We start from the raw sequence: 72,089 nt of genomic DNA on the forward strand, positions 1-72,089 counted from the left end.
AATCTCAAAATTCTATTGTGAATAACTTTGGCGCCGGTTGACGAATCTGCCTGGAAATTTCCTCAAGTTTGCCTCGCGGAGCTCCGGTCCTTCCCTGAAAGTTTCGGGGGGATTCGTCAAGCAGGGGCCGAGATAAAAGGGGGGTCCCAAAACATGTTTTCCCCATGTTAATTTCCATAGGGCGGTCGACATCACTTTTAGCCCGAACGTCTGAATGGATTTCCACCAAACTTGGCAAAATTGTAGGGACTGGTAGCCCGATGTGCCTTTGCTATGTCTCAAGATATGTGCTCCAGTGGTTTTTACAAAAATTAACTTTGAAAAAATATATATTGGGCTACATTGGGCTATATATATGTTAGAGCCCAAATGTAGCCTAATGTTGCCCAATGTAGCCAAATGTAGCCCAAAGATGGCCACCAGAGACAAAAAAAACAAATGTAGCCAAATATCAGCCAGATGTAGCCCAACTATAGCCCAATGACAGAATGTCTCAGAGTGTTCTAAAGAACAACTAGAGCGCTAACAGTCTTACTTATGACAAAAGTATGGCACACCTGAAGTCATCTTGATTGGAATAAAGTGTTAACACTTAAAACATTTAATTTGCAAAGGAACAAAATGAGTGGGTTCATTTTGCCATAGAAATTATGATTAGTGCTGAAGAAAGAAAAATTAGGGCACATTTTGAGTGACTTCTCAAATCCTCTTATATTTCATTAAAAAATTCTGATATGCAGTCTCCCAAGATGGCCACCAGAGACAAAAGAGCCCAAATGTAGCCCAAATATCAGCCAGATGTAGCCCAACTATAGCCCAATTACAGAATGTCCCAGAGTGTTCTAAAGAACAACTAGAACGCTAACAGTCTTACTTATGACAAAAGTATGGCACACCTGAAGTCATCTTGATTGGAATAAAGTGGTAACACTTAATACATTTAATTTGAAAAGGAACAAAATGAGGGGTTTCATTTTGCCATAGAAATTTTCACACCAGTTATAGTTAGGAATTAGCATTTAAAAAACCTATTAAATTCACTAAAAAACCATAGGTTTCACACCAGTTATAGTTAGGTGGAAATTTTACTCGCATAAAACTATTGAAATTCCCACGTCATAGTTAGTTGGACTCACTATAACTTGCGCGTGCAATGCACTGCTGATGACGTCACATATTACATTACTCATGACATGGTCAGTGACATCACTCATGACATCACGGCGGCGCAATCTGTGAATGTATGATTACGTTTGTGTGTGATGCCATATGATGCCATATGTGATTGAATATGTCATTCGCATTAGAAATATTCGCAATTTGTAAATAATAGATGCTGCTAAAAGCAAGCTTAAGACATCTGATGAAAACGCCTTTATTGTTCCTGCAAGAAATTAGCAAACTATGTGGAAGATTATGTTACATTTACCACGTTAAGATGGCCGAAAGAGTTTTTGGTGTGTACAGTCCTATGTTTATGTTCACCTTTGAAACTATGTTGCACTTTTTCTTTATTTAAATGTCGGCTGAATACAAACAACTTACCCGTGACCAAGGCGAGTGTGTCGCCGAAACGCATTGGGTTTGTCCGACTGTTTGGCATGATATGGAATAAAGTCTTCCGATACCATCGCATTGTGTGGCGGAGATTATTGTAAGAGTGCATTTGTACTTTGAAAGTACGAAGTGACGTTGATATATATATATATATAAGAATCCACGATCCTGAAGCGCCGAACACAGCAAACGGACACAGCCAGGTACATACCACAAACCAAGGATATCAGATGAAAATGATGTGCTTTATTCCATCAATGGGGATGGCAGCATGACGCGTTTCGTCCGGGAAACCCGGACTTGATCACATGACAAGACCCAGAGACATAAGTGGTTAAATACTGGTTCAAAAACGGAACTCCTCCCACACAATAATAGACATGAAAGAAATATCCTTCAGAATACAAAATGGACAATCCAAATATATGTACAGTGCAATTAAGTGCATAAATGCAACAATATTAAAACCACTATACAATTTTAACACTTTAAAAAATTGGAATCTATTGAATACATAAAGGGCAAGTGCCCAATAAATGACCACAATATCTAAAGTGCATGTTGTAATTGAATAAACAATGTCCGTGGGACATGTTATATAACCAGTAAATCGATGTAAAGAACCACTAATAGAATTTATAGTGCAAAAAAGAAAAGTGCAGGGTGCATAATCCCAAAAGTTGGGAACAAACATAATCTACCCAGGTAGAAACCTGGAGCAGAATAAAATTATGATGAAAAGTGCAAAGTGCTAGAAAAGTGCGAAAGTGCGGCAGTGCATATATCTCATTAGGGGGGATAAAAAGGCAATCACATCTTATTATATTGATATATAGCAGCAAAAATTCAGGGAAACCTTAATTTCATATTGATACAGCTCGATTAAAGTTGGAATATAGACACAGTGTTGTCAATAAATTAATTATCAGAGTAAACAATGTGAATCTTCACAGACCATCCTCAACATGCATAAATAGATTAAAACCATATAAATAGGTATAAAATCCATTATAAAAAAGTCATGCATATGATGGAATAAAATATTTACAAAAAGTTGTTAAGATCTTCTCCCATGTTAAGGCCATTAGGGATCTTACTGTTTAACCTCAAAATGTATTGACTTTCCAATTGTCTAAGTTTTTTCTCTCTGTCACCACCCCTTTTATTCGGGGGGACTGCGTCAATAACAAAGTATTGCAGGTCATTAAGATTGTTATTGTGCACCAGCTTGAAATGACGTCCCACTGGATAATTGGGGTCAGAGTTAACAATGGCACGAAGATGCTGTAAGATTCGATTAAAAACCTGCAACTTAGTGCTGCCAACATATTGTAACTCTGTGGTAAATAAATTTTACCGATGCATTTTTCCGTATAATTATCAATACAAGACAGCTCATTCAAATGAGAGGCAGAGTCCAGGGTATCTGAGTCATACGGGCTTTAATGGACAATGATCCTCGAGGATGGGATATCATGTTCCATCACCTCTAAGGTTCAGGAAGGGACATTCAACGTTTTATTAGCATTGCACATTATATATAGTAAAACGATACAGTTGAAACCAATACAGTAGGCGTAACAGGTGAAAAGAGAGAGATAAGAACACATGTGCGTAATAGGAGGCATGTAAATGGGCGTGCACAGTACATGTCAGAGAAACGTCATAAGATACGTCACATGTGGGTGGATGCAAAGAGAAAGTTGCAGGATCAGCAGAAACCCTTGACCTGCATGCGCGCGCAACTAGCATGACGTGTAACCGGGGAGAACTGGGGGCTTTGACTTTAGCACTAGTGGAGGAGACTGGTGTCTGGAATGTCAGGGTAACCTGTACCTATAGCATATCTAGTATCTTCTGTTTGGAGGATGTAGTGTCTGAAGTAAAAGGTCTCTCGGGCAGGGGCCATTCAATACTGAATGCTAGTGCGTGCATACGGGTCTCGGTACAACGTGCGGAGCCATGGGCCTACCATGGTAACGGTTTCAGTAATTCACTTGCAAGGAGGACAGGAAAGCCGGGCCCTTTGCTCTGCAGCCGGGAATATATTTACCTATTTCACTAGACTGGAATGTGTTTTCGAGGAGGCTGAGCAGATAACTGTAGGCAAAACATGAATTTGGCAGGCAGTCCAGGCCGAGCCGGGCACCGCTGCGCTGGCAGGAAGTAAGGCAGGGGTCAGGGATGCGTACAGCTTTCGGAGACAGGAGAGATGAGGCAAAGAGGCCTCGTTTAAGGGCCTAGCTCGACTGGGCCAGGAAACATGGAGAAAACGTGTGCGAATTTCAGAAGTGCACCATGTAAAGACGTTGGCACCGTATGCCTAGAAGCCTAATTAACGGAATTTCTTTGCATGACTGGATAGCTAACATGTTAAGGTTGGATGCAAATGTATTTGCGTCTTTCTAGCATGTACAGAACAGAAGTTACACGACATACATGGAACATGGGTGCATGGATAGGGTGCGAGTGGGGGACACATTAGCTACCTGAAAATTTCTATTACCTCATTCCCTCCTTGGACCCTACTACACCCTTTAGGATATATCTATATTCATGAGACCATCTATCTGTTCATAAAGCATCATTTGTTCTTCTTTCTTTATTCGGGAGCGGGAACGTGTACTTGGACGGGGAATACAAGCTGTGGCGCACAAGCCGCAAATCGCTGGCCCACATTGCAGACAGAGACAACAACTAAATACTATGACCAATATTATTCCTAGGAATGATAACAATTTCCATCCCCAGGCAGATATTATACTCCAGAACCCACCGGACCAAGTCCAGGTGTCTGGATTCTGGTGCATCTGATGAGCTATGGTATGGAGCCTTGCTATGGCTTTATACACGGATGGCGCGTTATTAGGAATAAACACACAACAACTGGATCCAATGACTCTACAAGCCCCGCCCCTATCTGCCAGGATGACGCCAAGGACAAGGCGATTTTGGAGAACAACAAGTCTCATAGCAGACTGTTCCTCTGTCAGGTTACCTAAAGCAAAAGTAGTCTCGTTCACTACTGCTTCTAAAGTTCAAGTCAATCTTCGAATTATCTTACTGTTTTGGACAGGACCTATGAACCAAAAATATCCTTTAATGTAATCTTTGTACTGATCCCATGATGATTCAGAATAATCGATAACAGGAGGAAGGTCTCTCTTATGTCTTACGTGTACAAGGTTTGGATTTCTGTGATAATCGAGCGGGGCTAGGAAAACAGGTGGCAATAGGAACGCAATATAGCACGTCCCATCCCAATCCAATGGCAGACGTACATAGGCTGTCTGACCACATATGAAATAAGAATGGCGAGAAGCTTTGAAAGTAGACTTTCCTTTATCACTGAATTCGACAACAGTATTACAATCACTGTGTCCTAGATGTACTGAACCATTCTTTCTGACGCATAATTCACCTTTCACTGGCAAAACTGTAATAAACGGCAAGTCCGAATTAGTCTCAGACTGCACATACAGAATCATGAGGTTAAGTGTAAAATTACCTAATCCATACACTTCATTTTCTAGATCGGTCCCTGTCCTCTGGGGAAGACCTTCCTTGTCTGGGAAACATATTTCATTCATGATTGAATATCCAATTGCCTTGGGAAACCGTGGACTTACTATCTAGGGAGGACATTAGAGTAAATCATGCACCACACGAACCATTATGTGTGAACGGATAAGGAAAGAGGGGCAGAGCTCCCTTGTACTTCTGGTAGGGAGGGAGTCGGCCACATACCCAGCAATTAGTGGCATTGCTGGTCTGGTGAGAATGGTGTAACATACGGATGAATGTATTGTTGCGCATGGCTAAACGATAGGATAATTCATGAGGGGGCAGATCACTAAAAGTGTGCTCCACAGTGTCATTAGAGGAAGCATGTACATGTGAATCAAGAGGGAAAAAAACGTGTAACAGTAAACTTATGCAGATTATCGTAAGACTCAGAAGAAACATGGAAAACAACGCGATTATGCATCCACTGTGCAAAACTTTACAGTGCTTTTTTCTTTTCTCGTTACGCCTATCTCTCTGACTACTTGGGTCTATCTTATTCATTGTCAGAAACCTGTCTAACCGCTTCACCCGAGGGGGACTTAAACAATTAAACGCTGTCTGACTTACTAGACCTTAACTTTAAGCGATACTCCTCTTGGGGAGTTTTCTCTAGCAGGGGGAGTTTAGAGTCAGAAAGTGGGCAGTCCTTAAACGGAGTTTCTGGACACAGTCCGTGAACTTTTTTCACATGGCTCGAATGCAGCCATCCCTTCCTTCCTTCCAGCTTGACCGCAGTCCTTGTTGACAATAAAACCAATTTAGGCTGTTTCCATCTGGGTTCCAGCGGACTCTTCCTGTCGAAGTTCCTCACACAGACGAGATCACCTGGAACGACGTCGTGCGACTTTACTTGGGTGTTGTCCGGAAAGGCAGCCGCGACCTGTGAACGACAAGATTGTAGCGCAGACATCAAGGAGGCCAGGTAATCTGTCAGCATAGAACTGTCAACATCAGTAATCTTACGGGGCATAGGCGTCCCCCACATATTCGGAGGCCTACCGAAGACCACCTCATACGGGGATAGCCCTGTCCTAGAATGAGCTACCATTCGCATGTAAAAGAGTGCAACTGGCAAGGCAACTATCCAATCTACACCTTTCTCGGCACATATTTTGGCTAGGCGTGTTTTTAGAGTCTGATTATGTCTCTCTACGAGACCTGCAGCTTCAGGATGTCGGACGCAGTGGAACTTCCACTGGTAACCTAACAGGAGTGATACCTGCTTCATAAGCTCGGACGAGAATGGCTGTCCATTATCAGAGTACACGACACGGGGCAAACCGTACCGTGGGAAAAACTCACGTACCAGCTGTTTGGCAGTGGTTACAGCAGTGTAATCGGGGACTGGATATGCTTCTGTCCATCGGGAAAGAGCACATACAACTACGAGGACATACTTGAATCCTCGACATCGGTCCATCTGGATATAATCCATCTGGAGGACTTCAAAAGGATGGTCAGGAGGATGAAATCCACCCTGTTCCATGGGGACATCTTTTCCTGGATTAAACTGACAACAGATCATGCAAGTACGCACTTTCTGTTTTGCTGCTGCTCGTAAATGTTTGTTGAACCAGAGATTCTGTAAACTGTCTAACATTGCTTTCTCTCCTAAGTGTGCTGGACTATGTGCTGTGTTAATTATGATTTGAACCATAGAGTCGGGGAGGAACCATGTGGCTCTTCCCTTCGTCATCCATCCCTGATCTGTTTGAATCCCTCCTTGTTCAGTCCATTTCTTGATTTCATCTGGTGTGGCATGTGTCTGTATGTCGAGTACATCTAGAGTGGGATCCTTAGTGTCAGGCAATGTGTCAGTGTAGGTAGATCAGTCTTTGTCATGTCAGTCGGAATGTCTGTCTGAGCTGTGAGTTTGGCTGTTCGATCTGCCAGGTCGTTACCCTGGGAAATAGTGTCGGTGACTTTGGTATGTGCTTTGCATTTCATAATGGCTATGGCTGTAGGCAAGTGTATTGCTTCTAACAGGGCTTGAATAAGGGGACCATGCTGGAACTTGGTACCGTGAGAAGTTAAAAAACCTCTCTCTTCCCAAAGGACTCCGAAGTCGTGAACGACTCCGAATGCATACTGTGAGTCTGTGTATATGTTTACTTTCTTGTTCTTGGCTAGTATACAGGCTTGAGTCAGAGCAATGAGTTCTGCAGCTTGAGCAGATAGTGTGTCAATACGGTGTGCTTCTATGACTTCAGTTTCAGTGGTCACTGCATAGGCGGCCACTAACTCTCCTGTACTTGTTCTCATACATGAACCATCCACGTAAAGTGTCAGGTCTAGATCGGTCAAGGCAATATCTGTCAAGTCTTGTCGGGGCTTCGTTACTGTATTAATGACGTCTACACAGTCATGTGGTGCTGGATCTGTTGTACTCGAAGGTAACAATGTGGCAGGATTAAGTATTTTGCAGCGTCTGATTTCTATGTGTGGCTGGAACAGTGTCAATTCATAACGTGTCAGTCGTGCTATGGTCAAGTGCTGAGTCTGGGTACGGTTCAGAAGAACTTCCACGGAATGTGGAACCTGTACTGTCAAGGGATGTCCTAACACTATTGCATCGCTTTGTCTGATAGCTAGAGCTGTTGCTGCAACTGATTTCAAGCACGCAGGCAGAGCCTGGGCTACTGGATCCAATGTACTAGAAAAATAAGCACAAGGCTTATGGTGTCCTGCTTGATCTTGTGTGAGAACAGATAATGCTGTGCCATCACGTTCTGTGACAAAAAGTGTAAAAGGTTTACAGTAACTGGCGCTTGACATAAAGCTTTCTTCAATTCATTAAAAGCTTGTGTATGTTCCTGAGTCCAAGGGAGGACAGTCGAAGTCGCTGCCTCCTGTGTTGTCAACTGTATGAGTGGCTTGGCTAGAAAAGCATACTGGGGAATCCATTGTCTGCAGTACAAAGTGAGGCCAATAAAGGCCCGTACTTCCTTTTGTGTCTTGGGTTGTGGCAGATGTGCAATTAACTGGATACGATCTGGTGTCAACTGTCTACCCCTCTTGGACAGCAAGTGTCCAAGGTATACCACTTGCTGGGCACAGAATTGGAGCTTTGAAGGGGACACCCTGTGCCCCTTTTCGGCCAGAAAATACAAGACTGTCAGTGACGCGCGCTCGCAGTCACGTTCGGTCCGTGCTGTGATCAGTAGATTATCAACATACTGTAGTAGAGCAGTGTCAGTAGGCATGTGAATACTGTCTAGTTGTCTTTTCAATGCTTGGCTGTAAATACTAGGGCTTTCCGTGAACCCTTGAGGTGCACGTGCAAATTTGAAACTTCGGCCATTTAAACAGAATCCGAAAAGGTATTGGCTATCGGGATGAATGGGGACGCTAAAGAAGGCGTTCTTAAGATCAATTACAGTAAAGAACGCGGCTTCGGAATCAATGGCAGTCAATAGTGACGAGATATCTGGGACCACTGGGTACTGTGGTACTATACATTTATTGAGTTCTCGAAGATCGATCACCAGTCGATAAACTGGAGGTGCATTTGGATCAGCTCGTTTAAGAATCGGAATGATAGGAGAATTACATACATTGGAGTCAGTTTCTACAACTACTCCTTGGGCAATGAGTTTGTCAATAATTTTCAGTAAGGCTGCTACAGCCTCGGGGGGCAATTTGTATTGTCGGATTCGGGGCAGTACAACACCTTGCTTGAGTGTGACACGATAAGGAGTAATGGCATACAACCTACATCAGTTGGACCTTGTGCCCATAAATGCTGTGGAACATTTTTCAATCTTACATCAAAATCTCTCAACACATAATGACCCTTAAAATCACGAAGGAATAATCTCACTCCTTCAGGGGAACAACATATAACAGCTCCTAGAGCTTTCAGCGTTTTAATACCAAGCAAGTTTTCAGGACACGCTTTCGTAAGTAACAAATCTGTAGTACGGGACAATGGACCAACTGCAAGGGGAACTGGCTTTGATACTTCATTAACAATAGGCTTTCCTGAAAATCCCAGGGAGACATTCTGTGAGCCTGAGAGGGGTGCCCCTGGAACCTCGTCATGACTGATGGTAGTTCTGCTCGCCCCTGTGTCAATCAAAAATTTTCTGTCTTTCCCTAATACCTGACTATGTACATAGGGACCATCTTGATCTACAGGAACCTCGATAAGGGGCAAGCCAACCTCCCTCTCTAGGCTGTTTCATGTGTACTGCTGATAATCGGGGTAATCTGACTGTGCATACTGGTACATTTGTTGTGTGACGTGTTGTGTTGCGGCAATGGGTTGGGGTTGGGGTACAGTGACTGTCTGTTGCTGTGCATTCTGTGGAGGTTGCGGATTCTGTGGAATATTCTGTTGAACGTGTTCTGGTCTAGGCGGACGTGGTCTTTCTTTCATTTTGCCTGTAGCAATATTATGTCTGAGAACGGCACATTCATTTATAAAGTCACCTGGCTGTTTGCAGTAATTGCAATTCCATTTAACAGGGGCTGCGGAATGACTAGTCTGTGTGTTCTGCGTGTTACCCCTCTTCTGACCATCTGCTGGAACAGACTGGGCAACTAGTACTTTCATTTTCGTGTCTTTCATACGTCTCTGCTCATGATCGTGTTCCTCTCTAATTCTGTTCTGGTGGTACTGTAACATTTGTAACATTTGGGAAGGCGTATTAGCTTGCCAGGTACTTTCGACTTTCAATACTCTGTTCTTCACCTGGGGTAAGGAATTCTCTACTAGTTTGGTTACAAAAAGATGTGGATATGACTCGCTACTTGTTTTCAGGCCACTATTAATAATGAAACATTTCTCGAATCTGGAATAGAAATCACTAGTGTCTTCGTCTTGTTTATGTTTGCAGGCTGAGATTGCATCCCAGTCTTCCTTTTTAGCTGTCAATAATCTAGGCAAAACCTGTACTAAGCCTGGTAAAGCTTTAGTTTTTTCCCCAAGACCCAAACCTGGGGTACGTCTATTTTCCTCGTCTTCTAATTCAGTCCAAATAATCTTTTTATCTCCCACCTCCCATTCTTTTTCTTTTAGTTTTTCATAAATCCCTGCTGGCAACAATACTTTTAGCATTTTAAGAATGTCGGAATACGTGTAATCTCCCATAAGTAACATGTCTTTTAATTCACGGTGGAATCCTGCAGGATCTTTATCGTGACAAGGTACAATTTTCTTCATTTCCAATGATTCCATTTTGGTCAAAGGAGTGTATACGAATACGCGTTCAAGCGTACCCCCTGTATTCAGAACGGGATGTACTTCTCGTAAGGGATTCTGTCTATCTAGGTGATATGGCTGTCTTACTGGGGGTGGAACGGAAACAAGATGTGGAGTCAGGAAAGTTCTGTATTTGTGACGTTGTTCTAGAATGATATCAATTAAATCGGTACCTAGGCCTCTCCATCTTCTCAGGAGTAAGTCTTGCAATAAATTATACAATGGACCTGGATCAGATTGCTGATTTTCATATAATGTAATGAGATGTTGGATCATGTATATACCAGCTAGTCGCTGTTCTTCTGGAGTAAGGCTCAAAAATGTTTGCACTACTAAATCATCTTTATATATACTGTCATTTCCAGCCCATAGGACTGCTGACCGGGCTAATTCCTGATCACGTAAGGTATTAAGTTCATGATAACCTATTCTTTCTTTCAGTATTTTATCAGTAACTTGGAATACATGTTTAAGAGAACATTGCTCTGGTATCGGGGAAAGGAAACGTTTCTTGTTTTCTAGACGAATGGGTCTGTCAAAAGGTCTATCAAAAGAATACTGTTTAGGGAGTTTCACTCTACCTACGTACGCTATTTTATCCTCAGTCTCTACTGGAGTCTCTGTTTCTTCCTCCTCCTCCGAGGAGTCATTCTTGTCTGACTCGGCTTCCTTTTCAGCCTTCTGTCTGTTATGTATTGCTACTATTTCTTTACGGATCTTTCTGGACATGGCATCTATACAATTCTGTTTATCGTGTTTACAATCTGCAATATTCTGACTCCATTTTGTCAGTACATCCATCTCTTCTTGAACCGCACCTGGCCGATCTTGTTCCCTTATCAAACAATTAATTAAGAATCGTAATAGTAAACCTTGTGTCTCAACTTTCTGATATGCCATGGCTTCACGAATACATTCTGGTCTCTCCCCCGTTCTAATAAAATGATATATTTTATCTAGATGTTCTGGCATTTCTGGTAATAACATCAAATAATCTGTAACACTTCGTAGACGTAACGAGGCTAACATCATGTCTCCTTTCTTGCCAGGTACTGAATCATATCTACAATCCGTAATATACTGTCTAAGTTTTTCATGTGTCATTGCTTTCGGAGTACGCTGTGTTGCTAATTCTCTGATTGTCATTCGTTGTAACTGTGGCGGGGTGCGAAGGTGACCTCCTACGGCACCTCCTGAGGCAGAAGCGAGGGCATGACCTGACGTCATGGCGGGTAGAAGAGATATATGTAACGGAGATGGACTCTGAGTTATATCCGTCGCAAAAGGATTGTGAGGACCAATAATAGGGGGACCAGTAGCAGCAGCAGCAGAAGGGGAAGTGACAATAGGTGCGGGAAGCGAATCTTGGTGTGGAGGGGTCGTTGCTTGATCAGCCGGAACATGCTGCTGTACATTATTAGCGGGTGGTACTGGTACATTGGTATATGCTGGAGCTACATCATCTAAATAGGAAGAAAGGAAAATGTCAGCTGCGGTCTGTTTGTGACGGAGTTTAGTCGGAACCAATGGTGGTGGCAAGTTACGGGGTACTTCCGGGGTCGCTTTGGGCAGGCCCTCGGCAAGAACTGGATACATGCCTGTAATGAGTGCATTTCTTTGGCGGTCTAATTGTTCTAATCTGACCTGTTCTCCTTCTTCTAGTAACTCTTTTTCTCTGGCTTTTTCGGATTCTTCTCTACTTTTCTCTGTTTTTCTGATTGCTTTTTCTGTTCTTCTATGCGACTCTTTACGCCACAATTCTATGGCATCTTTCTGAGATTGTCTGGCTTTCTTTTTCCACAACGCTTCTTCTACTCTCATGATGCATTCGGCATCCCATGTCCCTGAGACAGGCCATCTAAACTTCTCTTCCAGATTCTTGGTGTAATCCACCCATAAGTCTAAATACAACACAGCATCTAGGCCATGTTTGTGGTACATAAAATATCCTGGAGTGTCCCTAGGTGGGACGGGAACTGCTTCTTCAAGTATCCCTTTCCTAGTACCTATCTGACGTAATTTCGAAAACAGCGGCATGACTGGAGTGATTCGGACGTGAACACAATAAACACAGTAATGAACAGTAAACAATCATTCATCCCACGACATTAAAATACATTAAAACATGTCGGACTGAAATTACCTGGAACACAGAAAACACATATTCTGAAAAATCTTGAGATAATACTGAATGACTAGATGCACTGCTAAAACAGTACAGACAATACCGGTCCCATAAAGAGACACGTCGGACCGTATTCACCTGAGTGAACACGTCAGGACCAGATCTGTGTACCCAAACCTGTCTTTACCGGGCACAAATTAATGAACCCGTCTAGATGCGTTCCCAACAACGGTACTCACCGGGAAGCAAGAAACTGAAGGCCTCGGAAACTGGACTGGACTGGACTGCTACGACATCTGACTGCCACGCATCACGCTACCACGCATGCGCCTCGGAACAGGTGGGCCTCCGGACACCTTGGACCTTGCTCTCTCGACTAGGGCTCTGGTCGGGATCCTCCGCATTCCTCACCGCCTCGTCTGGACGCCGGACCGCAGTCTCCGTCTCCCTCGTGGGCCCGAGGGAAGATAGCAGGAAAAACCCGCAAACGTGCACGGTTTCCGTCGGGGCTGTAGAAGGGGTCAAAGGCCGCGTGACTTCACCGGCGAGTGGGGAAGGGGGGGTACCTGTTCGGGCGCCAAATTATGTGGTAAATATATTTTACCGATGCATTTTTCCGTATAATTATCAATACAAGACAGCTCATTCAAATGAGAGGCATAGTCCGTGGTACCTGAGTCATACGGGCTTTAATGGACAATGATCCTCGAGGATGGGATATCATGTTCCATCACCTCTAAGGTTCAGGAAGGGACATTCAACGTTTTATTAGCATTGCACATTATATATAGTAAAACGATACAGTTGAAACCAATACAGTAGGCGTAACAGGTGAAAAGAGAGAGATAAGAACACATGTGCGTAATAGGAGGCGTGTAAATGGGCGTGCACAGTACATGCCAGAGAAACGTCATAAGATACGTCACATGTGGGTGGATGCAAAGAGAAAGTTGCAGGATCAGCAGAAACCCTTGACCTGCATGCGCGCGCAACTAGCATGACGTGTAACCGGGGAGAACTGGGGGCTTTGACTTTAGCACTAGTGGAGGAGACAGGTGTCTGGAATGTCAGGGTAACCTGTACCTATAGCATATCTAGTATCTTCTGTTTGGAGGATGTAGTGTCTGAAGTAAAAGGTCTCTCGGGCAGGGGCCATTCAATACTGAATGCTAGTGCGTGCATACGTGTCTCGGTACAACGTGCAGAGCCATGGGCCTACCATGATAACGGTTTCAGTAATTCACTTGCAAGGAGGACAGGAAAGCCGGGCCCTTTGCTCTGCAGCCGGGAATATATTTACCTATTTTACTAGACTGGAATGTGTTTTCAAGGAGGCTGAGCAGATAACTGTAGGCAAAACATGAATTTGGCAGGCAGTCCAGGCCAAGCCGGGCACCGCTGCGCTGGCAGGAAGTAAGGCAGGGGTCAGGGATGCGTACAGCTTTCGGAGACAGGAGAGATGAGGCAAAGAGGCCTCGTTTAAGGGCCTAGCTCAACTGGGCCAGGAAACATGGAGAAAACGTGTGCAAATTTCAGAAGTGCACCATGTAAAGACGTTGGCACCGTATGCCTAGAAGCCTAATTAACGGAATTTCTTTGCATGACTGGATAGCTAACATGTTAAGGTTGGACGCAAATGTATTTGCGTCTTTCTAGCATGTACAGAACAGAAGTTACACGACATACATGGAACATGGGTGCATGGATAGGGTGCGAGTGGGGGACACATTAGCTACCTGAAAATTTCTATTACCTCAACTCGCACGTACATTTAAGAACATAGACCGCATGGTCGGTCTTGCAGGTATATACATTCTTAATAGGAATCACAGCATCAGTTAAACCCTCAACAAACTCGCTGGTGTTCACACCAAATTTACATGCCCGGCATGAACTACACTTTCGAAAACCTGCTTTGTTAGAGAACCAGTTAGATTTGATAATAGTTTCAGGGCTAGTTTTAACCAGAGCATCCCTCATAGAGGGTGCTCGTCGAAATGTAATATTGGGCATGTCTTCCAACAAAGGGCCCACCACAATGTCTGTTTTTAAGATGGGCCAGTATATATATATATATATATATATATATATATATATATATATATATATATATATATATATGAAAAAGCAATGCGCCAAGCGCTTCAGGAGGGCTACCCACAGCGCATCCGACCATCCTGTCTTTCTTTGCCCCATCAGCTGCACAGCTCTCCTCCAGAGAGTTGACAAGGAAGTCCGACGCGTTTCGGGGCAGACACGCCCCTTCCTCATGGACTGCTGCAATAAGCACACTCCACCCACCATGTTGATTTAAATGCGGTTTATTTAAATCCGGCAGCCCTAAGTGGGCGTTGCTCTTCACATCATGCTACACAGCATGCTGGTAGCTGTAGTCTGTATGGCGAGTGTTGTAGTGTTACCTTGAGTAGGCTGTGCATTATTGTCCGGTAAGTCATCTTGTTTCACTACCCTGTGGTTTGTGGGTCGGAGGTGGGTTGTGAAGCTGACGATCATTAAAAACGATGTGCTGTGCTGAATGAGCAAGGAAGGGTTTCCTTGCTCCAGTCCCCGACTTCAGAGGCTTGAGCATCCGACGAGGTGGAGCCCCTCCCACGGTCATGGCTGACCAGAGAAAAATGAAAAAGCAATGCGCCAAGCGCTTCAGGAGGGCTACCCACAGAGCATCCGACCATCCAGTCTTTCTTTGCCCCATCAGCTGCACATATTCATGAAACAAAGGACGCTGCACTATTTAGTTCTAGTAATAGTTGATCCATATAAGATTTTGTTTTCAAATATAATTTGTTGTGACATTGTTGTTGATTGTTTTGCAATGATACTCTCAAACAGTACTTTAGTACTTATTTTTAATCAGTGCAATACTGGCTTTGTTCATCGAGTCAGGTTTATTCCAGTAGATGGAACAATCGATCTTCTCTACTGAGGGCAAGATGTAGGTGGCTAACTGCTGGTCGGTAACGCAGAAATTCGAAGAATTTCCGCGTCTGTTTTACTGACCGGTATTTAGCCAGGTACAAGATAGGTAACACCAAACTCCATCGCAAATAAGCAATCAGTAAAATAATGAAAAACAGTTACTGATTCCTTAATTTGCGATTATCGGACACCGAAACCCCAAATACCGAATCGGGAAATAAGAAATCCTTAAAAACTTGCAAATTGATGTACCAAAACTCGTGAATACCGATTTTTCCATTTTTCGGTATTTAGGAGTCGCTTATTACCACTGACTCAAAGCAGGTGGTAATCATGTGCACTGCATTTAAACAGCCCCAAAATGCAACAATGTGAACACAATGGCGGCCCTCTACGTCATTGCAAGGCGGCTTCGCATGCAAGCATCATGACTGAGGATTTGGAGTCGGGAGGAATGCGTTTACAGACTGCGCGTTACACTGTTCCAACTGACCGAGGCTGAAATCTATGAGAGGTACAGGCTAGACCGCCAAACCATACTAGACCTGATACGGAACCTGCAACCACTGTTGGAGCATCAGACACCAAGGGCGTACGCTATTACAACACATGTTCAGGTGCTCTGTAGCCTGCACCTACTTGCATCAGGTAGTGATAGCTGTTTCAGGTGGTGTGTCACAGAGTTGCCTGTCCCGTTTCTTCAACACTTTCCTGGATGCCATGATGCAACGAATGCATCACTACATAGGCTTTCCCAGCACACAGGTGGAACTGGAGAAAACCAAGATGGATTTTTATCAAAAGGCACAGTTCCCACATGTTATAGGGTGTTTTGATGGGACACATACCAATTTTCCCCACCTCCAGCTACAGAGTATATATTTCAAATCTACACATTCTATCAACGTGCAGGTAATATGTGATGTGGACCACATCATCACTGACATTGTAGCCAAATTTCCAGGGAGTACCCATGACTCCTACATATTCAAGAACAGTGTGATCTACACAAATCTGGCTGGGGGCCAATTTGGAAAAGGATACCTGCTAGGTAAATCAATGTGACACACCCTGATGTATACCTTGGATGAATGTGTTGGTGATTGGTATTAATGGCACTTCCTTTCTCAATCAGGTGATACTGCATATGCCGTGCGGGCATTTATCCTGACTCCATATCTCAGCCTATCCACCCCAAGTGGGAGAAGATACAATGAGGCACATAGATCTAGGCGCAATGTAGTGGAGAGCACATTTGGACTCTTAAAAAGCAGGTTTTGCTGCTTACACAGAAGTGGAGGTGTACGTCAGTACCGCCCCATCATCTGCGGTAAAATAATAGCAACATCTGCCAAGCTACATAACCTTGCCACAAAGGAACAGCAGTGGAACTGACTGACTCCGAGGACGAGGGTGAGGATTATCTACAGCCAGAGCACAGCGCAGCAGGTGTGGCAACAGCACCAGATGAGAGACACAGACGGGCTGAGATCACACGCAACTATTTCTGAGTAAGTAAGGAGACACAGCCAGTTACTGTAATTGAGTGATGGTGTTTTATTAGCATAGCACACCGCCACAACATGAAGGCCTCAACATGCCAGGCCAATATGCAATGGACATTCCAAAGGCAAAATGGGTTACATCATCCATTTCGCAATACCAGGTGATTGCTGACATTACTTCCTGCGCCCACGAGCAGCACTGCTGCATTTCCTGGGCACACTGTCCTCACTGGCAGTCTGTCCTGTGGGAGTGATGTGCTGTTTGCTGTGTCTCCTGGACTCAGTTATCGGGGGCATGATGCTATTGCGGCTAGTTGCCTCTTTACTATCCCCCCTATCACATGCATCAGTAGTGGCTACCTGGTTTGTTTGTAGCACTTCCAGTGCACTGGTCACAGTGACCAGCCCTTTTTCCACGTCACAGCTGCAGTGCGCAATCTCCTCCTGCATGGCCAACGAGCGCCCGCAGAGCAGAGAGGTGGCAGTGGAGAGGCTGTTCACCTCCTTAGTGTAGTTGTTCAATTTCTGCTTGTCCCTGCGCCTCGCCAAACGATCCTTATCCATTTTGCTGCACAGTAGCCTCACTGCCTCAGACATGTCCCTCATACCCTCAGCCACAGTATTGTTCATGCAGGTAATGCCCTCCTTGATTTGCAGCATGTGTCTATTCATGTGGACCATCTGCCGTTGCACTGATCTTATTGCTTTGCCTTGCAGGCGCTGCACCTTGAGCATGTTCCCCTCAAGACCGGCAAATACACTTACATCCTCGCCCTGTGCAACTGGACTGGCTGCCCTTGCACTGCGGTGTCTGACACCTGTATGGGCACGCTTGGTGGGGGACAGTGTGCCTGCACTGTTGTCATCCTCTGCCACCGTGGACTGTTGGCCTCCCATGCTGTCCTCCTCTATCATCTGCATCTGCTGGAGGCTAGCCAAGGTATGCCTCCTGGCTCTCGTGGTGGTGGGGGTGATGGTGGCAGTGGTGATGCTGGTGATGGTGGTGATGGTGGTGGTGGTTTGGTGTGCTCTGCAGGTGACAAGACCTCCTCCTCCTGTGTTCTCTCTCTGCTGGGTGCCTTTCCTGTGTCCGCTTCTGCAGCCCTGCGCGATGGTTTGCCTGTGGAGACAGAATAAACATTTGCTCACTTGTCTGGCTGCATTTGCGTTATAATAAATCTCATGACTGCCAATCAAACTGACTGTCCTCTGTGTGCTAATTGCAGATGTGTGTCACATGCCTTTGGTTTCAGTGGACTGACTGTTATGATATTTGTTACTTCTGACTACATCTCCGATAATGCATTGCTGGTTTTTAGTAAAACATGTACTGGAGTGGGAATCATACTGCCTCATTGTGTAGTGTAGTTCCTATATTCCCAATAGGCTCTGCGCATTGGAATAATATATCCTATAGATCAGACGTAGGACGGAGGTCGACTAGGTCTCTATCGAATATATTAAACTTAATAGTGAGTGCCAGCTAGCTCAGAGGTCACTAGAAACTTTCTCGAATTCACAAGAAGCAATTAATTTCTGACAACCGCATAAACATGACAACTTTGTTTCCCAAGAATAAGAAATATATCTAAGAATCGCGGAAACAATAGATAAGTATTTCACTCAATCAATCGTGCATGCTTCGTTTCTACAGAGTTGCAGAGAAATAGAGAGAGACGGCCATTTTCAATAAAAAGGGTTTATTGAACAGTCTTCTTTCTCATGCATCTAAACTGAACTGCTACAATTGTAATGCAGACTGCAAAGTATAATGCGTATAGCGAGAACAATATTATAAAATAATACTGTAAGAGAATTGTATGGTTGCCAAGCCATATAAAAATACATACATAAATAACAAGGACTAAAATACTCAACTGGTGCTTCTACAATACGCCTACCCCAAGTACCTAGCCTAAGTCTAGTACGAGGGTAGAAGTAAGTGTGGTATAGCATAGGTTTAGTTTTCTTTGCCAAGAATCTATCCAAGATTCATCTTAGGTTCTTATCAGCTCCATACCTTTAGTTTAGAAGGAAGGAGGTCTGGTATCTCTGTCTCAGGACTTAATTTCCAAACACCCTGCAAGGGGAGCTTGGAAACACTGGAGCTGGATTCTCAGCGAGAGAAAGGACAGCTTCTTGATCAGTGCGTCAGCTGGAGGGTCGGCTTCCTCTGCAATTGCTGTAGCGAGCTGCGTCAAGCAAATAGATAGTCAAACTGCTCGGAACTGCCGTGTCTTGCTAGAGCAAGTGAAGGCATATTTATACCTTGAAGGTGTCTAGTTTGACGTAAAGTCGGGCTTGATAACGTCAGGAAAGAACAACTAGGGAATAGTAGTTCTTTGCAAAGTACATGATTTCTTGGACAAATCAATATTCAAGCAAGGGGAAGGTCCCTTACTGCTTAAGCTGATTTTCCTAGAAATCGTTGTGACGTTTTGTACCGGTGGAGGTAGCCATGCCTGTATTTGGTCTGAATGGGGTATGTCTAAATAAAGGAAGGATTTCTATGCCTATATTAGGGCAATGTGAATGTACCTATATAAGGGCATGAATCAGAAACATTCACTTGGAGCCTAAAACACCACACGACACCCACTTCACTTTATTAAATACAACATTACTAAGTTCTAAACACATTAAGACATATCTAACATGATGTGTTAAAAGCCCCACCTAAAATACAAAAAATGCATTTGAATTGGTTGTACGCATTCATGCTGAATGCATTTTAAAAGCAATGTTTCATTCAAAGCATATAGTATGACATTGGAAATACTATCCAAATGAATCACTAAAAATACATTTATGAAATGGCTCTTCAATACAGAAAAAATTTGAGACCATTCCAAGGCAGAGAATATAAACTGTTTGAGTGTGGACAAGGTCAAATGTTGTCTTTTAGAAGTATTTGAAAGAATTCAAGGGCCAGATGTAGGTAGACATTTACCGACCGGTAACGGGTGATTCGGCCGTTACCGACCAGTAAATGGCTATTCTAGATGTAGGTGGCCTATTTTACCGATTCGGTAAATTTACCGAATCGGTAAATTTACCGAATTGGTAAAATACCGAATCAGTATTATTACCGATTTGGTAATTTTGAAATGTAGGGGGACTCTTCTGAGTCCCACAGGTCTTACCGAATCGGTGTTTTACCACCCAATCCAATTGGGTGGTAAAATACCGATTCCAGGTGTGCATGCAGATGTGTGCATGCACACCTATGGCATGTGACAGACGGACATGCCCTTAGGGCATGTCTGTGTGCCACCTGTCACACATGCCTTAAATCGGGGTGCTAGAGGGTGTCAAAGTGAAACCCCCTGCACCCTTGCATAGTTCGGTATTTACCGAATCGGTAAATACCGATTCGGTAATGACCATTAATTCCTATGGGCTTCAATGCCCATAGGAATCAATGGGCATTACCGAATCAGTATTTACCGATTCGGTAAATACCGATTCTTACAGAATAGGTAATTCAATTACCGATTCTTCCTACATCTCCCCCCTTCTATTTTACAGATTCATAAATACCGAATCGGTAAAATTCGGTATTTATGAATCGGTAAAATTAACTTACCTACATCTGGCCCCTAGTTCTCTAACGAAAGTTCTACTTTAAGCAGATTACTTTGTGCCAAAAGGGAAAAAAAATACAATTTTTTTAAAAAAGTCTTATCATAGAGAAAAAAAATTTAGAGTTCCAAAATTAGAAGTTTGTTTAGAAAAATGAATGTCGAATTCAGTCTCTCAGAACACTGTGTGCCAATTTCAAAATTCAGTGTCATTGTTAGGAGAAAACATCAAATCTTCTAAGCTGGTAAAGAACTCATCTACGACTGTGGGTGAATGTTGGACAACCTCGTTAAGCAGATCCATACCACATCGGTGTGAAGCATCCCCATCAGCGTCAGTCACATTAGCAGTGTTTGAAGTAAATGGTACATGTGAGCCTGTTGCACCACGTATCTCACCGTCAGCATGTTGCATCTGTGAGATCTCAACAAATGCCGTCATCAGAATTGGTAGCCGCTGGGGACAACACAGTGCATGAGACGATACTGGTCCAAGCAAAGTATCAACTTGCGTTGGTAGGACTGATGGGAATGTCAGACAGATGTATAGCATCCATTCTTCTCCATATAGCAGGCATCGCAGAACAGGTAAGGTGCAATCTTGCCAGATTGGTCTGAATGATAAAAACCACGTGGTATTCAAATCTCTTAAATGAGTAAGTGCCAGAATCTGTATCATGCACTCACAACACTTAATTTCCAGGAGGGTGTTCTCCAAGGTGATCTGGGTATCGATGGTGACTTGCAATATCAGAGCAGAAGGAGCAAAAATAGTATCCCTGCTACGAGTCCCAAAATGAGAGGCATGCCGCCAAACACTGAGTGCATGAAGTTTGGAAAAATACCTAGGACTGCTTAAATACATGTACAATACCACTGGTATCAGACATGTTTAAGGTACGGCCTAACACTTCTGGGAAATGTATAGGGCAATTTGCAGATAAAAGGGCATGTATTTCTGCAGAAGTCCTTGCAACTTGCAGATCATACGTCTCTTTGGACGAGGTCAATGGCGCAGTTTTTTGCAAAAGAATGCCTTTTATTCTGCTTAAAGTATCAATTCGTATAGAAGAGATGTTCAGTGACGGCCACAACGGCGACTCCCCGTCTGTCTCGGTTTTAGGAAACAATACTTGCATACAGCAAGTGACCCTGGCTGACACCCTTATGAGATAGGGTATTCCTGGCAACATGCCGCAGCAGCTGTGATCATTCAACATAATATAACTTACATTAGAAAGCTGACAAAAAATTGGATCAATCACTGCAGCTGGAGAACCTTGCAGGTGGCAGGTTGTTCGAGGAACCATTGCAGGCCCTGTGTAAATTAATACCCTGACATAAAAGTCTACTGCTTAGTACGTTTTCGCAGTTTGTACCACTAAGAAACACTTCTTTTCCCCCCCAACATCTGTGTGTATATGGTAAATCCCAGGAGGTCTTGATGTATTCTTTATGCAACCTTTCATATACGCCTGCTGGTATATGTATCAAGCAATAATGAAAATGCAAAATTGTAACAGGCACAGTGATTGTACCTTGTATTATCCATTCTGTCGCTGGCTTCTCAGAAACAGTTAATGGTAATCTTTCCAGTTTTTCAATGCTCAGCACTGTATAGTCTGCTCCTCTTTGTGCCAAAGTGATTTGTTTATCTGTAAGGTTAAATAAAAAAAAATGATGTGTTGTTGATTAGACGCCATGGCACATAGCCAGAACGAAGATTTTGTAACGTCCAGCCTAAAAGCATTATGGAACGCAATTGTGACTGACCATGTTGCAACATGACCATGTCCTGTTCCATTATGTTTATGGCAGAGGATACTATGCTGTCCAAAGAATATATTCTGGATGACAGAGTCGTTAACCCAATGTGAACTACAGAGAAAGATTGCTCTAAATTATTATGATCAATTTCTCGTATTCGTTCTGCAGTCTCTTCTTGCGTAATTTTACAAGCCTCATTATAAATAGCATAGATACCGGCGTATATAAAACGTTTATGACGCTGTTTGTTAGGTCCTTGTAAGAAGTTCCTTAAATCAAAGCTCTCTTTAAGCAAAGATACAGGTTGTTTTACCTCTTTTAGTGTGGATTTTTGTAGCCACTCAAGGCACAGTTTTCCTACACTGTAAGATATTACTATCCCTGGATGTTGTCTCTGGACATATCTTGGATCTGGCCTGGTGAATGTGAACCCTTGTGTCTTATTCAAGAATCTACCTTGACAGTTGTTTGTGTCTGTGGGCCAGAATAACAATTTTTCCAATCAGGATCTGTTCTGTTTCTAAGTAAAATCAACCACCCCCTCTGTAGTGTTCTTACTATTAGGTGTAGGTGCAGGTATGGACGGTTTGTTTAAATCTTTTATCTTAGCTAAGTCAAGACAAGATGTCTGTTGAGCAGTGTCATTTAAAATCATTAATTATTCTGGGATGATGCAGGCTCTAAATAAAGCTTCTAATCCCTGCACCTGCCAGTCTTTTATGCCCCAGACAGTTTTTGTCTCAATGTTGTCTTTCCCAAAGTCAAAACTTAATGTACACAGCAGAGCATAAAAGGCCGCAGAATAAATTTGCTTAGTATTAGTCAACATACTTTTCATTCCTGTCTTATTAACATTTTTAAAGTAAAATGATTTTGGAATTGAAACATTAAAACCTTAAAGCTATGGAAATGTGTAATAAAATGTTTTTGAGCTACCCTTTGGTGGCGAAGTACAATGTTCTCATTAATTACATTTTAGTACATTTCTAGTGTTTGCAGATGTATTCAAGAAATGATGACCATAGTGATTATAACAGTACATTTGTTCATATTCTGATGAACCTTCTAAGTATTCATGATTTTGTAAATTTTTGTGACATTTCTAAGTCTGCCATCCTATTATTAACAGTCTCAAAGTCCCAATCACCAGAAAAGGTACTAGATGAAAGAAAGTCACTCAAGGAAACCTTGAATTGGTATAGAGTTTTCAACAGCTCTGCAGGACCAAAGATTTCATAATCAGTTCTGTACCAAGCTATAATTCAAGGTATAGGAACAGCTGTGATATTCACTGATGACAAGTCTCTTTGTTCACGTTGAGATGAGTTGTGTGGCTTGAGGAGTAAGTTGATGTTCTTACTTGCTGTATCCTTTTTACTATATCTCCCATTTATCAGCATTCCCAAAGTTAATACAAGAGTCAACCAAAGTAGAAGAAAAAGTACACCCAACACAATGGTGAAATCAGATAAGTCTTTTCCAGTTAATCAAAATGTTCTGTAGCTTGTTCCTTGAAAAGTTCTTTTAGTTGGCTTTGTTTTAGGTTCACTGAGATCCTCGGAAAATGTATCAAAGTTATTGAAATAGCCAGAGACAGTTCTGTAAATTGTAGGAATTGCCTCGGGATTATTTGAAATCGCTGGAGCTACTTGATCACTTGCCATATTAGTATAGTCAGATGCTATATCACTGTAGACAGGCGTTTCTTAATGAACTGTTATTTGGGTCTCAAGAGGTACAAGTTCCATGGCTTTGTTGCGTAGTCCTTCTTTTCGTACCGCAGATTCTTCAAAGGTGATGAGTCTCTCAGTTTGAACCTCTTGGATAGTAGGCAGATTTGGTTGTCTGCTACATCTTTGGAGTCCACTTGGCCTACTACTTTTGATCGCATCATGATGTGGTTTTACCAGATCGATGGACACAAACCTGTTCTCCTTTCTTCCAGCAAGGGGCGGCAGTAACACTGTTCTTGATCCGTGATTTGCTAAAACAGTTACTGGTTGCCTGTATGAAGGCCCAAATTCCTTCTTGTCCGCGATCTTTTCTCTGACTAGATCCCCAATCTTTGGTATCCAGGCGGACCTTGCTGGGATGGGTGGTTTCCCTTCAGTAGTTGTTGGCTTCTGCAATATGTTGCTTTGACTTTTCCTTGTTTCATTCAAGTCCTGTTAAACAGCCAAACGTTCTTTGATATCAAAGGGTTTTTGTTCTATCACTGAAGTGTGACGATCAAGGTACTGGACAATCATTCTAGTTCTAAAAAGGATTTCATATGGAGTGATTCCCCCTAGAAAATTTCTTGGCAGACTGTTAGGACTACATAGGACACTTATTAGATGTTTGACCCACCCGTCAAATGAGCCTAATACCCTAGCTGTTATAGACTGCTTTATGTCCCGAATTTTTCTTTCTACAACCAAATTTCCCTCAGGATGGAATGGACTAGAATACCACAATGCAACGCCCAGATTGGCCATGGCTTCTTTGTAAGCCTTTGAGGTAAATGCAGGACCCTAGTTAGAATGTAGCGTGCCGACTGCGTATGTCATGATAAAGACTCGCAAATCTTTTATAACAGTTCGAGTGTCAGCCGAGCGCTGACGCCACATCCAAATGAATCTTGAGCATGAATCCACTGCGACCATGATATATTTATAGTTACCATCCCTCTGTATGGGGCCACAGTGGTCCAGGTAAACACAAGCTAATGGTTTATCTGAAATTACCAGGGGCGTCTGCGCAGGACGTTTCACTGTAGAGACTTTCATCTTTTGGCAGATTTCAATTTCCAAAACATAGTTTCTGATTTGTTTCCTCATACGCGGCCACCAGTATCTCTGTTTCAATATTAACACTGTGGCGGAAACACCTGCATGTGCAGAAGCGAACCCTTCATGAGCTGCTAAGATTAGTCCAAATCTATGTTCCATGTTTGGAATTACCCTATCCCCCACTCCAGAGATTTGAGCAAAAGGAACAATATTTGTTCAGTTATGGATGCCTGTTTGAGTGGAAAGCCTTTTGGTAATGTGTTACCACTGTCTTTGCTTGAAGCATTGACAGCTAGCATTATTTTGCCGTCTATTTTCGTTTTTGAACGAGTGATTGCCGCTACGGAAGCCGTTTGCACAGATGCCTTCACGGCTTCATCAGCCAATCACACGCCATCACATTGATGACTCAGTGTATGGATCACGTGAGTTTTTTGTAGTTCTTTTTGCAATTAAACTACTTGTTCCCAAAGGAACTTATGCTTGATTGTGCCACCTTTTGCATCTTTGAAACCGTTTTAAATCCAATTCTGCAAGTATTCATTGTAAGATTTAACGCGGTAATAGGAATCGCAAACTATGAGTGTGGGGAATTCGCGATCAGTATTTTCAAGCGCCATCTTGAATGCTTTCAGTTCAGCTGTCTGAGTTGTACAATCCCGAGAGATTGAGTTTTTGTGACCATAGGTCGGAATTTACCATACCACCAGCGATCTTTAACGATCGCACACGCAGCACTATATGCTTGTTTACCCCCAATTGCGGGATGTGCTGATCTGTCTGTATAAATTATACATTGATACTGTTCTAGAGGCAGAATATCAGTAGGCAGAGGACATTCTTGTTCGTATTGTAGAAATTCTTGTGTTTTCAAATAGGGGTCAAAAACATATTCAACGTCTGTTGCAGCAAGAGAATTAACCCATTGTGTCCATCTTGGATGTAAAGCCTTTGCATTTGGAATGCTCGCTTTATTGACTGCTTCTAAGGCAGGTACAGGAGTAACAACCATTATGCGCTTACCCTGTGCGAGGACTCTCTCTTTTGCTACTGCAGTTTGAACCGCTGTCAGAATTCTTTCTGTAGAGGTGAATTTTATTTCTGCTTGTGTATACAAATCTGATTTATAAGCTATTGGTAGTTTTTCTCCTTCATTAAAGGTTAAGTATGTGAACCCGCATCTTCCTGGAATCATTCGGATTATAAGGTTGCATACGTTTACGCGGGTTTGCAAATGTGTTGTTGCTAACACGTCAGTTTACACTGGAAGCAAAATTTCTGTGAGTCTTAGAGCCCAATAAAGTGTTTTAAAATCAGGTTTGATTAATTCGTAGAGAGGTTGAACCCTTTCTGTGTAATTTATAATGAATGTTCTTCCGAAATTTAGGAAACCTAGAATCGACTGCAAGTTTTTCAGTGTTTTTGGAGGTTAGAGCAGCGCATATTGTTCTAGAAAGTTGGCTGTCAGGCTTTTGCCTTCACTGGCTAACTCATATCCTAGAAAAAGGACGTTGAGGTGGGCAATTTGAGATTTTTTAAAGTTGAATTGATACCGTTCAGAGGCGAATCTGAGTATGATGGTGTTCACCCATTTCAAGTGCCTGTCCAAATCATAGTCTGTTAGATAGATGTAATCAACATAGGATAATGCCTTGTCATCATACGTTTGAAGTAACTCTGTTACTCTGGCTGAAAATAACCCTGGACTATTCTTGAATCGCTGGGGGAGACAACAGAATTGACGCTGTGTCCCCATAATTGAGAAAGCGGTCAAATACCTACTTTCTGGTGCAATGGTTTGACAGAAGAAACCATTAAAAATATCTAATGTGGTGTTATATTTTTTACGCACATGTTATTCATTAGTGCTGCACTGTGTGCATTTTGTACTGCAAAAGTTTTGCAACAAGAGTTTAAATGTCTGTAATCCAAAACTAGACAATATGTATTATCTGGTTTGGACACAGGAAACAAAGGATTGTTCTTTGATGAGGTACATGTTTCAATCACCCCTTGGTATTCAAGTTTATCTAATATCTCCCTGACTTGCTTTTCAGCTTCTTGCTTAACTGGATACTGCATTTGCGCAGTTGGTTGAGTTTTTAATTGGATTTTGTGGTGAGGAGAATCCTCATCCCATCCTACATGAGTTTTGTATAATGCTGGAGCCTGGGCTACTGCCCATTTTCTGCCATAGGTGTATTTTAAATGAATTGGAATATGATTGGAGAAGAATGGCATAATGATGTCTTTGCCATGTGAGCACTTCCTGACAAATTCAGGTGGCCAGTCTTGTTGAGTTAGAAGAATGCCAAAACCCTTAGAGAGCTTCTCCCAACAGAGTGCTCCTATTTTTCTAGTGATATTTCTCCATCCGGAGTGTTACTTCATATAACTTGCGTGGGACACTAACCCTGATATCAGCAGTTTCCACTTGGATTTACTCATTCAAGTCCACTGTCTCCAGATGATCCTTCAAGATCTTGTGAGCTACGGTTACTTCTGCTGCACTGTCCAAGATTGTCTGAGCCCACTCCCCGTTCTTGAGCTGTGTCCACAAGATCCTCAGCATGTCTGATTTTTAGACCTGCTACCTTCTTTTCGGTGTATTGTTTTTTTTTATTCTTTGGAAAGTCTTTGGACTTCACATGTTCTTCCTCTTGTTCTGACCGTCTGCTTCTTTCCGATTTCTGTGAAGAAGTCTGAAAGTACAAGAGGAACGTGTATCAGTATCTTGGTATCTATCAGGTTTTCTCAAATTTTCCCTATTCCTGAGGTTATACCTCCTTTCAGAGGGCACCTTTTGAGGAGACCTACCTCGGGATTGAGAACGCTTTTCTTTAGAAGTTTGTTTAGTGTTCTCCCACTTCTTTTTAGAAAGAGTAAGAGTGTTTTTAATAAAGACCTTTTCAGGGCTTTCAGTCAGTTGGGTTTAACTGGTTTCCCATCCAAGCTGTCTCTACCTAGCTCTTCATAGGATTTTTTAATTATTCTGGCTACTTCTTGTGGTTGCTCAGTTACATCAAATTCTCTTAGCTTTTGGCGGATCACCACGGATGCTGCTTCACCTTCAATATTAGCTAATATTATTGTTGAGACCTGTTTGAAATCTTTCAGTAATTTCATACCTAGATTTAAAGCAGGCTCTGCCCCGTATTCATTATGAATCTGATTCAGGGCGTCCGGTTTTACCACTATAGATGGAACACCATGTGTTTTGGTGCAGATTTCACCAAAGACTGTACCCCAAGTGTCGCAGTTCTTCAGGTGTGGTTCAATCCCCATTGGTAAACAGATTGTTAGAATCCTGTGTTTCTCATGAGGGGTAGTATCAGGAAATACTGGCTCAATTTGAGTAATTTTTGAGATATCCAGAATGGAATTTGTTCCCGTTTTGCAGGCAATTGACCAATGACTGATTGTATAAACTGGTGTAATTTTATTTGTGATCCCCTGGTAAGGGGTGTGTTGTGGAATCCTTATAGGAGGTTGGACTGTTAGAGTCCGCATGACATATTGAACCGATTGTCTTTGTATTTTGATTAGTTGTTTTAGTGAACTTATAGTTCCACACCTGACATTTCTCAAACGGCAGGATGTGGTGTATAGCTGGCTAATACCAGCCATGTTACTCTTGGTCTACCTAGTGGACCGAGCCTGGTAATGTGATTTTGATGATGTAGGGCGGCTTTAAACCAGAGCGCATGCTCTTGGTATGTTAGTGGAATTTCAATATCCTCGAAAGGAATGTTTTCTGTTGGATGTTCCTCTTCTTTATAGAAGTGAAACACATGTGTTACTGGGTTTGCTTCAGGAAGGATAATCCATGAATAGAATACCTCTTTCTGCCGATATTCATGTGCCTCTATGACAAAAATTACCTTATCACCTCTTGATGATAGGCCATTTTTTATAAGTTTTATAGTGATGGTTTTCCTTACTTTTTCCGGGATGATTGTAGCATTAGGGTCGTCTTCATTAAAGCCTGTAAAATCTAAGCCTGGTAGTGCTGCAACTGCTGCAGCTTCACCGGTTGCGTTGTTGTCGCCGTTAACCAACATTGTTTAATAAATGTTGGAGAGCAAGTTTCATGGAAACAAAGATAAGGTGCACAATATTTTGGAACACTGTATCCTTCAACGTTGAACAAACCAAAAACGAATACATAGGATTTTCGTCCTACTCACTTATGGCGGATATTTTATCCTTTTACCCACTCCAGACATCTATTGGAGTATTTATGGGAAAAAAGGGGTCTCTGAGAAAAGCACGACTGAGTTACTTTAGTGCCTAGCTTTAAATTAGTGCCTTACCAAACGTTGGGCGCCATATAGTGTAGTTCCTATATTCCCAATAGGCCAGTGCCAGCTAGCTCAGAGGTCACTAGAAATGTTCTTGAATTCACAAGAAGGGATTAGTTTCTGACAACTGCATAAACATGACAACTTTGTTTCCCAAGAATAAGAAATATATCTCTAGAGTCGCGGAAACAATAGATACGTTTTTCACTCAGTCAAGCGTGCATGCTTCGTTTCTACAGAGTTTCAGAAAAATAGAGACACAGATGTTTTCAATAAAAAGGGTTTATAGAACAGTCTTCTTTCTCATGCGAGTAAAGTGAACTGCAACAATCGTAATGCAGACTGCAAAGTATAATTCGTACAGCAAGAACAATATTATAAAATAATACTGTAAGAGCATTGTATGGTTTCTCAGCCATATAAAAATCCATACATAAATAACAATGACTAAAATACTCAACTGGTGCTTCTAAAGTACACCTCCCCCAATGTACCTAAGCTAAGTCTGGTAGGAGGGAAGAAGAAAGTGTGGTATAGCATAGGTGTAGATTTCTTTGGCAAGAATCTATCCAAGATGTCTTTTATGTTCGAATCAGCTCCATACCTTAAGTTTAGAATGAAGGAGGTCTGGTATCTTTGTCTCGGGACTCGATTTCCCAACACCCTGCAAGGAGCTGGAGCTGGATTCTCAGCGAATGAAAGGACAGCTTCTCGATCAGTGCATCAGCTGTAGGGTCAGCTTCCTTCTGCACTTGCTGTAGCAAGCTGTGTCAAGCAAATAGATGGTCAAACTGCTCCGAACCACAGTGTCTTGCTAGAGCAAGGGAAGGCATATTTATACCTTGAAGGTGTCTAGTTTGATGTGAAGTCGGGCATGATAACGTCAGGAAAGAACTCCTAGGGAATAGTAGTTCTTTGCAAAGTACATGATTTCTTTTTTTTTTTTCTTTTTTTTGTCCTCATACACCAGTAAAGATATTTTCAGTATTGAATATACAGAGAATCTTTATGGAAGCTCTTTTTTTTTAGACACCCAATATGAGTCTTACGGTACCACCATGTCAATAGTCAGCTCAGTCTTTCACTTTACCAGACCCTTGGACTGATCTTAGGGTGGTTCATTCCGCAAAAAGGCATAATCATTGGACATAGTTGGTTCATAATTCACCCACAATTTACATATTTCCCTACGGGCTAAAATAATTAAATAAAGAAATAACTTATTACTGTCTTGAGGTACTTCCTCATAATTGGCGGGAATTCAAAAAAATACTTGTTCTGTACTAACCTGTATTTCATACCCAAAAAGGCCTCATGTGCCGCATATACCCATCGCATCAGCCCCTGTTTTTGAACATAAGAGGATCCTACCTTTGACATGCACAAGGAAGTTTGTGAAAGAAGAGGAGTTACGGCCCCTGCCATAACGATGTGAATAATCCTCTCCAGACTGGGTCAAATACCGGTCGTCCAGCAGGGAAAATAACAAACTGCTTCCCGCTGCACAGCTGGTCTGTCTGCTTACAAGAGAATTTAACGTGGGCTGTTTAAACACATACTGCCTGTCTTCTCATCGTAGCTGACTCGTGATTCAAAGCCCCCACCTGTTTCTGCTCTCTGCTGGCTCGGAGGACGGAAAGCGGCCGGCGGTGGCTCCAGGCAAACATATACCGCCGCCGGCCGCTTACCGTCCTCCGAAAGCCCCCGAAAAGCCGACAATCCGATTGGTGATGAGCCGATATTCTGTTTATTTGTCCGCAACTACGGCCTCTGCGCAATATGACCCCTCCAGAAGCCGAAAAACAAAACCACGCTCCTCCTGTGTATTCGCGGCTGCTACTGCTCAAAACAGCTAGTTCTCGGCTTAGCTTCGCGCCGTCTCCACTCTCGCCATTCCTTCCGCTCCAACGGACGCCCGGACCTCCTGAGTCTCGCGACTAGCCACGCCTGCAACCCGCCATGTTCTCCCACCCAAAGTACATGATTTCTTGGACAAATCAATATTCAAGCAAGGGGAAGGGAAAATCGGCTTAAGCAGTAAGGGGAAGGTCCCTTACTGCTTAAGCCGATTTTCCTAGAAATCGTTGTGACGTTTTGTATGTGTGGAAGTAGCCATGCCTGTATTTGGTCTGCATGGACTATGTGTAAATAAGGGAACGATTTCTTTGCCTATATTAGGGCAATGTGATTGTACCTATATAAGGGCATGAATCGGGAAAATTCACTTGGAGCCTAAAACGTCACTCAACAATTGAGAATTGGGTTTAGGGAGTGGGGAGTGCAGCATGCTGTGCATGCATCTTACCTTGCATGTTGCCAGCTCTGGATGAGCTGTCCCCAATCCCACTCACACTCTATGGCTGGAGGGTTGACTCCATCAGGAGATGCAGGGCAGTTGGTGCAGGTGCTGTGTTTGTCCCTCCACCTGTCTGCTTGGCTTGCTTCATTCTCTCTGCCAACCTCTCCTTTGCACGCTTCCTGAGGTCATACCGGCGTTTTTTATGTTCTTCAATTGAGCGCTGGGTTACTCCAATGGCATTAATCCTTGCCTGCATAACCAGCCTATTTTCCTCTTCTGTGACTCAGGGAATTTTTTCCAAACGGTTTGTCATGGTCCTTTGTAACCTCCTGAACAAGGACCTCCAGCTCCCTCTCACTAAATGTGTATCCTTTTGCGCCCTCCTGCCTCCTTTTCCCTCTCCTGGTTGTCTAAATCTGCTCTGGGATGTCAGCAAAAACTTGAAAAAGTTTCTCCTGGGTTGTTTGCTGTGCTCCCTGCCTCTCCAGCAGCTTCAGAATCAGTGCAGCTTCATGGGTGTGCCCATTTTCTGGTTGTGAGGTCATGAGGAAGCACAGGATTGGCTGATTCAACAATTTGCGATTTTTTGAAATATTGATTCGCTAATCACTGAATCTGTATTAAGGAATCAGTGATACCAATTCGGTAATGGGGAATCAGTAATTTTATTTTTTACGGATTTATACCAAATCGCTAAATGTTATTGATTTTTACCTATTCTGTATTTTTTACCGAATTTTTTTCTACATGTGAAATACCGAGTTCTTAATAGCGAATCAGTAAAATCGCTATTAAGGAACCAGTATTTTGGATTTACCTACATCTGGCCCTAAGTCTCTAACATGGTCCAACCATGCAATTTAATGTGTGGTTATGATCTGTGATGTCTATAATATTTCTTAAGCATTGCGCTGCAGTGTTGAGCCATATTGTGGCCCAGTGCAGTACAAGTTTAAACTGGATTTGAGATTCAATAGTAGTTATACCGAATTCCAGTCCATTGGGGTTGCTGGGCCAAACAGTACGATCTGTTGCAGGAATTAAAAGTTTCTCTAGTTTTTGGAACTCCAGTGCTAGTTTACAACACCATAAATTGGATCTATACAACATAGTGGCTGTCACTTTCATGTTGTAATCTTGTAATACTTATTTCATAGGTTCCCATCAAAATTGTTCATACAACGTAAAAGACCTCTAATGTTGTAACCATTTCAATGGCCGTTAACCTTCAATGCTTTGCTCTCAGGGCGACACTTAGGGACCGATTTCAATGACAGATGGATCTGAGTCTGTCCGACATCAATCTGGAACTGGGACCGACTGAGCTTCTGTCGGCGGTCCCAAACCAACTCCTATTCTTTACAATGGGAGCATGCATTCCAACCAGAATGCATGCTCGCATTATAAGAAGCTGAGGTGAAGTTCATCTCTGCACCCCTTGGCAGGCACCTGAAATACATGGGGGCACCAAAGGAGCCCCTCAGCCGGCATCCGGAGGCCTTGCACCCATGGTGGCCCTGCTGGGGGCCCCCAAAGTCGACTTCTCACAGTCTTTCTGTGTCCGAAAGGCTGGCACAGTAAGGCTTTTGGGATTTCTGACATTGTAATCCCTCAGGGGAAAGATCTACCCTTGGGAATACAGGAGGCTTTCCTAATGGCAGAAAGGCTCTCCAAGCCTGTCGTAAGCCATTCAGAAATCCTGTTTAGAATAATTTCCAACCCACTCCATCAAAATGGGTTTGGTCGGAAATTATTCCAAACAGGAGATTACAATGCTGTAGGAATGGCTCAGACCATTTCCTACGGCATCGTAATCGGCCCTTAGTTTTTTTTTTCCCCATGGGCAGTGGTCATCAACCAACCCAGCCTGTCTTGTTTGTTAATGGTGGCAGCTTTAAGTTTTGCGAATTGATGCTATTCTTGCTAGCTGGCATGACTGTTTGACAGAAAATTCTATCTGCTCAGTGCATACCATTCAAAGTTGAAGGTATAAATAGAGGCTTTATTTTTACCTTTTTCTATTTCAGGTTATTGACTATAACTATTGCCAATGTGGGATCATCTTTGATTTAAAAGCAATTCACCAGTTGATCGCTCTAGTACGAGGTTCCATGTTTCGAAGTTGATCAAGATATAGCCAATCAAGATTTTGCCTAGCGGGGGTAGCAGATATGTTCCTTCCAAAGGATGTCATGACAGTTGTAAATAAAAAGCCTTACATTGAAAGGTGTGAACTTTGCAAGATGGCGTCTGGCTAGTCGGCTGGTGAGAGCGCTCCGACGCCGACCTGTTCAAGCTCTAAGTTTATGGATTAGTTTTGAAGCAGTAAATACGCGATGAATTTCCAGCTGATCTTCCAGCTCGCTGTAGCAAAAAAAAAAAGACGCTGCCCCATCGCTGTACCTTATGGAGAGTGGTATTGCGTTTTCTGTAGCAGCGACAGCCTCGACGATACCAACAGCTGAGGCGCGATTCCGGCGGACTTCACGGCACTACCCGCAGCACTCTCGGCGTCTCAGCAGGGGGGGCAGATTGGACGGCAGATTGGACGGAGCAACTGTGTTGCATCCCCCGTGGCGCTTCCAGCGGAGCAGCGGAGGAAACAGAGGAAGCGGAGTTCGCGGAGTGCGAGGAGATTCTGGCTGCCTGCAGCGCAGGAGGGGCAGCAGAGGTCAGAGGAGTCGAACGTCAGCTGGAAGCCGACGGAGACATCACGGACAGACGTGGTGTAATCGGCAGCTGCAGTTACAGCAGCAGCAGCTTCAGAGGAAGCCAAAGGACACAAGGGGAATACTGATACACTGCTCAGAGCTCAGTAGCAGTATCTACACCTCAAGAGACTGCCAAGTAAGGAGTACTGGTAAGACAGAAGCAGCATGTAGGGCTAGAGGGGGCGAGAGAAAAAAAGTGAACGCATTTATTACTCAATCAGGCAATGTGAGCACACTAGGAGGCTACTCACAAAGCTTGTGCCTGAGTCTGAATTTGAGCCTGAATCGGAGTCTGCCTGGCTTAAAGGGGCAGAAAGACTTACAAAAACAGAAACAACATCAGCTAGCCATAGAGGTTGAGCTAGAGGTATTTGAGGCGGGTGCAGCTCTCAAGGGGGACAAAGGGGTCATAATGGCTCCAAAACCTGCTCGTGGAGGGAAAGCGAAAGCACCTGAGGGGGCTGAGAAACAAGCCCTGGGGCAAACTGTGAAAAATAAGGGGGGTGATACAAGTGAGGAAGGGACAACGGCTAATAGCAAAGCGAGAACTAGGAAGCAAGCAGCAATCAATGCTAGGCAGCCTTCAGGTCAAACAAAAGGTATAACGGGATACTTTACCCCCACGAACACAACAAATACAGCAAAGGAGAGCGCCACTAATACTATAACTAATGCCTCTGAGGTCTCTGACAACCCTCCAGTAGAGATACAATGGAGTAACATTATGGACCTAAATGACATTATAGAGAATGCAGAGGAAAATACACAGCCTGATGTGGATATTGTGACTTCAGAGACTTTAGAGACAACAACAACACTAGCACAACAAACCGAAATGCTGATACAGAAAATAACGGCCAACAGTGGTCAGAGCGGGCTAGAGGATAACATGGACCCAGTGGATACATTTTTTCAGTAACAGATGGATCAGATGCATCTGAGGAGACATGCTCAGGCTTGGAGGAAAATGGTGGTATTAATACAGACTCAAGCCTGCCTCTAAGCTTGGAAGGAGGAAGTGGATCTTCACCAAGAGGGAAAAGTCAAGAGCCAAATCAAGAGCCAAGGAAGAAAATGATGTCTCAACGTCAAAGAAGTACACAATCGCAAGAAAAATCAGGCAGTAGCTGCAGACGGTTAAGTGCGGTTAGCACTGAAACGGAAGCAGCTTTAAATTGGGAATACTCAGATACACAGCAAATCTACAATGACATTGAGATTGAAAAAGAAGATCCTATAGCTGGGGGGGCGCTTGGACAGACACAGGCACAGACACAGGCACAGGCGGCGGAACCCACTCTGCAGCTAATACTCAACTCAATCAAACAACTGCAGGATGCTACAAAAGCTGAGGGTAAAAAAAAACGCTTAGCAACCAAAAATCTGCAAGGAGTTATAAAGAAAGTTGCAAAGATATGTACAGCCACAAACACGAGGATGACACACCTGGAAGAACGAACGGGGTTGATGGAGGAGCAGCAAGCTAAAGACTCAACGAAATTGAAGGGGTATGAAAAACAGATGGTGGACGTCCAGTGGAAGCTGGAGGACTTAGAGAATCGTCAAAGACGAAATAACCTTAGAATCCTGGGTATAGAGGAAGGGGTTGAAGGCGGGGATATCAGGGCATATGTCCTGAGAATGTTCAAGGGAGCCTTCCCGGAATTAAGTCATTGGGATTGGGACAAGGAAGTGCAAAGAGCACATAGGTTCCCATTAAATCTCAAAAAGAAAGGCCCCACCACCTCCACTGCGGAAGGGTCATCAAGACCAAGAGCCATATTAGTATATTTTGGCAACTTCTTGCTGAGGGAGGAAGTATATGCAAAAGCACGTCCAAATGCCAAACGCATATTTGAGAAAAACTTAAAAAAACATCACATCAAGACAAGATAGAACAAGGGGATAATTATCTTTTAAAGGTCGAAAGAATTGTAGAAAAACTGTATGCTGAAATGAGGATAAAACAAAATTATCAATGCGGATAGGCACACTGAATATATGTGGTTTAAATGATGGAAGGAAGCGAAGGGAGCTGAGGGAATATTTAAAAACAATCCAGGTTGATATGCTGTGTTTACAGGAGACCCATATAGAGGTGTCCCAGAAGGGCTTATTGGGTCAATTAGGTCTTCAATTGCTTGCATATACAACACAAGGGACGAGAACAAGGGGGGTGGCGGTATTGGCACGGCATGGTATGGTTAATGTTAAAAGGCAAAAAGCTGATTCATATGGGCGATGGGTGTTGATGGAATGCCAGGTGAAGGGATTTAATTTTACTCTATGCACAGTGTGTGCCCCGACAGTCGATGACCCTGAAATGCTTAACCTGATAAGTACACAACTGGCTAACTGGCCCCAACCCCTGGTGGTATGTGGAGATCTTAATATTAATGGTCTGAATGGCTTATGGAAACAAGACCCGGAAAAAATTTGGGGGGAGGAAAAAGAGAAGCCATATGGCTTTGATAAGGCTAATGGAAGACAATGGATTAATAGATATCTGGGAACAACAGCACAAGGTGGGGGGGGGGCAGCACGTATTTTTCCGCACCCCATAAAACATTAGCAAGACTGGATTATTTTTTGGTATCCCCTATTATAGCAACCATGAGCAAAGTTAGCAAGCTTCCCGAGTCATTTCGGACCATAATCCACTGATTTTGGACATTGTAATTGCGTCACAAAACAATCTAAGCTTAAACTGGACATTTGAGAGGGCACTACTACAAGATGTCAAATATATTGAATACATGAGAGGCTGGTTAAAAGAATTCTTTGAGGTCAATAGAGGAACAGCCTCCCCAGTTATAGTATGGGATACTATGAAAGCAGGCATAAGGGGGGGGAGACACTCAGATATTCAATTAAACGAAACAAGGTTAAAAAGGAGGAGATGGCAGGAAGAATGGCAAACATTGAGGAAGAACTAGTTGGAGCTATAAGGTCTAAACAAGACACTGCTGTAATATCACAGAGATTAGCAATGGCTAAAGCAGCGGTGGGGGAGATACTTGCATCCAAGGCAGCAGGGAAGTATTTGGCCTGGAGAAAAGAACAGTACGAATACTGCGAACAGATCGGCCGCATATTGGCCGTGCGAACTAGACAGGAGGCCACAAAGGGTGATATCGCAGAGGTAATGCTTCAGGATGGCAGCATGGTTACTGCACCAAGGGACATATGCACCAGATTTCAAGAATTTTATCAATTACTATATAATCCTGATCAAGGTGTTGAGAAGTATGAGATAGAAGAATTTCTGGAAGGAGCTAATTTAGAACAACTAGGAGATGCTGATAAAAGGGCTTTGGAAACGACAGTTAGTCGAGGGGAAATGCATAAAGCAATTATGGATCTTCCAGCAGGGAAAGCTGTTGGTCCTGACTCCATACCACTAGAATTCTATAAAATCTTTTTTCCTGAAATCGAAGAGGATTTTTATAATTTAGTAATTAATATACAAAAAGATATTCCTCCCCCAGAGTCATGGAGCGAAGCAACTATGATAGTGTTCATCAAGAAAAATAAACCACCAACTAATCCAGGGTCATATAGACCAATAAGTTTAATGAATAGTGATGCGAAAGTTTACTCGAAAATTATGGCAAATAGATTAGGGAAAGTAATAGGTAAGATAGTATCCCCTAGACAGCATGGGTTCATCCCTGGGAGAGGCACCACAGAACATATCAGGAGAGTTGTAACCCTGTTTGATGGAACGACAGCCTCACGAGATCCTATGTCATTAATATTATTAGATGCAGAGAAAGCATTTGATAGGGTCTCGTGGGGGTTCCTATTGGCAGTATTAGAGAAGGTAAATCTTGGGAGTGGTTTTATAAAGGCTATCAGGTCTTTATATGTCAATCCAAGAATTTAACTTAGAATTATGGCCGAATGGAGTAAAGAGATAATGATTGGACGGGGAACTAGACAGGGATGTCCCTGCTCTCCACTTCTCTTCGCCCTATATATAGATGCATTTATTAGGAAAATAGAACAGAACATAGACATACAGCCAATAGTCTTGAATGGACACGAAACAAAAATTCTGGGGTACGCGGACGATCTGGCGGTTACCTCTTGCGATCCTGAAACTGCATTACGGGCAATAGAAACAGAGGCAGCTATATATGGAAGATTATCAGGATATAAGCTAAACGCAGATAAAACGCAAGTTGTAATTAATAACAAAGTAATGTTGGCAGATCAAAGAGTCACTGAGACTGCGATATATTTAGGGGTATCAATCTCCTCCGATATCACAACCATAGTAGAGAAGAATTTAGAACCTATAATACGCAAGGCTACAACTGACTTTAACCGATTAAATAACCTTCATTTGACTACAATTGGCCGATGCAACCTGATAAAAATGTCCTTTCTACCTAAACTGCTATATCTTTTTAGGTCCATTCCCCTACTATTCGACAATAAATGGTTCAGAGAGCTAGAAGGGGTAACAAACAGGTTTATATGGGCAGGAGGAAGAACGCGACGTAGCCAGAAATTTTTGTCGTTGCCCCGAGAACGTGGTGGGTTGACACTCCCAGACTTCAAAACCTATTATTGGGCATCAGTTTTACAATTTAAAAGAGGGATGCCCGGGGGAGATATAACGGACAAATGGAGAGGGAGGGATATGATTCCGGATGTATATGAGCTTCTGGTCACGGATTCGGATAGCTGGCTTCTCAAATATTATGAGAAAAGTTACTACAAGAAGGTACGGTTTAAGACCCTGGGGGCTGCCATAACAATATGGTCTATCCTTAAAAAGAAGCTAAAATTGGGCAGCATAAACTATTATACACCACTATATGAGAATCTATCGTTTCCAGGAATCTTTCATGATTCCATAATGAAAGATTGGGACAGGCAAGGGGTAAAAACTTTAGGAGACCTTGTAGGTCCGACAGGGGCAATTATCACGTATGAAAATGCGCAAAGGCTTTATAATTTAAGGCAAAGAGATTTTTATAAATATTTACAAATCAGGTCAGTCCTATCAAGAAAGAGGGGCGGAGAGGCTGACATGCAAAAAGTAGATTTGATGGAAGACTTGAGAAAGGAGTCAGGTTGCTCTATATCGCAGCTGTATGCCGAAATATGTAAATTTAAGAAGGATGACTCTAAAAATTTTTTTGAGAAATGGGGAACTAAATTAGGGCTGACCGGGAATGAGGCCGAGAAGTCGTTAATAATGTCAAATAAGGTGCTGAGTACAACAAATTTGCAAACACAGCAATATAAAACATTGTATGAATTGTATTATACCCCCCATAGGGTGGCACAGTGGGGCGGAACAAGTGGGATTATTTGTCCAAGATGTCACTCTACCCAAGCTGATACGATTCACATGTTTGCTTCATGTCCCAGGTTAGATAGCTATAAACAGGATATGGAACAATTCTTTCAGAAAACACTGGGAATGAATATAACATTGTCAAACGAAGTTATGATCTTAGGAGTTGCTAAGGATGGCGTGGTTGTTCCCCATTATGAGTTTTTGTATATAGCCATGGTATTAAGCAGACTATGTATAGCATCGCTATGGAAAGATCCTAGTCCACTGACTGTACATCAATGGGTTTCTAGGTTGCTGGCAATCTTTACCTTGGAACAGGCTCTATACGAAAAAAAGGGTAGGGTAAGAAGGGAGGTTGCGAGGCGAATATGGGCTCCAATAATAACATGGAAGCAAAAGCTGGGGGAGTTATAAGCATACAGTAAGATAACTAATAATTTGTTTTAGGTACTAAATTGAATTTGTAAGATCTATTATGGATAGAATTTGTTGAATGCAAGCACGAATCTACAAACTTTTTAAAAGAATTAAGTAAATAATGAATGTTATTTGATTTTCTTATCCCTGTGAAATACATAATGAAAATGTAATTGTAATCTTGATGATGATGAATAAAAAAAAAAAAAAAAAAAAAAAGAAGAAAGGTGTGAACTTTGTTGTTGCAAATGCTGCTATAACCTAAGAGATCTCCTCCTTGGTGATTCCTGATTCTATTAGGGATTCCAATTGTTTTATATTGAAATCATCACATGCTAGTGGCACTTTGATTCATTTCTTGAATGAGTTTGATGAACAACAGATTCCAGGGTTTTAGTAGCTCTCACTTTTCCGTAACTATAGTCAAGTATACAGTCAAAATATAATTATTGTAGAATCATTACACAAAGTAGGATACTGTACGTAAATTTTGGCAGTTACATTAACTTTGCATTAATGAAAAGTGAACCTGAAATCCAGGGGGTGAGGTCTACGCTAGTAGACTGGGTCGCTGGTAGTGAATATGGAATAAATGCACCCATTGATGTTTCTTCTAATGCCTAGATTTCTTCAAAGCAAGAGATTGCAGCAGTTTCAAAAAGGGGCTACCAATCTTTGCAGCTTTTTGCTTTAGCACTACAATGCTCCAACTAATTATTTTACCTCTTTGATTTGGAGGCCCCACCAAGTTTAGTTCCTAGGTCTGGGGTACTTTTAAAGTTGATAACGCTGAGCCTAGCCATGGCCAGGTGTTCTTCTTCCGTGCCCAGTTGAAAGGTTTCTGGTTCTAATCAGTTATCATCAAAACTAAGTGTGGGTGATGAACTCTGTTCTGCTCACGGAGTTTGCGAAGTTTTCTGCACTGGAAAATCCACCTCCCGGCGTGATTTTTCCTCATTTGCGATCATCAAAATCAAGTTGGTGAACGTGGAAAATCAACCACCTGTTGAAATTTCTCAATGCAGGCAGTCAGATTTCTCATTGCGAATGGCCACGTATGCTTGCGACTGCTCTCATTGAGAAACTGCCCGTTCATATTGAGAAAGCTGCAACTCAATTAAAAATCTATTCAAGCAGCCGAAATGAAGCAGCGCCCACCTCCACTGAGCATAGTGCGGTTCATGATGATTGCACAGTGGAGACAAGCACCTGGCACTGAAAACCACAGAAAACGGCATCTATCTTATACATTCCGCCGCTTGCACCATTCTCCCCTTTGTTGATGGAGAACAACCTTCAATTTATCCAGATCATTCTTGATCAAGCTGTTCTTCGAGGGGCCACTAATGGATCGGAAAGCCACTCCGGTGTTGCAGTCAAGAAGTGTTCTTTGCTGCTTGTTCAAGGAATTTGGGATAAAGTTTCCTTACATTATTTGTGGCTTTTACACCCAAATTAGTAAGTTTACCACTATTAGCTAAAATTGTTGTTGTTAGGGTCTAAGTGGACCAAAAAGTCTCTGTGAACTCACAGCTATTAATGGATCTCTCTTCCAGGAATTTCACTGATAATTGGTCTTATAAACTCATGTAATTCAAATCTGGGGATGTTACCCCAGTTCAGAATGTCACTGGCTGCCTGGCTGCTTTGGATTGATACTATGGCAGGAAAAAAAATATATATATTTTTTTTTTCCCCAACATCAGGTCCCTCAATCCTCGGGACTAGTTTCCCAGAGAAGTAATTAAAAGTCTCAAAGAAGATGAGAATATCATAATTAAACCCAGTGACAAAGGCGGAAATATCGTCATCTTGAAACGTAGCCAATATGAGGATGAAGCCTTGTCCCAATTGAGGAAAAAAGAACATTATATCTAAGGTCCCTCAATCCTCGGGACTAGTTTCCCAGAGAAGTAATTAAAAGTCTCAAAGAAGATGAGAATATCATAATTAAACCCAGTGACCCAGTGACAAAGGCGGAAATATCGTCATCTTGAAACGTAGCCAATATGAGGATGAAGCCTTGTCCCAATTGAGGAAAAAAGAACATTATATCTAAATAGAAAGAGAAAAACATGTGGAAAGCACTGTGGCCTTCAACAAACTGATTACCAAGTGGAAGGAAGATGGTATTTTGGATTTTAAAGACTGGAGAAATCTGAAATGTGAATTTCCCCAGATAGCCATGTTTTACCACCTACCTAAGGTGCACAAGAGTAAAGTGTGGCCACCAGGAAGACCTATTGTGTCAGCAAAGGACAGCTTGTTAGAAAATACCTCCACTTATATTGACAGTTTTATTTCTCCATTTGTCAAAGACCTCAGCTCATATCTTAAAGACACGAAAGATTTTTGGGGAATCATCCAGGGTGTGAAATGGGAGGAGGATATGATCCTAATCACACTAGACATCACAAGCCTGTATACCTCAATCAGGCATGAAGACGGACTATTGGCAATGAAAAGTTTCCTAGATAAGAGACCTCTCAAATTTCAAAGTCACAATAAGATGCTGTTAGAATTAACAAATTTCTGCCTGAGAAACAATATCTTTTTATTCTCAGGACAGCTCTATTTACAACTCCAGGGGACTGCGATGGGCATGTGCTTCGCCCCAGTTACGCGAATCTTTTCGTGGGCTGGTGGGAGAAGCACGTGGCCTGGGCGGGAGAAAATGAACGATGGATGAGTAACATCATGTTGTGGACCCGCTATATCGACGACTTGTTCTTGGTATGGTGGGGTACACAAAGTGAAGCTGAAGAATACATCAAAGATCTTAACAAGAATAGTCTAAATCTCAGCTTCACCAGCAGCATGGGCAAGAATGAAGTCTTCTACATGGACCTCCGAGTCTATGTCGAAGATGACACCATCCAAACTGCAGTCTATCGCAAACCCACTGCGGGAACACAATCTTACACTCGGGAAGTTATCATCCGCGGAGTGTAATTAACAACATCCCACTGGGGGAGTTTTTGCGCATGAAACGCAATTGCTCAACACATGAAGAATTTGAAAAAGCAAGAATCTAGGAAAAGATTTAGACAAAGGGGATACTGCAATGGGATCCTTGATCAAGCTGAGAAAAAGAGCGACACAGTGGGGAGGAATGACCTACTGATAGATAAACCTAGAGCAGGCAAATCAGAAATCAGAATGATCACAGGATATTCAGAGAAGTCACCAGAGGTCTTCAACATTATGAGAAAAAATTGGAAATTTTCGAAGACTGACTCTGTAATAGGTAAAACATTGTCCAGCTATCCGCTTATCTCCTATAGAAAAGGGAACTCATTCAAGGACCATCTAGTCAATAGCCATTACGAGTGCGGAAATAGAAGAAATCAACAGTTTGGGGCTTTTTTCCCTGCATGAAATGTAAGGCCTGTAAGAACTCACATAAGGTCAAGGAATATCGAGTACCAGGGAAAAAGAACAAAACCAAGATTTCGAAATTATTCAATTGTAATTCAGAATACACAGAGTATTGCTTAATATACCCCTGTGGAAAGAAATGTATGGGGAGCACGGTCAAACAAACTAAACTCAGGGTTTTAGAGCACATGAGGGCCATCACCTCAAAAGACCAAAGCTACCCTGTAGCCCGACACTTTGAGGCCATGCATAACAGCAACAACAATCTACTCACATATTTCGCACTGGACCAACTGACTAGAACTGAGAGAGGAGGGAACTGGGTGAAAAAACTACGAACCTTAGAGTCTAGGTTCAATATTCAGCTCCAGACAAAGACCCCAGGAGGGATGAACAACGAAAAAGAGATGTGGACACATATCTGAATAGTTGCCATCTATGACTTTTTGAACAGAGGCTCAGACAATTTGAAAAGAGGAGTCTTTCCCAAAACCCATGTATCTGCCCACCCAAAGTGTAAATGAAACAATCAGACCTTGTAAATATATAAATGGGATAACAAAATATGACAAATGATGTGGATCAAGCCCATTCATCGCTTAATAACGTGTCACTAATCCGTGAACTATTCGATACGGCTCCAAACGGAATGTTAGGGGGCTATACGGATTAACGGCACCAGTAATACAAGCGACCAGTAATATGTGAAATAATATTACTCATGCTATTATAGATGCTACATATAAATTGATTTTCAAATATATAAAAATATTGAGTATAAGAATGTTGAATGAACATAATGAAACGTATGAATGCTATATTCTGTGACTCTACACATATTATTTAACCACTATAAGATGGCCGCCATGAATAATGTCTAAATTACATGAATTGTGCCGTATTTTATGTTTATGTTTTAAGCACGTGACAGGAAGTCACAATGTATTTCATTTAAATCACTCTTAAAAACATATGCAGGTTTACACAGATGAAGGCGGCAACGCCGAAACGCGTTTGTAACCTTGTCAAAATTGCAAAGAGACTGTAAAAAAATCTTGGCGAACCACGCAAGAGAGGCTCAGAGTGCTCTTTTTTGGGAAACTGGTCCCGAGGATTGAGTGACCTGGTGCTGGGAAAATTTCATGCACACCACCGTGCGGCAAGAGGCACACGTGGACGAAGTGGAGCGGCGGTTGGTGGTAAATGGAGTTTGCAAAAACAAAAAAACAAAAAACAAAATATATATATAAAAAGGTCTTCTTTCCAGTAGAAAACAGGGAGAGAAATATCAAAAAACATCTGTCATGCCTGTCAGACTTTTGTGTTTATGTTTTGACTTGCCCATGTGCAAAGAAATACGTGGGAAGCACCATGTTCCCCGCTAAGAAGCGTCTTTTAGAGCACATGAGGGCGATTCAAAACAAGGATCAAACATCACCCATTGGCAGACATTTTGATGAACTGCATAAAAGTAACCGCAATTTGTTAAAGTTTTTCGTTGTTGATCGGATCCCCCCACTAAAGAGAGGAAGGGACCGCATACGGAAACTTCGACAACTGGAGAGTCAGTACATCATTGATTTAGATACTAAGATACCAGTAGGGTTGAATTCTGAGGAAGAATTGTCCTGGTTTTTGGGTGAATAACCAGCAGTGATGATTCTGCTCTCTAGTCCTTGAGTAATCTGTCATCTGTTTTTTATCTCCTGCCAACTAACTCCTAATTGTTTTTAATCTTCACGTAACCTGTAAACTATTTTCACTTTTTGTTTATTGTTTGTTGTTTAATTTTGGCTGCTGCAACCATAGGCTAGGAAATTCCTATCTTGGAATAACATTACTGAGGTGGTTTTCTCTTGTTTTGCCTAGGTACTATTTGACCTGTGATAGAATATTGTTGAGATCTACCGCCAGTTGAGACCTAATATGAGACAAACTTTGCTACACTCATGAAGTCGAAGGCTATGTGTTAAAATTGGGCAGAAGTAGTTTCTTTCCCCACTTGGGATTTGTATATGTTTGAGAAAATCTGAAGAGCAATGCATACATTTTATTGTTTTATATGTAACTGGCGCAGAATTTTTTGAGTTGGATGGACATTTGTTTTGATAATTCACCCACTGGGGGTATATGAATTTTCTTCTTATTTAATTTTCTTCTTATTTCATGTTCTCATTTATCCACTTGGATAATTTACACTGCGAACCAGCTCTGCGCAAATCCATGAATTAAGCAATGCATTACCCTGCGCATACATATGATGTAACAAATTGCTCATGGCTCTGGCATATTTTGGCTTTGCCCACATACAATAACAGCCTTCTATGCGTGATGATATTTATTTGTGATATACATTGTGAAAATAATTTTTGTACTAATTTTTGTACTTGAGTATTAGGAATCAACATGGTATGTTTCATGCTCTGTGATTTCTTTGGCGGTTAATATTTCCTGGTACATGCACCTTTTTGGTGAGGAGAGATATATCACCAATGTTACGTATTTACTGTTTGAAAACCCCTCTTTAAGAAAGCCGCTGTTTGCAACTAGCCTTCACTGTGGAGTCCTACATCTATGTTCTTGGTTTTTACCATGTGTGTGTTTTTCTGCACTTGTATACTTTATTTAAAGCATTACCGTAGACATGGGTGGTACCCGTGATCAAGACGAGTCTGTCGTCGAAACGCGTTGGGTTTTACATCCAGCTCGAGATACCATGCATATGACTATAGAGAAATAAACCTGTTTTCTTTTGCAAACTGAGAATGGAGTGGTAACATTTCTTTCTGGAGGGGAGTGCACCAGCAATTTCTTGTTGCTTTTGTGATTGGAGAGTACACGGAAAGGGTGACCTTCGACCTTTGGGCGCACCGCTGTCCTGGTGTCCCGGCTACTTCGAAGGAGGTGTGGAACTATATATATATATATATATATATATATATATATATATATATATATATATATATATATATATATATATATATATATATAGGTTAGCTCTGGAACCACAGCGCCAATCACAACACGTCATGTGAACAAGCGCTCTGTGTAGCGCGAAACGCGTCGTGATGACTGGGAAAACCTTTTGCTAATAAACCACCACTTTGCACTGATATTTGGGTTTGAGTCCGTATTTGCAGCTTTTCTGAACTCTGCGCCGTACTGGATTATCCCTGGAATATATATATATATATATATATATATATATATATATATATATATATATATATATATATATATATATATATAGGTTAGCTCTGGAACCACAGCGCCAATCACAACAACCAATACAGCATCGGAAAGGATAGTTTCAGCAGATGGACATAGGCTATACAGCAGCCCACCATATACATTAGAATGGTAAAAGCACGTTGTGTGACAGAGTAGTCCGTTGAAAGTAACACCGGCTCTGAGGTGGGCATGTGCGTACAATTGGAGCGTGTGAATTGCGTTCTATCCCTGTGTACGCCGTCGGGTGACGTATGGAGCGTGTGAACAGCGTTCTATCACGGCGGCTCAGTACGCCGTCGGGTGACGTAGACGCGGCGTGTGGCGTCTCAGTGCATCACGCCGTGTTTTGGATGCAGAGCCCGGGCACGAGAGTCTGGGCACGATGTGCACGGCAGGATGGCAAGAGGCGCATATCGCTGGGGCAGACTATGAGGCCAGAACTTCACAGCAGGTACACACACGTCGGCGCCTGCACATATCACTGGGGCGCATTCTAATTGCACACATGTCTGTCATACCTGGACAACGTCGGGACGGGCTGCTAGTATATATATATATATATATATATATTATATAGTATTGGCCTTAGTGGTTTCTATTTTATGTCTTTTAAGGTCAACTTCTTCATCTTGTGAATGTCTGTCACTTCATGGAAAGACTAGTGTTAGTACTCTTTGTGACAGCTATCCTGTTTTAAGTTTGTTTATGTGGCTATTCACAGAGTTGTTTAAGGGATCATTTAAAGGGTACTTTCCCTCATACTCAGGGTTCGCTTCTACAGATGTTGATTTTGTAATACCACAGTCTTGTTAAATGTTATTAACTTCCTGTCCTGAAGGTAAGTTTCTGGATGTACAGGGTCTTAAGATGGGATAGTGGCCAGGTTTGTTTGAAATAGTTGTTGAGCAGGTGTGTGGAAGAGGGGGCACTTTCCTCCAAGGCCAGGTTGTATCATAGACCCATTTTCCTCTTACATACAGTGTTTTCTCCTACCAGCATTATTTTTCTCCTTCATGATTGTTCCTTATTTTGCGTTTTTAGATTGTGTCGTTAACATCCATTTTTGGTGAATTTTTATATATTTTCATTTTCAAGTATTCCTGTGGGGACTCTATCAACATAAATAAGGAGTTTAATAATAATATTGCATAACAGCCAAGGGTGTGTACTGTCAAACAACTTGTGAGTAGTTTCTATCACCTCCACATGTAAGTGAAAGGGTTCAGTCTGTTTTGGGGATTGCTTACTTGCTTAGTTATCCTTGCCTATAATTAAAATAAATTTTTGTCTCAGGCAGCATTTCTTTTTCAGTTTGATATCAAACTTTTTTATAAGGCGGCTCTGTGTTCCGTGCTTTCTGGAGGACATTAGTAGGTTAAACCATATAAATTAGTATGCATGATTCCTCCAATGTTTCCGAAATAATTTGTCTATGCACTATTAGCTAGTATAAGTAGTCATTAGGGTTGAAGGTGATTTTTTGAAAGATTTCTTATATCTAGAATTCCCTTGACCACTTCTTACATTTTGCCTAGTTTGGTCAAGAGTGCTGAGCAATTACAGTTGCAATGTGCATTGTTTATCATGCAGTTTTTCAAGGAGTTCATTACTACTGCTTCCATTAATTCTATGCTTCTATTTCTTGCAGTTACTTTGGCTGCGAATTTGTGGAGGGCCAGGGTTTTATCCTCCATCTTTGCTCCTTGATCTTTCATCACCATCGTGAGTAACTATAGTGTGTTAGCTATAGCAGCTAAAGTTTTAGAGATTGATTTCATGAGTGCGATCACTGGTTAGACTGGGAGAGTCTCATTTAAGTTATGGCTGTGGGTATGATCATGAATTTGACAATCTGGAGTTTGTGTTGGTGATAAGGGGACATTTATAAGGGGCTGGTGGCTATCCTTGATTTTTATCATGTGTGCATTAGAATAAAGAGTAGTAACACAGTGAGACAAATGTGTCCATGTTGCCTTTATGCTTGTCATCTATAGGGAAGGAAATTTCCTTTAAAGGTGTTTGGTCAGGCACTTCCTGTGAGAAATCTTTTATTCATAATATATTATAAGGCTCAGGCTTGAGTTATCCCATTCTTGTTTGGATGATGAACATTGAAACATGACATTTTTTAATCAAATATTTGACACACGATCTTGCTTATTTCATCCATGACAATCTGATTTTTCTTTCTATTTTAGACTGCCCCTTGGTTCAAGTATATGAATTTTGTGGTTTGCAACTTTAGATATTTTTGATGGGAAACAGCCATTACAACGCAGCTGTTTCCCTGCAGTGCCATTACATTGCAAGCGTAATAATGCATGTGATGTAATGCCGATCCCCCTCGTTGTGAGGAAACAGAGGCTCTTCCGTTTCCTCACAACAACATGCATTGCCCCTCGATGTGAAGCAGGAAGCAGGAACCGGGAGCAGAGATGGCGTCGCTGCAGAGGAACCACGAGGAAAGAGAGGTAAGGGTGATGGTGCTTGGGGAGGCAGTAGTGTAGGCAGTGGTTTGAAGTAGTGTTGTAGTGCCGTAGTGTTTTAGGGTTTAGGGGAGCGTAGGGGTGTGAGTAGTGTGAGGAGGGGTTTAGGGTAGTGTTGTAGTGTTTTAGGGTTTATGGTAGTGTAGTGGTGTTTGGGTAGTGTATGGGCTCATGCTAGGGGTAGTGTTTTAGGGTTAGAGATAGTGTAGGGGTGGGAGTAGTGTGGGTAGTGGTTTAGGGTAGTGTTGTAGTGTCATAGTGTTTTAGGGTTTAGAGTAGAGTAGTGGTGTTTGGGTAGTGTAGGGGGTTGTGCTGGGGGTGGTGTTTTAGGGTGAGCGGTAATGTAGGGTGGGAGTTGTTTGGGTAGTGGTTTAGGGTAGTGTTGTAGTGTTTGTGTAGTATAGTGTTTTAGGGTTTAGGGTAGTGTTGTAGTGTTTGTGTAGTGTAGTGCTTTAGGATTTAGGGTAGCGTTGTAGTATTTGTGCTGTGTTTTAGGGTTTAGGGTAGTGTTGTAGTCTTTGTGTAGTGTCGTGTTTTAGGGTTTAGGGTAGTGTTGTAGTGTTTGTGTAGTGTAGTGTTTCAGGGTTTAGGGTAGTGTTGTAGTGTTTGTTTAGTGTTTTAGGTGTAGGGTAGCGTTGTAGTGTTTTTGTAGTGTAGTGTTTTAGTTTTTAGGGTTGTGTTGTAGTGTAGTGTTTTAGGGTAGTGTTGTAGTGTTTGTGTAGTGTAGTTTTTTAAGGTTTAAGGTAGTGTTGTAGTGTTTGTGTAGTGTTTTAGGGTTTAGGGTAGTGTTATAGTGTTTGTGTAGTGTAGTGTTTTAGGGCTTAGGGTAGGTAGTGTTGCAGTGTTTGTGTAGTGTAGTGTTTTAGGGTTTAGGGTAGTGTAGTAATGTTTGTGTAGTGTAGTGTTTTAGGGTTTAGGGTAGAGTTGTAGTGTTTGTGTAGTGTAGTGTTTTAGAGTTTAGGGTAGTGTTGTAATGTTTGAGTAGTGTTTTCGCGTAGTGTTGTAGTGTTTGTGTAGTGTAGTGTTTTAGGGTTTAGTTTAGTGTTGCAGTGATAGTGTAGTGTTTTAGGTTTTAGGGTAGTGTTGTAGAGTTTGTGTAGTGTAGTGTTTTAGGCTAGTGTCGGGGGTCATGCAGGGTAGTGTAGTGTTATTGGATGGAGAGGACTGGGGGTCAGGGAGGGTTGTACAGGAGTAGGATAGAGTCAATTACCTTGCAAACTTTAACCACGAGTATAGCTTTACCACGCATGCCTTTGAGTAAGGGTGGGCGGGCAGCTACGCTCCGTGCACGGAGTGTGCGTAGTGCCGGCTTCTATGCATTTTGCGTAGCAGGCATAGAATCCGGCACTACACATGCTCCGCAGACGGTGCGTAGCTGGCCGCCACCCACCTCCCTCCCACCCTCCCTAAATACTTTAATTTAAATGTTAGAAAGAATTAAAAGGCACTTACCTTGCCCGCCGCTGCCCGCCGCGTCTCCGGGGCTCCCTCTCTTCATCGCCGCCGTCTTGGGTACTAATGCGCATGCGCGGGCGGCCGCGCATGCGCATTTCTCACGAGAAATGCGCATGCGCGGCCGCCCGCGCATGCGCATTAGTACCCAAGACGGCGGCGATGAAGAGAGGGAGCCCCGGAGACGCGGCGGGCAGCGGCGGGCAAGGTAAGTGCCTTTTAATTCTTTCTAACATTTAAATTAAAGTATTTAGGGAGGGCGGGAGGGAGGGAGGGAGGCCTGCGGTGCGTAGTGGGGCTACGCGGAGTGTGGAGGTGGGCGTAGTTTCTCGCCCACTTCACGTAGCTCCGCGAAGCCCTAATACGCCCACTACGCCCAGGCCTACCTTTCAGTTGAAATGGTATGCCTAGTAAAAGCATAGTCGTGGTAAAATTTTGCGATGTAATGGCATGTCGTTGTCATTGACATCGCGTGGTAATACCGGCGTTGTAATGGCACGCGTGATATTGGTATTTGATGTAATGGCATACATCCATTTTTGATAATCCCTTGAGAAGTAGAATCAGGTTTCCTTCCAGTTTTCTTCCCCTGGATTGGGACTGCAGGCTTTTGTTTTACTTGTGTGTTCTATAGCTTCTGGTATAACTTCAAAATAGAAAGTTATTTTAGTCCTGAGATATGCATGCACGGAATTCAGCCATCATAATGAATAATAAGTTAGTTTGTTCCATGTCTTTTGAATCTATAGAAACACCGAATAATATAAGTTCAGGTGACAAAACAATATTTTTACAAAGAATGTGTTCGATAAATTTCTGAACATCACAAATTAATCCATTAAGTTTTACACACGAGAAAAACATATGTAGAGTGTCGGCCCCTCTTAAATTACAGCGATTGCATTTGATTCCAGTAATGCTCCCCCATTTCAGAACTTTTGCCGGCGTATAATATAGATCACACAAGATCATGTAATGTTGAGTGCGATTACGCCCAGAAAATAAAATAGAGGTGGCCATTTTGATTGATTCTTCCAAGAGTACATCCTTTGTACCTAATTTGTCTTCCCATTTGTCCCTCAACTTATTAAAGTCATCCACAAGGTAAGTCATTAAAGTATTATAGTAGAACCCAATTCTTCTTTTATTATTTAGAGTATCTATAAGTAAGATTGGGGTTAAATCTTGTCTTTCTATATTGGAGGGTGAATTTAAAAAACTATGAATCTGTAAGAATTTGAAGTAATCACAAGAAGGAATTTTAAAGTTACTTTGTAGTTCACTGAAAGAAAGTAAAGTTTCAGAATTATTATATAAATCAGAAAGAGCGGTAATCCCCTTATCGTTCCATTTTTTCATCACCTGGTCTCTAAATATAGTGGGAAAACAGTGACTTGAGTTTAGTGGCGTATATCTAGTGATTTTTCTAATTCCCACCACTTTTTTAATAATTCGCCAAGCTTTATATGCTGCAAGCAGTATCTTAAATTTTGTTTTCTTATAATAGCTTGGCTCAATGAATTTTAACAGATGATAGTTCGCATCAGTACCTACTACCATTTCATAGATATTTGGATATTGTGCCCAAATAATAGGTATTTTATTGCCCACAATTAAGGGAAACATATATTGAAGTGCGGCAGCTAAATAATAAAATAGAAAATGAGGTGCGGCCCATCCCCCCCTATCTTTCGGTATAATCAGCTTCTTATATGCTCTTCTAATGCCTTTATAGCCCCACAAGAATCTTATTGCGGTTCTTTCAATTTCTTGAAAAAAACTTGAAGGAAATTCCAAGGGGATTGTTCTAAATAAGTAAAGAAATTTCGGCAATATAAGCATCTTTAAAACATTGTTTCTACCATGAAGAGATAAATGTAAATGGTTTATTCTTTCCAAAGTTGATTTAGCCTTTTTAAGAATCAGAATGTAATTAATACTAGGTATCCTAGAAATAGGTATAGTTAATCTAATACCTAAGTAAACTGCTTCTGTAACTATATTTGTAATAGGAGGTGGGTTTGATCCTGTAAACAAAATTTGTGTTTTAGATAAATTTAATTTATACCCAGAAAAAGATCCGAATATGCCCGCTAGTTCTTCAATCCTCAAAAACGTTCTTTCAATATCTTTAGTGACCACTACTAAATCATCAGCATATGCAAGGGCTCTGTATACCGTACCTCCTAGCTGTACTGGAACTATACTTTCCTCCCTATTTAACTGGTTAAGAAAGATATCTATATATATAGCAAAAAGAAGAGGAGAAGACGGGCATCCTTGGCGTGTTCCTCTTTGGATGGGAAATGATGCAGATTTATTATGACCTATTTTTATTACTGAAACTGGATTTTTATATAATGTCTTAAATGCATTTATTGTTCCTGGCCCAAAGCCTTTCATAGATAACACGTCCCATAGATAGGGCCATGCTACTCTATCAAATGCTTAGTACAGATTCACCATCTTTCTATACATTGAGGGGACGTCTCCTTGCTAGATATAAACTTGAATCAGCAAAATATGCTACTAAGGGGAAAAAAAAGAAACAACTTGGGTTAAAAATTTGGTCACCAATTAAGAAATGGACTGATGAAGTAATGATATAATGAACTTTCTATATTGGCTATTCATGTATTATCCATTTTTTGATATTCTGAATTGTTTTGCTTTATCCTCTTTTGAATTAGCTGTATAACATGTATCTTAATATAATCTCAGGAAGGAATTATGTTATAATCTGTTTAAACTTGCAACTCAAATATCAATAAAAATATATATTAAAAAAAAGAAAGGTATTTTAGTGCTCTTGCTTTTGTTGTTGATCTGGCCTGAGCCTGTAGTGATATTAGTTGAGTTTTTATAGGACCTGTCATCTCTATATCATGCCTGGATCAAAGGGACTTAACCCTTAAAATAGTTTTACATCTGCTTCATGTGAGGAAGGTGTGGTATTTCTGTCATGTTGAGGTCTTGTGAAGCTGTTGTTTGTTTGTTAGTCTATTCAATTGCGTTTTGGCTCATGTTATATGCATTACGTTGTTGGCCTGGTTTCTCCATAGTAATAATCAGTGATAACCTTTCAGGATGCAGGTTCATAGAGTTTAACTTAATATGTTGATGATAACTTGAGAATGAGTATGCCCTTTCAGAGCAGCTAGATGTGATGGAAAGTCAGCTCTAGTCTTATCAGTGGCAGAAAGGATATAGTAGGTTGTTTCTAGAGGCTGTCTTTGTGATGGGAGAGGAATGGGAAGGAAGAAATAATACGTCCTTCAGGCACATGAATAACTGATTTGAGAATAGCAGTTTTTTTTGTTAACATACCGGGGTTGGAATGTGGTAACTGAAACAATTTTAGTTTTTATTGATTTCAATTAAAACGGTGGACAAGACTAGTATAGCCCCCTTAAGTTCACTGTAAGGACCTAGATTCAACACATAGGGCAAGATTCACAATATTAAATGTAGATTAAAGTTACGTCTTTTGTTATTCACAAATGGCATTTACTACTTGTGAATGTCTTTTGTGAATACCAAAAGTTGAACTTCATGACTTTCCGTATTTGCAAAGGGTATTTACGAGTAGTAAAATGCCCTTTGTAAATACCAATAGTCGTAAAGTTAGACTTTCGACTCCTTTTACCTTTGTGAATAAGGCCTAATGTTGGGAGTCCCTGCTGCCCTTAAACTTTTCATGCTGGTCCACTGGGTAGCAAAGCATCTCTGCTATCACCTGGGGCCCACTACCATCAGAGTTGCTATGGCTGAATTGGGTTTAGCTGCTCAGTTTTCATGTAGCTTGTTTGGTTATACCTTCTCAAGCTGGATTCATGCTGCATCGCGGGCACCTTCTACAAGGCTCATGCTGCCATTGATACTGGGCCTCCTGAATCCTAGAGGCAGAGGCATGAGCAGAGCCTAAAAGTAGAGTTGCAGCAGCACTCCTTCTGGCCACTATTGCTTCCAGCTACATCCTTGGCTATTCCAGGGGGGTTTACCAATGCTTTGCTGTGTCAGCTGGGGTGTTGAGCGTTCAGGAAGCAAGGTGGATGAATCTAGGGTGCTAGTTCCTAAAATCAGTTCTTGTTTTTCCTATGTCTATCCTCCTCCAGGGGCCTTCAAACAACCTCTCCTGTATGCATGGCTGAGATGTAAAGGTGGCCTCTCTCCACCCCTGTCCTCTAATATAGTGGAGCAAACCACTTGCACATGCCCCCTGAAGTCTTAATTGGGATTCCATAGCAATGTACATTAGTGGCTCTTCTCTTTCTATCTTTTCAACTAATACCACTTTTTTCACATGGTCTCCCAGGTGTCCATAGTGTCTCCTGTCATCTTCAACATTTACAAGGAGATGCATGGTGGCCTACTCACATTTAAATGCATCAAGATACACTAGTCTACAGATGATACATAACTCTTGAAAGCCTCCTCTGTTTCAGACAGCTGATGTCTCAAACTCTGCTTACACATCATTCAGACCTGGATGTGCACTATCTCCCTAAAGTTCAACCGAACCACGACATAATTCCTGGTATTTGCCAAGAACAAAAAACAAGACACAGTACGAACCTTGCTCAGTAACAAGAACCTTGACACCAATCTCACCATCGAGGAACATATTAACAAAAATTAAAGACAGCCTGGTACCAGCTTTCTCATATAAATAAAGTCAAACCGTTTATTCCAAAAAGTGACTTCAGGACTGCTGTTCTAGTTCTAGTACTCTCAGATCGGGATGGTGTAAATGCCCTAATCCATGGCCTCCTAGACTCTACTCTGCCACCCCTTAGATATAACCTACATGCTGCAGACCATCATATTGACGACCGGAAGAAATAATATCTCATCACCCCCATCATGATTGAACTCCATTGGCTCCTCTTGCCAGCCCTTATAATCTTCAATATGAGCTGCACCCTTTGCAAAGCCTTTACAAGCAAACTCTTGCTTATAATGTAGATAGGCTCGCCATCTCTGATGGTTCATGGGAGACTTGCATCCAGGATATCATCCAGTTGCAACTAAAAAGTGTAAAATATTTAAATTACGATAACAGACCTTTTCCATCTAAGCATCCAACATCCCCATAAACATCAAGCCTGCCACAGCACGGTTCCAGTTTAGGCAAGAGTTGATGAATGACCTCTGTTAGACCTGGAATCCTTATCATTCCCCCCCTAACATTTTGTTCTCAGACCTCCTGTTCTACTAACTTTGTGTTTACTGGCTTTAGGACTCTGAGCACTTTACAACTGCTAGCCAGTGCTGAAGTGCTTGTGCACTCGCACTAAAACAAGTAAAATTGGCTTAGACCCAATTGGCACATTTAATTTACTTGTAAGCCCCTGGTAAAGTGGCACTACCTATGCACAGGGCCTGTAAAATAAATGTTACTAGTGGGCCTGATTCTCTGATAGTGCCACCCACTTAAGTTGAACTTTAAGCATTTCTCGAGTCGGCAATTGCAGCCTGTGTGTGAAGTTTTAAACTGCCATTGCGACTTGGCTAAATAAACCTATTGCCAGGAAAAAAAATATTTTTCATACATACGGGTCACCCCTAGGGTAGGTCCTGAGACATGCACTTTTTAGTTTTACATGTCCTCATAATGAAAAATCTTAAATTTGTTTTCCCTACTGCAAGCCTACCTCTCCCATAGGATGAATTGTAGTTACATTATTACATTTTATAAATGTAATTTCAAAACAAGAACAGTTGACCAGTTCATGCTTGGTGTCTCTATATTTGTAATTTAAAATCCCAACTGATGGTGAAGTCAAGTTTTCAATTACAATTTTGAAAATGCCACTTTTAGAAAGTTGTCATTTTCCTGCCTTTGCTCGTTGAAGCCTCTGGATCACATGCATGAGTGTAGTTGACAGCTAGGCTTTGTGTATTCCTCCTAGACAATCAAATAGGGAGATAAGGTGTGCCCATATGGGCTCTCACTGGCAGGATGGGAGAGAGGAGCTGGGCATAGCCTCATTTACACTTGAATTGGCTGTGTCTTGCTTCCCCACAAAGGCTGCATACCCCCTGAAGTTAGTCTAGAGTCAAGCCAAGGAAGGCAGGGCACCTGTGTACTTCAAACAGCTGCCTCCAGAAACTTCTCTCCATTTCAAAAGCACAACTGGGTATAGACACAGGACCTCAAACTGCAACTCTTCAATGAACTTCTGGACTTGTAGATACTCTACCAGGAAGAAGGACTGATGTGCGGCTGAAAGGACTGCCACTCTGCTGGACAGTTGCTCTGAAGGACTGCTGCCTTTTGTGTTGACCGGCTGCTCAGTTGACTGTGCATCTGTTGAATCCAGGACCACCAGAGTGACTTCAAGGGCTAGTTGGCTGGCCTCCTGACTTAAGCCTCAGGGCAAGAAAGTTCTAACAAGATTGAACCCAGCACCTGGACTCTGCCATCTGTGAGTCTACCCTGTCCTCGACCCTTAAGGGTGGGCCTAACATACTTTGCCAGCCTTTGTGGATCAACCACAACCAATGCATATCTTCTGCTGCGCGGCAGAACCCCTTAGCAAAATAGATACATTGGCACTGCTGCATGGATTGGAGATTGGACCTGTTGCAAAGACCTGCATCACCTCTGCAGTGTCTTCAGAACCCACGCTGTATGGTGCAACCTCAGTGCAGGGCCTTGCATCCTTTGTCTACATCAGCCTTTAAGACGATGTTGTACTCTGCATTGCAGCATCGCAGCTCTGCGAGACAGACAAATTGCCCTGACTGCTTGAAGCTCCTTAACGCCCGACTTTGCATCGCAAGCATTCAGAGTGATCTTTGATAATCAAGCAGACGTTGCATCCCAGCCTCACAACACTTTGGAACTGACTCATCGCTTCAGCTGCACAACCCATCTTCAACTCGGCATGTTCTACAAGGCACAATTTAAGGTAATTTGTTTGATGGGCCAACCTGGATCTCAGAGGTCAGCCCGCGCTCCATTGTGGTCAGCATGAATTTGTGACTTTGCCCGGTGTGGCACAATTAGATATTCTCAGTTGAAACTTTGTGTTTTATAATGCTATTTATATATCTTTAAAATTGTATATCTCCGGTTCCACTGATTTGATTTTGTTCGCTTATTAAAAACAACTATATTTTTCTAGTTTGGTGTGGGATCCTTTTTGCATGGTGTTTTTCCTTTATGACTGTTTGAGTGTTGCACAAATACTTTACACTTTGCCTCTAAGCTAAGTCTGACTGCTTTGTGGCAAACTACCAGGGAGCTGAGCATAGGTTAATTTAGGTTTGGCTCGAGCCTTAACCTGACAAGGACTGCGGTTCCTGCTTGACCAGGGAAAACACCCCAGTCAACCAAAAACCCAATTTCTTACCACCTCTTGAAAGAGGACTACATCACAATGTATTAATAATCAACAAGGCAGCTTCCTCTCCTATCACTCATTGATGTAATGCTTGTCTGAAATAATGCACTGTTCTTTTGGCTAAGTTTGGGCTATATAAATACCATATACATACATACATGCATGTACCCTCATGCTCTTCAGTACAAAGTGTCATTATTTGCACCATGTTTGGCTTTACAAGATGCATGGAGTGGACTTGGTTCACCTCCTGCTTGGCCAAGCTCCTCGAAGCTAGGCTTCTCCGTACACTCAACTTCATGGTGATTCTGAAACTTTTCTCATGATTACCTCTGTCCTATTTGACCACCATCCCCACTTTTAGAAAGCTAGAGCTGTTATCAAAATTGCACAACTGTTATTGTATGACTGCCTTCCTAGGTCTGCCTCACTTCTGGTTCAGTGAACACCATCATCCATTAAGAGACTTCACCACCCCACTTCCAACTATTGAGGTAAAGTAAAGAAGAGGAGATGGCAAGAGAACATTTGTCCCAAGTTACTTGCGTGTTTCTATGTCTACTTCTGATCCATGAAGCTCCTCTTCAAAGCACTGGACTCTGAATGATGGATCTTAGTTACATTCCTCTGACTGCTGAGTAACAAAATAACTCTGATCAATCCTGATACTACTGCACTAACCCCACCAGGGCATTTCTTATGCTTGTTGCCCTTTTCTTTTGTTCATTATACACAGGGAAGATCCATAGTTTGTGTTATTGCTACAGAGAATTTCAGCTGTGTTTTGCAGCCATCTTTCCATAAAATAATACATAGATTGGGCTTTGAGCAACCTCCCTACTCAAGAATGCATGGCGTTCTTGTTCATCTCAGTTCCTTTCCCTTTTTTCCAACATATTTGTGGTTTTCATCTTCAACATCATCAAAAACTTTATTGGGGCTCGCCACCCATAAAAGAACACAAACAAAAACAGTACATATACACACATTTTTTGTTCTTCAAAAAAAACACAGAGTTGAGACACATTGTTCTTATGTCATTTCAGATTTCTAATAATTAATATCCAAAAAGATAAATAACTGGCCATCCCTTTTGAATCAATAAAAATTCAGGAATCACAAATATCGTATTACAAAACCAGGAATCGAGGGACTAAAGTAGGGTACATCAAAGATGGAAATGAAACAGCCTAGTTGATTACTATACACCCTACTTCTAATAGACCAGCTCCAATAGAGTGACTTGGATACCGCACATGCAGCTACCTGCTTAGATTCTGAACATAGGAGCCCCATGACAACTTTAAGTTTAAGGCAGCCAAGTTGCTTACACAAGTGAATGATCCACAGTTTCCTGGGGTGCATACAACCCAGATAGAAAAAAACAAAGTCCACTTGTGTTTTACTGTCTGTTGGCAAACAGGGCATACCATACTTGATACAGTCAGTTGATTTCATTGAACTAAATGTGACATTAGTGGTAAAGTTCCATAACAGAATTTTAGAAAAAAGGACTTTGTAGCTAGTGGGCCAAAAAAAAGGTTCAATTTGAAAGATAGGTTAAAAATCTAGAAAGAGGGAAGTAAGAGACCCATCAGACATTTTCATGTGTTTATCCTGCCACTTGAGCATTTCTTCTTTACTTACTGATCCACCACTGACATCATGCATCTATTGTTCTTCAGTTTTTTGGTTGCATGTCTCTGTTGGACTTGGTACATTCTACACCTATCAACTTTTTGCCTTTTCCAATCCTGTTTTATGAACTTGTTTTTGTTGGCTTTCACGACTTTTCAGAATTTTACCATGGCTAACAAGTGCCACAGTATATGTGCTTCCCTGTAAAACATGGTACAATTGGTTTACACCTTATTTGTGTGTTTAATATACTTGTAAGTCCCTCATGTATGGTACCAGGGGTACCCTGGACCTGTAACTTAAATGCTACTAGTAGGCAGCAGCACTCATTGTGCCACCTACAAAACGTAGAAGAATTCTGGGGAGCAGATGTCAGAAAGATTCACGAAGAAGTGCATCCTCAATACGAGAAGAATTGATACAGTTTCATTGTGAGTTCATGAGCTCTCATCCATTTTTTGGGGATTGCCAACCTGAATCAAATATTTCCGATTACAAGAAATACAACAGATTGCTGCGGTGAATTACATCCACTTATCATTCAATTTTCTTAACAACTTCCTCAGAATTGCTAAGGGGCTTCCTCTGCAAAATACAATAGTCCTGATGATGGTTTTATAGACACCTGCAACAAAGACCGAAAAGTCGACCTTGTCAACATCTCCAAAGCAATACATTTCTTTAAGAGTAACCTTTGTACATGAATGGACTTGGTTATTCACTGTGATTTGAAGGAGTTGATGATTTGTTATGAACTGATTTGTTGATTTATACACACATCTGTTCGTGACTTTTTTTCTTGCATTGATTTGTTTATTATATCCCCGTGCATTGATTTTTTGACTGATGCAATACAATACTTTTTTCATATAAATACACTACTCCGTGTGCTTCTTCTTCTTTGTCTTTCCTCATTCAATGTGTCTAATATCAATAATTTGTTTTGTTATTCTACGGATACATTTGGGTTAGATTGTTGAAAACCTAATCTAAAGACGTGTGCTAGTAAATCAACTTAAATAGTATACAAATGAAATCCCTTGTAGCCATTCTTTACCTCTAACCTACAAACCTTAGCCTTTTAAAACATGTTTCAGGCTTGCCATTGTAGACTGTAGTCTAATTTTAAACAGACAATTCGGCTGTTAAAATAATCTTTTAGCCAGGCCTAAACCTTCATTTTTAATACATGTAAGCCACCCCTAAGGTAGGCCCCACACAGCTTATAGGCTAGGATGTATTGCTTTTAATCAGTAGGACATTTTACTTGTCCTGGTAGTGAAAACCCCCTAAATTCGTTTTTTACTTCTGTAAGGCCTCCATCTCCCTGAAGATAGCATTGTGTTACCTTATTACATTTACTAAGAGCTAACTTTTGAGTGAGAGGAGGTAGAAATGTCACGTATGGACTAAAAATAAATTATAATTTAAAGTCTAATTTTACTTTGCAAATTTGAAAATGCCACTTTAGAATGTTGGCATTTAAACTTTCTGAGGCCTTCTAGGAGTTTCCTGCTGCCTGGACCTGGAATCAGGAACGTGTATTGGGCCCAGACAGGGAGCAAAGGGACCTGTGTGTAGCTTGGAGCTGGCCTTCCTGCCAGGATGGAGAGGCAGACCTGTTCTCTGCCCCACCTACATTTCAAAGGGCTGCTACCAGCACACTCGTAAAAAAACTTGACACCATCCTTTTGCCAGCCTAGACCTCTTGTAGCCTAGGTAGAGGAATAAAGGGGAAGGAAGGAAATTTCCAGAACTAGGGGTAGTTCTCCCCCTTTGAAGGCTGGCACTTGGTATAAATACTTGATCTCCTAAGCCACTCATCAGTTTACTGCTGGACATGTGGATATTACAGAAGGACTGTCTTGTGCCCTAGAGAATGGCCCTGCTGATTGAGGACTGCTTTGTTCAGCAGATGACTGACCTGCAACTGCCCAGCTGACCTCCTGCAACTGTCCCTGCCTGGACCTGCAGTTGGACCTGCCGGAATCTTTAACTGGACCTACCTGAGCCCCGTTAAACTCTGCTGGAGTGTGTTCCTGATCCCCAAGAGGTGCCTCCCAAAGGCCTGGATCCTTGGCTGAGATCAGTGTGGCTCCTCCTGTGAAATCCTGCATTTTTTAACTCTGCTCAGCGGACTTTGAGAAGGTTCCTTTCTGCAACTGGACTAATATGATCCCTCTAACCGGCTTGCACGCCATTGTGATCTGACAAACTTGCGACTTTATCCCGGTCTCTCTCGACCAGATACCCACAGTTAAGAGCAAGCCATAACATGCTTTTACGACGCAGTCATTGTAACAACAGCTTTGTTACAAAGCGAGCCATTAATCAAAAGTTGTTTCAATGGCTTGTTGTAGGGGGCGCACTGGTGTTGGATTAACAATCCATCACCTTCCCTGCTGTTTCGTTAACTGGAATATGAATAGTAAATTTTACTATTCCTAAGTCCAGCGCGCCCCCTACAGCAAGCCATTGAAACGACTTGCGATGTAGTGGCTCGCGTTGTAAGAACGCGGTCATTGTAATGACTGCGTTATAAGAGCATGCAATGTAACGCAGGCGAAGTAAGAGTATATATTCCTCACAGTTAGCACTTTCTGGTTCTTTGTGGTATTTTTACTTACCCGTTTAAATGTGGATATTTCAGGCTCTCCTGATTGGATGTTTGTTGTTTTGGTCCCATATTATTTATTAAATGTTGCGCTATTTGTGTGATAACCATAGCTTAAGGCAAAATTATTTGAACTAACCAAATTAGCAAATTTTGCATGTGGACTTTTGGTACTATTGGTGGAAATGCATTAAAGGTGTTTTGGTCTTTTGTTTTAAAAAATAACATAGTCCCACCCCTAAAAATTGTTTTATTTTTTGCCAGAAAGTTCTATTTAATGTACAAATATTTTGATTTAAATGTGTACTTTTTGATGATGCATCTGACTTAGTTTAAAACTGTCCATGCGATTTATTTGTAAGCAGTATTTTTCTTCCAAATGTTTGTAATTCCTATTCCAGATAAATACTGTACAATTAAGATTCGAAGTTTTTTAGCTATTACTTAAGACGAGCTATTATCATCTGGTGCAGGTGGTGCAGCTCTACTTGAGTAAACGTTTTGCAGACACTGGCAAGGATGCACAATCCTTCTTTGTCAGCAATGATGTTTATGTGGACTAAAGTTACAACTTTGAGTTGAGCAAACTCTCATATCTTTTCTTTCATTAGAATGTATGACCTATCTGCAGAGGACTTCGAATGGGACCATGGAGTAGCTGTGCTGTCTGTCATGTTTCTTCTTTCCAAAGGACTAAACCTGAATATGCCAGGCCCCTTACGTTTCAAAATCACACAATGTCCTTTAGAAGCACATTGAAAATGTTTTATTTCAACTGTGACATGTAAAAATGTCCTTCAGTTTGAAGAAATAGATCTTGCGATGACACCTGGCACATTTGTATAGCTATTGCTGTCAGGACTGGTTTTCGCGCAGTGCAGATGCCGCAGGAAAAATATTCGTGGGTGATATTTCAGAAAGGAAAGGTTGCAAAGGAAAGAGCCGCTGTGAACGCTGGATATCATATTGTCTGTTTGTTCGTTGAGCTCCTGCAGTAATGGTCGCATAGATATAGGTCAACTTGTTTTTTAGGTAAATGAATGCGTGTTTGTCTATGTGTTAACATCGCTATACACATTTTGCATCAAGGCATCCCACGGCATTCTTTGCAATGGTTATTGCTGTGCCGCAGCTTTTTCAACCCGTGCAAATGGTGTTAATATAAGAAAAAAAGAAAAAAATATATCAGACAAACTGAAAAAACCAAGAAGGTGTATAACACCACTGCTATAAAGTGTAATAAAACCGTTTATTAGGCCAATTGTGGGTTTTTGAAAGAAACAATAAGCTTACAAGTTCACATTGTCCCATACATAATCTGCATTTAATTTTAACTTCTTGAAGTAGCTAAAATGAGTACAACTATGCTAGTTGACAAGTAAATTATTGCAAAATGTGAATACTCAGAGATTTGAGCAAGGCAATTGAAATAGGTGATTGGCGTCCATGGGGGGAGGAGGGGTCCTTGGTTACAAGTGCAAGAATGTCGAACCTCTCTCTGTTTAGGTATTGCATTCACCCATTGGTGGGGTGCAGTTGGTCCCTAAACCTCTGGGCCCTACTGCTTTTCCTACGATGGAAAGTAGCTACGCCCCTGAAATAGGGGATTTTTACAAAAACAATCCTGCTTACAATATTGGCACCCTTGCACCGTGGTGCAACAGTGCCTGCGTTGGTGCTAGGCAGCCAGTGCGCCAGCACAGGGCACGGACAGGATGTTAAATACAGTGGGCCTTATTTATGAAGGCCTTGCGCCACCGGTGCGTCACTTTTTCCCATGTTAAAAGTGACGCACCGGCGGCGCAAGGCCTTCATAAATAAGGCCCAGTGTATTCCTGCCCTTTGCGTTTCACAAGTTGCACTGCGTGAAAAATTGATACGTGTGCCCATTGATCCCTGGACCTTTATTGCACTGGGCTTGCAAAGATCCCCAGACTTCCACTGCACTCCAAACAGTACGAAAGCAGGCAGCGCAGACGGCTGCTTTTCTGTGTTATTGCCATTGCACCCATGCCAAGCTAGTGAGACCCAATCTGTAAGATAGGGGCTGACGTTATGTAGATGCAACCTCGCTTTGACATCTGGTTGGAGTTTTAAAATCCTTAAATCCTTAACAATTTGCATCTGTAAGGCGCTGTGAGGTGGAACCCTTGTGATGCACATATGGAGCGATCATCCTTTCTGTGTTGTAAACATTTTGGGGAGAAGAAGCATGCAAATTAGCAGAATAATACCAACAGCCCACACTGCATTCAACAATTTTTGGAAGTTGTGGATAGTTCCACAGCAGTTTTATTTTTCCAGGGCTGGGGGAGCAAGAAGAGCTTACTTGTAACCATCATTAAGAGTGTCCCATAAATTCAGATTAGGCCGGTAACAGAAGTTACCCGGATGATCTAAATTACAAATATTTGCATTTCTCAAAGAGAATTTGCACGCATACCCCAAGCTATTTTCAAAATCTCTTACTCCAATTATTTCCTCCGCCCAAAAATCAATGGAACCCACAATATCCGTAATCATGGCGCAGGAAATCAACCGGTCTTGTTTGCAGGCTACTGATAAAGAGGGCCATAACATTTTTGGTTTATGGGTCTTTTTGGGAAAGTCGGTCTGGGCCTGAGTACTTGTCCAATAGGGTTACATTTTATTCTCCCCTTAGAACTCTAGCATCATCTTCTGGTCACCTTGCTAAGGTCCCTAGGGTTAGGTGAGCAAAAACATGAGGAAGATCCTTCTCCCTTTTCGGCCTGCATGGGAATGTGTGAACGAGGGGGCATATTATCTAGGGGGTTTATCTCCGCTTTTTTGGCTTTAAAAGCCAAGAAAGTGGAGATAAAATTATCTCCCAGTTAGCGACAGCTAGTAGGAGATAGCGACCATCTTGGGCCCCGCTTTGCATGTCAGTGATATTTATCACTAATGACATGCAAAGTGGGCGTGCCAAGATGTTAGCAACTGGAAACAGTCGCTAACATCGCTATCTCCTATTACCAACTTTTGGAGATATTCGCGCTAAGCGTGATTATCTCCAAAACTAACACCTGCCCCTGAGCAGTTCTTAGCCATGTGATTCAATGGTAGGTGGATAACATGGCTAAGAGCATTAGCTCGGTAATGCATGAATATTGCGGACTTTTCAGCGATATTCATGCATTTCGGCCGATTTCTATCGCTTAGGAGATAAACCTTGATAATAGCAAGGTTCCTAAGCGATAAAAATCGCCGCAGCTCGGCGATAAAAATATTGCCGCTAAGCCAACATAGCGATAATTATCGCTAGTTGTTGGTAATATGCCCCGGTGTTCTAAAAAACAGCTGAAGACTTGGCTTTTTACTCTTTAATTGGTCCTTCTTTTGTTTTCTGCTCTTGCTTGTTCATTAAAGCCGGTACATTCCGGTGAGTAGCTGTGCTCTTTATAAGTCCCGTAATTAATTATTTAATTAATTAATTAATTAATTCTCTTTGATTATGTCCAGCTAGAACTCAAGCCTGTTATCTACCTGTTGCATAGAGAATTCAGCACCAGGTACACAACCATCTAAGACATATATTTCGGACTGTGACTGATTATCTATGCATTAGCTTCTCGGGGGCATTGGCACTGTTTCTTGGGCCCTGGAGAAAAAACGGAAATTACAACCTTTGCAGCTATTTGAATTGTGAAATACAGCAATAATATAGGTGTAGTGAAACCCTCAGGCTCTTGGGCCCACTGCTTCTGCACCAACTGAACCAATGGAAGTTACGACTCTGTAGCTTCCTCAAATAACCCTCAATAGTTAAACTGGTGGCATTCAGATTTCATGCACAGGTCTGCAGCAGGTGAAGTAACCTTGAGCCATATTACTAGAAAAGAAACCTGCAACTACATATTGTACACAGATCTCTGCATTATGCACACGCAATTGTTGAAATATATTTTGCGACTTGACGGTTAAACCCAGATGTTCAGCATATGCAATAACCCATTGGGCTGTATTACTGAGATTGAATCACATGATCTGTAGACATCTGCATCGGAAACGGAATCCCTGAGCTAACTTCCTGATGTTGTACCCTGTACGTCACAGTTCCCACCAAGGGCTGCAACACATTGTCAATTTATCAGCATCATAAACACCACAGAATGAGCTCAACAGATCGTTTGCTTCATAATGTGTAACATGGCGTACCACAGGGGTGATCCCTAACATGCCTGTTCTTCAACATAGTCAATGCTTTACTTTCTATAGAATATACATTAGTAACAGTTGTAACAATGTATGCAGATGAAATTTAAATATATATTTCTTAACCACCTCACTGCCATTTGTGTGACCAGCCAACTATTAGCATATTGGTCAACTATAAATCATGGTCTATAAATAATCAAGAACCAGGTAGGTATATTTGATTCTCATCTTATTTTTGAGTGAAAAAGTTCATTTCTTCTTCAAAGATGTACATCTGCAGCTTTCTCTACTCCTGGGAATCTCAACACACTGCATGGTGGAACTGACAAAAGCCCTTGCAAAGGTCCACTTAGATTGCTGTTCCCACTGAGCTCACAAATAAACTCACTTACAGGCTTCAAAGGCTCCAGAATCAATCTCCAGATGGTGACTTAGGACCTGTTTTAGATCTTGCTGGACATCTGTTATCCCTCCGTGATTGCTTTTACAAGTACTTACATCTGCCTTATTTAGATGCTGCAGGCTGATCCTCCATCAGCGTTGACAGAGTGCTCTCTGTTGCATAAGCGACACACCGTTATTGACGCTGTGGACTCCTCTACTGGCTAACATCACTTGAGCACCATCAGAGTGATGGGATTGCACTGAGTCTATTTAGATTTCACAGTTGTGCTGGCGTTTCTCTAACAGCGGATTTCCGTTGGTGGGATTCTGTCCCAGTACACCTTCAACATTGTACTATTCCTGTGGCTCTTGGATAGATGCTAGCATCACACATGAGATGTGTGAGGCTAATTGTTTTCACCTGAATTCCACACTATAAAACACACTTAATTTCAGACCATGATCCTTTGCCATTCCACTGTACCAGAACATTGTTCCTGAGCACTTTTTAAGGTTTTGTTTTTGCTTTCTCTGTCTCTTGCTTGTGGATTATTAAATTCATTTGAGTTCATTTTTTTCATAATGGCTGGGAGGAGAAATCCTGAAATCCTGCATTGTCAGTCATGGTGGATGAAATTCTTAAAGTAGAATCACAGTTTTTTGGACCCCACAAACAAAATATAACTGTAGCTCAGAAAAGGCAAATGTGGACCAGAATAGTTGAGAAAGTGAATGCTTTAGCAAGCAACCTGCTTACACAGGAGGAAATAAGGAAAGGTGGAGGTACCTGCGGGGGGAAAGTGAGTTCCCTGGCCTCCAAGCGGCACTTTGTGGCCCTGAGGACTGTAACTTGCTCTTCCAGCCCCCATTCAACTTTATCCCTGGGAGGAGAAGAACTTGCAGATCCTACATCCTGAAGGCTTGACATGAGTCCCTGGTGGAGTGAAGACTGGTAAGTTATACTATACAATGTGTCACTGAACTTAAATGTTGTTTTTGCTTTTAATCTAGCAGTTGCTGATGTGTTATGTTCCTTTTGTAAACATATAAACCTATATATAATTTCTTTTTTTCTTTTTCTTAGAAAATTTGTAGCATTATTATTTTTTTCTCATTTTACCTATTGTTAATATGTTTAATCAATATGTGTCTTTTTCATCATTTTATTTATGTTGTCTTTTGCTTTCTTTGTTTGAATGTATTTTGTCGAGTTTAAGATTGCAGGGTTTAATCTCTATTACATTTCACATGATTTGATGGTGTTTGTAACTGTTTTTCATCTAATGACCTATTTCATTTATGTGTTCCATATTGTAAATGTCAGTTTTTTTCTTACTGCATATTCTTACTAGGTATACTTAACTTACATTTTTGCAAGTGTTGTAAATGTTTAATTAAAATGACTATGACTACCATGATGACTTTTGTTAAAATGTTATTACAATCATATTTTAGTGATTCTCTCTTTTCTTCCATATTTTCACATATGTTAAAGTGTTATATATTTATCAATCGCTATTTTATGATATGTTTTGAACATGCTTTCTTGTTTACTTTTGTATGTTGTCATTTCCTTGTTATTTCATTTAATTGATGTTATTTGTTTCACAAGTTGTTTGACTTAGAAACTTTAATGTATGTTATCTTGTATGCTGAATATCAGTTATTTAAAAAAAATATATACTTTGCAATGTTTATATGATCCTATTTTTCCTTCTAAGTTGTTTAATTGTCAGAATTGTACCCTGCTAGGCCTTGCAAAGGTTTCTTTCACATTTCTCCTTGCTATATTTTATGTATACTTCCTAATTTTGTTTTTTATTTCAGGACATTATTTTACATTATTTTTTAAATTATTCTTGTGTGTAATAGAAATTGTATTTGTAATTCATTATATTACCACTGAAAGATAAAATGATTATATTAAATTTATTTTCTCTTTTAGGGTGCTTCAATTTTTTCCTTCAAACACATTAGCTGATTAAACCAGCCATCTCCCACTGTTACTGATGATACCACTACTCCGGAGAAGAAACACGCCTTCAGTGAGGAATCCACTCCTGCAAGTCCAGATGATGAGGAGCAGACTGGTCCATCTGGACAGAAAGTTAAAGGGAGTCTCACTTGGCCCACACCCACAACTCCCACCTCAGCTGTTACCACTCCTCAGCCTCTGGATACCTCCACTTCCTGTGTCCAAAGGAACATCCAACCAATCTTGTGCCCCAAGTCCTGTATGCTGTTGACCTAACACCACCTCCAGTTCAGCCAGAACCCTGTGGAATGGGGCTCACTGGGACAAGGGCACAGGGTAGGGGGGTAGGGGTCGAGGGAGGGAATTTGTGGGCCAGAAAGGTGAGGCCACTAGGTTCATTGTAACCCAGGCCACCATGGACCAAGTAATGGGATCCCTAAATCAGTCCCAAGACATGATGGTCCAGGTCATTAGAGAGCTCTGGGAGATGAGACAGTTGCAGAGGGAGCACAATGTTCAGATGGAAAATGTCAGCTCAATTTGGGCTCTCTGACTGGGGTGCTCCATGATTGTTTTCTCCATATGTGCAGGGCTTTTCTACAACATCACCCCCTGTCTGTAGTCCAACAATATGTGGGCCTACTACATCTGCTACAGAAAGGGAGGCTGCCGGTGGAAAAGGAAACTCCTATACCAACCTCAATCCCTGCAACTGTGGATCCACCAGTCACCCTCAGAAGGGGGTGTTCTCAAGGACCAGCAGGAGAGGACGGTAAGACCTCTACCACCACCAGTGAGAGATGCAGAACTTAATTTCTTCCAGTGTGTGACTAGCAAGCACTTTATGGACTATTTTCTGGACGCATTAACCTTTTAATTGCCAGTTTTATTTTGTACATTGGATTTCACACAGTTTTGGCTCTACAATATTAGTTTTATTCAACATGATTACATTTTTTGTTTGATTTCTATTTTTCCATCATGTATTCTAATTATTTTGTTTTCTTTAATTAAATCAAAAAATACAAATTCAAAGACTGGTGTATTTATTTTCGCAATGTGTGCTATTATTTCGGTTTTTCATAGATCTACAAAATAAAGAAATTATCCTATTCATAAAAAAATTACATGTAGGCAATGGTTTTCACATTTTCAAAAAAAAAATAACAATAACAACAAATCAAAATGTATGATTTAATTAAGTTGGAATAAAGAATTGCTTTTCATAATTTTCAAATACATTAGAACACATGCATTTTTCAAATACTTCATGCTTTATTTTCATTTACAGTTCCAGACCTTTCCACCATATAAGACTAGGATATAATTAAAAAAACTCGGATTAATTAGACAAAATAATGCTGATATATGTCATCAGCAGGAGCCAGATCTTCTGCTTCCCAATATGATTCCCTCATCAATGACACCAATAGTGTAATTAATGATAGCACTCCATTTGGTGGCCATAGGATCATTCCAAGACTCTGCTGCAGTATCTTGTGGAATGTCACAACTAACTTTCAGTGGTGTGCTACAAAAAGTTCTTTCTTAAATGATGAAAGAAATTAACAGCTTCACACAGTCACCACAAAATGTGGATTTTGCCTATGTGAAGGGAGGTTTGTAAAACAGGCCAAAGTATTTACTTGTGTCAGCTGTGATGCTCCATCACCATTGTGAAGGATGTTATATTACCCCTATTCTGAGTGACATTGTATTAAAAATGCACAAATGATATAGTGGATGTTCCAGACGTCAAATTTGTGAGTAAGTATGATAAAGAAATAATAGTAAACATGTAAGCCAAAATTACTTGAAACATAAGATTACATAGCTACATTTTATAAAAAACATATTACTATTGTATTTCAAGTAAACATATACAATTTAATTTATGTTAAAAATGACAGATTTGCATGATGTCTTACTCATGTACAAATGTGCATCTAAGCCAGTCTGTTTATTGAAAAATTTATTTTGATAGGGATATGTTTTTGTAAAAAACAGACAGAAATGTGAACACATACCCAAAAACATGTATTGTAATGTTGCACCAATTTTTGACTGCACTGAAAGCCAGAATATTTTTATACATTTTACACAAAGAAAAAACAAACTAAAAATAACTTCAGATATTTTGGAGTAAAATTTAAAAATGTTTACATCTGTACTAACGTGGATTAAAAGTATATCAAGCCATACCTTGTTACTTAGGCTGTAGAAGTAATTTGGTCTACCAACAAAATATTTTGGGATTTCTTCAACAGCATAAGTAGATACATGGAGTGTGATACATTAATAAGCAACTTAAGTACTGAATCCATAACATTTATTTTCACATTTAGAAAGTGCTTAAGTCACTTCATGATGTACAAAGATATTTGTGTTTTATATTAATTTTTGTGATATAAGTTCACCATTCAAAGCAATACATCAGAACCATTCAGTGGTATGAAACAGTTTCTAGAGAGTATTGAAAAATGATCGAAAATATAATAGGAGCAGCAATAGAAAACTGTGACCAAATGGTTTCTGAAGATGTTCCTTATATGCAGGAGATACAGATAAAAATAAAACAAAGCTTAAAAGCCTTGAAGAAAAAACTTCATGATCAGTTATATTTACACAGATACAATAAAGCTATTATACATGTCTTTACTGAAGAGGTGTGGCGCAGCGGCTAGGGCGACTGACTCTGGAATCTGGGGATCATGGTTCGATTCCCGGCACCGGCGGCAGGTTAGCCCAGCACCATGTGACTCTGGACAATACCTTGCTTAATCTTCCCGACGGCCCCCAGCACCTAGAGACCCTTGCGGGTGATTGTGCGCTTTACAAATGTGGATTTATTTATTTATTATTAATAGTACTGCATCTTCAAGAGCAGGGAAAGAAGACATTGAGCAAGAAGGTGGGGAAGCAGCTGGCCATTGTGTTTTGGGTGGTGAAACATCTTACACCAATGGGCAGTGTCGCAGAGGGTGAGGTGCCTGGAATGGAGGGCTCTTCTTAGGAGACCCCTACAAGTGACCAGTCTCTAGTGGTGGTGGACCCTACCGGAACTTTACCAACCTCATCCTTGTCCACTACCCAGAGACACATCTCTACCCTCACTCTTGCGTCCCCCCACTTAGTCAAACCGATCCTCTGAAAGAACTCGGGTCTCCTTTGCCACAGGCACCTAACCCTCTTCCCTTGTCAACCTGGCTGCGCTGAGTGAGGAGGCTATTGACCTCTTATGTAGCATTCCTGTAGGCCAGACTGCAATAGAGAATGTCATCTAGGGCTTTACCTCCCAAAGGCAACAAATGGTTGCATTTCCGGATGCCATTCCCAATTCAATGTCTGGCA

At 41.6% G+C, this 72,089-nt stretch overlaps 1 pseudogene; it reads right to left on the reverse strand.

Moving 5' to 3' along the window:
* Positions 1 to 17,068: 17,068 nt before the first annotated feature.
* LOC147692847 (uncharacterized) lies at positions 17,069 to 31,626 on the reverse strand (annotated as a pseudogene).
* Between the last annotated feature and the right edge of the window lie 40,463 nt (positions 31,627 to 72,089).

Source organism: Lissotriton vulgaris, chromosome 9 (assembly GCF_964263255.1).
Source record: "Lissotriton vulgaris chromosome 9, aLisVul1.2, whole genome shotgun sequence".
Lineage (NCBI taxonomy): Eukaryota > Metazoa > Chordata > Amphibia > Caudata > Salamandridae > Lissotriton > Lissotriton vulgaris.